At 42.2% G+C, this 72,089-nt stretch overlaps 2 protein-coding genes across 4 annotated transcripts in view; both read right to left on the reverse strand.

The window, feature by feature from the left end:
- ccdc3b (coiled-coil domain containing 3b) overlaps window positions 1-11,497 on the reverse strand; it is a 19,772-nt gene extending 8,275 nt beyond the window's left edge. The window contains exons 1-2 of the mRNA XM_066671927.1: window positions 11,035-11,497; window positions 383-557 (exon numbers count right to left, since the gene is read on the reverse strand). Coding sequence (XP_066528024.1) covers window positions 383-557; window positions 11,035-11,402 — 543 coding nt within the window. The 5' untranslated portion in view covers window positions 11,403-11,497. The remainder of the gene's footprint in view (window positions 1-382; window positions 558-11,034) is intronic.
- Window positions 11,498-21,784: 10,287 nt separating this feature from the next.
- si:ch211-236d3.4 (protein FAM107B) lies at window positions 21,785-42,486 on the reverse strand. Of its 3 annotated transcripts, XM_066672425.1 has the most exons (6): window positions 42,177-42,485; window positions 41,753-41,834; window positions 38,600-38,657; window positions 29,050-29,281; window positions 24,548-24,698; window positions 21,785-24,389 (listed from the first exon to the last, which is right to left on the reverse strand). In XM_066672425.1, the coding sequence occupies exons 3-6, from the start codon at window positions 38,610-38,612 to the stop codon at window positions 24,273-24,275; spliced, it is 513 nt and encodes a 170-aa protein (XP_066528522.1). In that variant the 5' UTR covers window positions 38,613-38,657; window positions 41,753-41,834; window positions 42,177-42,485; the 3' UTR covers window positions 21,785-24,272. The 3 variants fall into 3 exon arrangements, with proteins under 3 accessions (XP_066528522.1, XP_066528520.1, XP_066528521.1); XM_066672423.1 differs by lacking the exon at window positions 41,753-41,834 and having other exon boundaries at window positions 42,177-42,486; XM_066672424.1 differs by lacking the exons at window positions 38,600-38,657; window positions 41,753-41,834; window positions 42,177-42,485 and adding an exon at window positions 37,137-37,455.
- Between the last annotated feature and the right edge of the window lie 29,603 nt (window positions 42,487-72,089).

The following is a 72,089-nucleotide window of genomic DNA, read 5'->3' on the forward strand; positions in this document are numbered from 1 at the left end:
AGTCAGGTAGTGGGATGATTTGGAACTGGAATCCTGAAGCTACTCATTTGGACTCCCAAATGTATGCAGTTCCACAACAGCCCAGAGCATTTCAAGCTTTTAAACACTGAACATAACAAAATGTTGACTGCACCCCACAGAGTGGCCACCCACCGCTTCCATTTGTCCATCCTACATTTTCCATATGGTCACAGCTTTGATGGTGACTGGTATAGTGTACTCATTAAGGGCTTACCATGATATGCTTTTCCAAAGCCACCATAGCTTTAAGAATCTAAAAGCGCACTCAAGGCAAATTACAGAGATTAAGGGTTGAAATAAACTCGACTATTCATTACAGTCTTTGTGTACAGTAATAGTAGGTCAGGGAGTGGGCTCTTACCCTGCTGTCCTCCTGGGCCTCCCACTCAGGAGTGTACATGTGGACCTGGGTCCCGGCCGAGCAGTTGGAGAACTGGAAAAGGCTGGCAAACATGCGGTGGTTTTCAGGAGTGTCGGGGAAGATGGGGTCCTGGAAATTCACTCCATGAGGAATGATGCTGTAGTTTTCATCCATCCTTCAATAGAGAAAATAAAAATACAATACATATTACAGATACAGATCTGCAAATACTACTACTACTCCTGCTAATACTACTATTACTACTACTCCAACTAACCCCAATACTACAGATACTACTACTACTCCTGCTAATACTACTATTACTACTACTTCTACTCCAACTAACCCTAATACTACAGATACTACTAGTACTCCTGCTAATACTACTATTACTATTACTACTCCAACTAACCCTAATACTACAGATACTACTACTACTCCTGTTAATACTACTATTACTACTACTACTACTACTCCAACTAACCCTAATACTACAGATACTACTACTACTACTCCAACTAACCCTAATACTACAGATACTACTACTACTCCTGTTAATACTACTATTACTACTACGACTACTACTCCAACTAACGCTAATACTACATGTAGTAGTACTACTACTAATACTACTACAATTACTCCAACTAATCCTAATACTACAGACTACTACTACTACTACTGCTACTACTACTAATACTACTATTACACCTAGCAACACTCCTACTAACACTACTACTACTACTTAAAATTATTACTGATACTTCTCCTACTCCAGGCAACACTACTACTACTTCTACTACTAACACTACTACTACTACTATTCCTACTAACACTACTACTACTACTGCTAATACTACTGGAGCTACTCCTTCTACTATACTACTACAACTAAAATAATAATAATCAAAGTAATACTATTTTTATTTTTTTTGTTACAATTAAACATTGTGAGACTTCCATAAACAGTTTTAATATCCAAGATTCAAAATCCTAAATGTTATTCAATATTATTTTACATTTTATGCAATATTTTTACAATATTTTACAATATTACATTTACATTATAATACATTAAACATGAAGTATCAGAATAAAATAATACAGCTCTATTATATTGTATATTATGAATATTTATTATTCAATAATTCAGGGAGATTATACAAACAATGTAGTTTTTGTGTGTGCTTGCTCATTCAAACAGTATCTAGTAAGATGTCCATGTAGATAAACCTTAGATCACTGATGTGTTGATGTGATCAGTGATGGTATCATGTGTGAAGAGCAATCAGTTCCTGGGTGAGTTACCAGTTTAAAAATGGTTCCTTGCTGCTCTTCTGAAACTCTGAACACACACATGCTCTGTTTCCCAGCGAGAAAAGTCTGTTATCAGAATACTGGAGAAATATTCATATCATAACCATGGTTACACTGGCTCGAGGCTGGGGAAAGGGGAAACTCTTTTTATGTTTTGCCTCTAGATTAAGGTTGGACTTTGTTTTATTCATCCTGTGAGTTTTGGCTGCCAGCCACAAGTAGCCAGAGGAGGGACAAATTCAGTCCAGTGTTTAATGTTTTAATTCAGAGAACCATGTTCGAACTCTCCTGGAGGTCAGGGAATCTTATGTCAATGGCTTGCAGTGCAATTTTTAAAATGTGACAGAGAGGATGGAAACCTGTGGAGTATCCATTCAAGTCTTTGACAAATGTTTGAGGAGAGCAAAAGGAATGGTGTGAGCTATTGTAGAGGTCAGGAAATGAATGAGTCACTGGGAGGTTAGTGGTTGTGTAAGGGAGGCTTGAAAACCTGAAGAGCTATCAGTACAAATAAATCTGTGTTGTGTTTCTTTGAGTCTTTGGGGGTACCTAAATACAGCACAATACAATGTTAGCTAATAACCAAAAACATGAATCTGCAGTCAGGACGTTTTGACCTTTATATGGCATTTTCAGTTTGAAATTGCACAAGATATCAATTTGCAAATGAATGCACTCCCAAATTATGCTTTTTCATGGCATGTTAACTCTGTTTGACTCTTCTTACTTTTTGGTCCCCGGTACTTTTCCACTATCACAGCTCCCCCTCAAATGTAGTTGGAGAAGTAGCAAAACACCAACACCAACTAATGGGAAACCTCAACAATGGCTGAGGTAATATTAAGTGTTGTTGACTCATTGTGTATTTGCTTCTTTTTGTTTTTTCTCTGGTTGTTATTGGGAACTTAACATGGCTTAGCCATGCATCAGTTGAGAGAAACCAGTGGAGCTTTTTCATTCCTCATTGCAGCGTCCAGCTCTCGCTGGATTCTTTCGTCACCCACAAATCCAGTGAAAGTTTGAACTTCTTCAAAAGACCACATAGTATTTTATGAGCTGCCACTTTTATTAGAGGGATAAAAACAAATGTATTCGCTACTGTAACTTGGAGATTTTACAAGTGATGCCAAACAGTTCACTGTAAAGTTTACACGTCACATTTAGGTCCTTGCTCAGCTCGCTTGGAACCATGAGTTGGATATCCCTACAAACGCCCTCCAAACAAACGTTATTGATCAAAGTTAACATAAACTAGTGAAAAACAGTGCTATTAATTTGATTACTGTCTTTAGACAGTGCCTCTCTGAATTGTTTACACTGTAAAATAAAGATGTAAAGTGTGACTACACTGAGAGCAGTTTTGATTATGTTGACTTTAAAGTAAATCATCTGAAATTTGGAATATCTGCACTTGTCTGACCTGTTTGTTTCTCTTCCTCTCTTTCTCTGGGCACATGTATGTTTAGTGGAGGACGAGGTGTTGATTTTGGAGCCTGATCTCCCTGAGGTCATTCATCCGGATCCCCTCTGAGCTTTCTGGAGGAGCATCAAAAGCTCGGGCGGTAAAGTCTAGTGCTCTTTAAAGACACTAATCCACAGCCTGACTGAGAAAATCTCCCCAAATCCCAAACGGCACACAATTTACTTAAAACACACCCTATAAGCTAAAACCTCATGTTCTACATGGTGCTCCATGGGGAACTGCTTTGGATTTAGGCAGTTGACCTTGAATTACAGAGTTATGAATGAAGTCTTTAGTTGGTGTAGACTAAGAGCTGATTCTAATTTGGTTCAAAAAAACCTTCCTCCACTCATCTCAAACTCTGTCCAAGAACTTCTGGGCTTCATGAAGCACAGCTATGAGGTGTGAAAAGTTTAGCTCTTGCCCAGGTGTGAAACAGAACGTCTTCCTTCTGTTACCTCATACACATAGACACAACGAACTGAACATGTGCTATAGATTTACACGGAAAGTCATTAGAAGCAGAGTGTAAGAATCCAAAGAACTAATGTTAACATTTCTTATGGAAAAACAAAAAAACACTGAGAAAAAGACAGACACTGGAAGTAAGGCGGAAGGAGTGAGGGGGGTGAGGGTGAATTTTTTTAGGAATTCATAGGTTCATCAAGGTCAGTGTTCCAGCGCTGTGCCCCAAAGAGGGGTCATTATAGAACAGTAAATATTTAGTATACATACACTGACTGGCTGGGAATTAAACACGCTCCTAAACGCAAGTCTCTGTAGTTGCAGACGTGGTTTGGAAGCTTGTAGTGCTTGGATAATGAGTGAAACATGGTTTGGGACAGGATTTTCTTGGTGAACGTGGTTTGGTATGCTCATCATCTGTGATACATGTGGTGCCGTTGGGATGTTGCATGTTTATTTCCGCCTTTTCTTTGGCTGTAAATCCACAATCCAATAACAGTAGTCTGGAAATATTCGTTTGTGTTGCTCTCTTCAAGCATGAGACAGTAAACACTCTTAATAATCAAGGTGCTACAGTTCTATTGTCCTCTTGTAATGTTTTGTGGGCCCAGATGTGCACTTGAAACATGATTACACATCTGGGGACAAGTTGTCAAACTTTTGGCCAGATTACAGTGCAAATAAGGGGAAATCCTTCCAAAATCTGCCCTCAGAATCCTCAAGTCTATGATCTTTTAATGGCTAAAGCACAACCCAAATGCAAATCTGATTGTTTTGATTGTTCTGAAGCACATTCTTGTCCTGAAAATACCTACCAGAACTTTCCAAATCCTATGAACTCCAGTTGTATTTTCACTGTTGTGAACGTCTTATATGACTAGCTCAGTGATATCTTCTAAAGCCAAAGTATGGAGTTGATGGCCACCATTTCTGACGTTTCATCTGTCATTGTCTTTTAATAACGTGATATGTTGCTAATGTCGTGGGTATGTTTGAAGTCACAAATGGTCATTTTAAACAACAAAACACATGAAAATTAATAGCGTTAACATTTCACCTCTGATTAAACACAACAGGGATCAGCTCTGAATGTGCCAGTGCTGCTATGAATAAGCTTTCACACTCACTCAGAGATAAACACAGCACATCTGACAGTATAGAAAGCCTTGTGAAGTATTTTTACAGTGCTGGTTTGACTCTGATTTATTACACTCTACGCATTCTGAACGTGCATGTGCTGTGACTCCCCTATTAACAGATTTAAACCCAGAAACAAAGCAAATTGTGCTGGTTGGCTGGTTGATTTCCAACCCTCTGGCATTACGGCCAATAGGGTGCCTGTGGAAAGAGACTACTGGAAATCCAAGGAGCAACTCTTTCTCTTTGGTGCAAGGTAATGCTTATTTAGTATTCATTCTTGCTTAGTTTATATCCATGGGCCAATAACAGGCTTGATTCCAAAGGACAATGTTCCCATTCAAACCTATGTTAAACCTAAGCTCATGGTTGTCTCCAGATGTCCTCGTTATGAGATTAATCTGACAGGAGTTTCGAAGAGCTGTCAATTGAACAGTTCTTCAAGGATCTGAAAGTTTTTCTTCTAGAAGGTATTGGGTCCTTATTTAGATCCATTAGGTTTAAGCTAATTAAGTTAAACTTTAGCAAAACTGATAAGTGTGCCTTCTCAGATTCCTTTAAACGACTCACTCGTCAACCCTAAGTGCCTTTTCAGCCCACTCAAATCACCCTAAACCCTCTCTAGCAAGGTCCTGACAAGTTGTATGTTATTTAGCCGAGAGCCCATTTGGTTTTGATTAACATTTCCATGCCATGTTTCCCTAGTTTCTCAACATTTCTGATGGTTTGACTTGTGGGATTTGTCCTGAAACACTGGAACCAGCTGGATAACTGGTTTAGGTCTTGGGTATGTAGTATAAACACACACACCCAGAGTAATAATATTCCTTGTGCTCCATTCACTTGGCAGAGCCTCAGTGATTGCATCTCTGCACACAGGTCCATAAGTTGTGAGAGACATGGCTATTATTGTTCTGGCCCTGTGCTTGTGTCCAATGAATCTGAAATGAAACCCTCAAATATGAATTTAAAACCACTGCAAGGTTTAATGTAAGGGTACGTTCTTTTGTGGATTCCAGAAGTCATTATACAATGGGCTGCTCAGTCTTGGCCATCTGTGGGCTGGTGCGTCATTTGTCAACAGATGAGAAAGCTAACAATATGTCTGGAGTTCATTGTATATTCAGGATTTGCATCTGGAGTCTTTTGAGTTGTCGCTCAGCATGAGCACCAAATAAGTGGCAGATGTAGTAAATGAATAAACCAAATGCCTCAAAACATCACATGGGGCAGAAAAAGTGGATTGGGTCTGAATGGCCACATCAATCACCCAACCCCCTCTTTGTAGAACATCACTGGGTCTAAACTACAAACTTGCAAACAAGCATCCATGTTACAATTCTCTTTTAGATCATGCTCTTTTGTAGAATTATTTTGTACCTCAGTTATGGGGACTATTGGGGCTTTTCCAGTGCATGGTACCTATGCTTCTCAACTCTGTTCTACTCTACTTTTTTGCTTTTCCTTTAGTCAAATTTGGTACCTGGAACCAGGGGGCTTTTCCACAAAGCAGGATTTCTCAGTTAGTCAGTTAACTTAAGCCCAAAGTCAAGCCTGTCCAATAGGAACAGAGCTGAGGGTGGTATCTATTTCAACAGTCCTCAACTTTGGGCTTAAGTTAGCTGCTAACTGAGAAATGCAAATACATGCAAATACACTATGAGTAAACAGTGCTAATGTAACGCTGCCACTATTGTGGTTTCCAACGACCACAGTTACCGCTAAAAACTGTGATTTGCAATGTCACCAGCTGCATTTTGTTTTGGGAGGCTTTATAGTGGAAAACCAAGTAACCAGTTAAAACCAAGTAATTTCTTACACTCCCAAACATCCTTGAATGCCACAACAGTAGTTCAATCCCTAGTGGTGCCTTAACCATTTCTCATTTGGTGAGAAACCCTCTTCTTAAACAACAGCAAAGAAAGCAGAGCACTAGAGCTGTGTTCAACACATGTCTGTTCCTCCTCCTCCTCCTCTTCCTCTTGTCTCTTGGGGGCTGCCTCGGGAGTCAGAGAGTGTTGATTGATTGGTGGCAGGCTTCTGCAGACTGTCGTTTGGAATGTTTCACAGGAAATGTGGATCTTACCAGAGGGGATTGGAAAGGGGGTAGGGAAGGTGAGTGAAATGGAAATGTCTCCAAACCGGCTGACTCAGCACCTGTGGGGTGATGAGAACAATGCCGTCTACCACTCCACAGCCGTCCCCTGAGACTCACCTGGAGGGGGACTTGACTAAAAGAGCCGTTTGTAGATAAGAATGGGCTCTTTAACGGCATCTCTTTGTACTGCTATCTGACTGTTTACATCAGGCGATCCCTTCAGCCTTATTTACAAACTCAAGGCTTGCTGAGTGGGGAACAGGAACCTTGTAATGCTTCTGAGGAGCCTTACATCTCTGTCCATAGAAAACATTGTATCTCAGTTATTATTGCCATTCTTTTTCTGTTTTTCCTGTTTACTCCACATTGCTCTCTAGCAGCTCAACAAAGTCCCACTGTTTTGGAGAGCGAAAAGTGTGCTAGCTAATGAGGACTATAGCTTAAGTCTAGACTGGGTCTTGACTTGAATGAGAAAGTTTTCATCTTTTTACAACATCGACTCCCTCCTTGTTCACCTTAGTGCTAGGACTGTTTTACTTGGCCTGGGACGTGCATAAGGGACGGCTGGGGGTGCTGTGGAATGCCTTTGATGGAGGTAGAAAGACAGGGCAGCATTAGTTATCTGCGGGGTGATGAAAAAGCAGAGGACCTTGGGGTGGGTAAGGCCCGGCCCAGACCTGTCTGCACAAGCTCATTTCTTTAAAGCTTTAGTTGTAGTGTGGGGGTTGCTGATGTGGGCACAAATGCACATTGTCTTTCTGCTGATGGGGACGGTAAAATAGGGCAAGTATATTGCAGGAAGGTTTAGTAAGTCTGTTTTGCTCATTGAGTCTGGTAATAGGAGCTGTCGGCCATTCTGTTGACTGCACATTTGGTTTTCCAAACTTTTCTGGTGGACACACTGTATTGCTAAAAGTTCATTTTTAGAATCAAGGGTATTGCTAAAGTGTTCGTCCCCTTGACCACAATAAGATCACTCCACCAATGCTTGGGGACCAACATTTAGCATTGACCGTGGTAACATTAGCTCATGTACTACTGCTCCAGAGCAACCATTTCTATTTTCTGGGTCTTTTCAACAGCTTTCAACTAAAGTGAACTAATTATGTTGCTAATTTGAATTTTTAAATATATTAATAAATAATAATAATAAAAAAAAGATAAATAAAACAATGGAAAGTATGACATCATGAAAGTGCATATTCAGTGCCAGGGCCTGTTCCTGGTAGCATTGAAGCTGTCAGTAGCTGCATGTACTGTGTAATTAAATATACTTGAATGCCTCAGATGGTTGTGCTTTTCTTGATAATTACAGGATCTGTAGAAACGTGTTCCTTATCAATGACAGATGCTGTGTTGCAGTGCATGCAACTGTACACAAACGAGGTGTGATGTTTACGTACAGTTTGTTCATTCGTAATTTGTAATTGAAGTTCATGCAGATTTATTTCTAGTTATTTTAAGCTGCAATTTCTATTTTGTATTTGAATTTTTATCCCAATTATAAAGATAGCTGGTGTATTCAACTTATTCAGAAAGCATAAATAGACTGGACACGAGGTGAATTTGTACATTTTTATACTTTGTACTTATTAAGAACACAGTTTGGTTTGGATTTAGCGAAACAGCGCCACCAGTGGACAGGAGCTTGCTTGGTGACCATAAAATAACTACATATCATAGGGAACAAAACATGAATGTTAGAAACATCTGGAGTGATCTTTTTAGTTAAATTTGTACTAATTCTTGGAGATGTAAGTTTATGTTCCCTCTGAGACGGAAGGTCAAGATCAAATGAGAGGCTGAACTCAAGCACATTTTAGGGTACTACAGAAATTCAGTTTAGAAGAAATAAAGCATCTCTCTCTCTCTCTCTCTGCTCCTGACCATGTTTCCTGCCACAGTGACCTGGTTTAAACTCTGGGAATATACTACACCCTGTTTCACAGTGTCAGTTCCATGTAATTGAATTGCGGAGAAGAAAAGGCATATGGCAGAGCACTTGGAAAGAACCTTAGCATTTCCTTTATGCCTTGAGTACTTGGCTGGGACAATGTGTGAAGTCATAAAAATCCCTTGGATGCTTTGGTGTCTGTGTTCAAATGGAGCAATATCAGGTTCTTTATGACGATTCCACGAACATCTATTTCCCCTAAAGAACCTTTCAGTGAATGATTACAGATCCATTTTTGAAATATCTTGTGTGTTTCTTTTTCATTGTGCAGTGAAGGAGCTTGATGCCAAGCTTAAATCAATGCCCTACTCCCAGGCCAACAAGTCTTATATGGAAACAGCTCATTTTTAAGTCATACTTTCTGTGATGTCACAAAAACCTGTGCATTTGCCATTATCCACCAACAGAAGTTTAGCCCATCCACAAAACCTGAAGTTGGAAATAATGATTCAGACCTGGTGGCTTTTGCATATATACATTAGCAGCAACAATGACTGGATTACTTCCCAAAATGTATCCTAACCTCAAGCGAGGTGATGAAGTGTCAACAAAAACAACAGAGCACTCTAGAGGGTGGGCCATTTATATGGATACACCTTAATAAAATGGGAATGGTTGGTGATGTTAACTTCGTGTTTGTGGCACATTAGTATATGGGAGGGGGGAAACATTTCAAGATGGGTGATGACCATGGCGGCCATTTTGAAGTCGGCCATTTTGGATGCAGCTTTTATTTTCTCAATGGGAAGAGGGACATGTGACACATCAAACCTATTGGGAATTTCACAAGTAAAACAATGTTTTTTTTTTAACGTAACTTTATTCTGTCATGAGTTATTTACAAATTTCTGACCACTTATAAGTGCTGCCCATGGTGTTGGGTTGTCAATGCAACCCTCTTCTCCCACTCTTCATACACTGATAGCAACACCGCAGGAGAAATGCTAGCACAGGCTTCCAGTATCCGTAGTTTCAGGTGCTGCACATGCTAATGTGCCACAAACAAGGAAGTTAATATCACCAACCATTCCCATTTTATTAAGGTGTATCCATATAAATGGCCCACCCTGTAGTTATAATCAACACAACAATGCGATGTGCCAATTTTTACCAACTGGCCTTTTCTATTACTGATGTGATCTAATAAACAGCATGTCTAGGATACCCCCCCCACCCCCTACAGATTAGCAAGTAATTGATGCACAGACACAATGCTTATGATGTAGGCGTCCTGTAACATGTCTCATTGTGTTGGCATATTGCTTGCTTGCATCATTTCAGTTAGGACACAGTGAAAGAGATTCCTCTACGTTTACAATATTTGGCAGGAGTTTTAGGAGTCTTGCCCAAGGAGCTGCACCTTAATTTGCCACGTGGAGTGCAGCAGTGTTATCCACTAAGCTAACCAACTTAATAATACAGTGGCTCCTCATAACTGTGCCACCGAAAGAGCAGGGAGAGAGAAGAGCAGTGTCATGGTAGCAGTGTTCCATGGGAACACAATTCTAACAGCCTCACTAGATTCAAGACTTCACTTTTAATACAGTAATGTACCACTGCCCCTAATTTGAATATTTCTTTCCCTCATTCTTTCATTTCCTCACTGTTTCCCTCTTTCTCTCTCTCTTCTTTTATGTTTTTCACCCTCAATCATTCTCTAACATCCATGCTCTCTTCCTCTTTCTCTGAGTGTTCTTTCCTTTTACCCCCCCCCCCCCCTCCAACTGCACTACTTATGTGTCCCATGCAAAGATACATGAGTGTTCCTCCTAAGTGAATGTGAATGGTCATTCCCTCACAGCTGGATTAGGTTAGCAGCTGGATCCATGTACAGTTCCAATGCCAGGTGGATCAGAGACCCCCCACAGCCAACACAAACAACTGGACACAGCTAACAAAGTCTGACATTACTGCTCTCTACGCCAATGACCATCTTTGACCATCATAGTTAAAGAGCATTATATGGGGCTTGGCCTCACTATTCGGAGGTCAGCTGTTCTGACCAGTCATTTACATAACCCAATATGCAGATTCGCTTATAAGAATGCACATGTATACATATAATGCCACACAGGGTTGTGGATGGAGCACCAGCACTCCAGAGAACACACTTCCACAGTTCCACAGTTTGTAACAGACTTGCTGACACTTCGCACTGAACACGGTGACGTTAAGGTTAGGTGCAGCTCATGTGCAGCTGCTCCAGACGACTTTCTCACCTCAGGAAGAAGTAGTAGTTGTTGTTCTCCACCACGCTGTACGAGTAGCACGGGAAGTACCCGAGTCCCGAGACGTTGAAGCGCGAGCCCGCGGGCACCTCGAGCATGCTGCCCCACGCCTGGTCGCAGAGCAGCTCGATCTCCGCGAGGAAGAACAGACCCTCCTGCACGTAGTTGTACGCGCTGTACGGACGCTCCTCGTGCACGGCGAGCACGCGCGCGAACACGATGATCTCCGCCAGCTCCGCGCGGCACGACTCGCTCTGAGGCCGCCAGTCGTGCGCGAGCTCGCAGCCCGGGGATGCGCGAGCGCCCCGCGACACGCTCAGAAGCGCCAGCAGAAGCGCGAGTAGCGCGCGAGCGGCCATCGCGCACGACTCTCTCTCTCTCTCTCTCTCTCTCACACACACACACACAGAGTGTCACTCTCTGTCTCGCTCTCTTTCTCTCACACTTACACACACACGGCCAGTGGAGAGGACCATGTGCGGAGCGCAGCATCCAACACAATACACACACCTCTCAAACACAGGGGGCGGGGCCAGGACCAGCGTAGAGATTTGTTTTGTGAACTAGAGATTTGAGACTGTGTGTGTGTGTGTGTGTGTGACTGGGTGAGTGTGTGTGAAACTGTCCACATGTGTGAGTGTGTGTGTGACTGGGTGAGTGTGTGAAACTGTCCACAGGTGTGAGTGACTTGGTGAGTGTGTGTGACTGGGTGAGTGTGTGAAACTGTCCACAGGTGTGAGTGACTTGGTGAGTGTGTGTGACTGGGTGAGTGTGTGAAACTGTCCACAGGTGTGAGTGTGTGTGACTGGGTGAGTGTGTGAAACTGTCCACAGGTGTGAGTGTGTGACTGGATGAGTGTGTGTGAAACTGTCCACATGTGTGAGTGTGAGTGTGTGAAACTGTCTGCAGGTGTGTGTGCGAGTGACAGGGTGAGTGTGTGTGTGTGTGACTGGGTGAGTGTGTGTGAAACTGTCCACAGGTGTGTGTGTGTGACTGGATGAGTTTGTGAAACTGTCCACAGGTGTGAGTGTGAGGGTTTGTGTGTGACTGGGTGAATGTGTGTGAAACTGTCCACAGGTGTGAGTGTGTGTGAGTGACAGGGTGAATGTGTGAAACTGTCGACAAGTGTGAGTGTGTGTGTGTGACTGGGTGAATGTGTGTGAAACTGTCCACTGGTGTGTGTGTGTGTGTGTGTGTTTGTGTTTGTGACTGGATGAGTGTGTGAAACGGTCCACAGGTGTGACTGTGAGTTACTGGGTGAGTGTGTGAAACTGTCCACAGGTGTGTGTGTGAGTGACTGGGTGAGTGTGTGAGTGACTGGATGAGTGTGTAAAACTGTCCATATGTGAGAGAGTGAGTGTGTGTGAAACTGTCCACAGATGTGAGTGTGTGTGTGTGACAGGATGAGTGTGCAAAACTGTCCATAGGTGTGAGTGTGAGTGACTGGGTGAGTGTGTGAGTGACTGGGTGAGTGTGTGAAACTGTCCACAGGTGTGTGAGTGTGTGAGTGACTGGGTGAGTGTGTGAGTGACTGGGTGAGTGTGTGAAACTGTCCACATGTGAGAGAGTGAGTGTGTGTGAAACTGTCCACAGGTGTGAGTGTGTGTGTGTGTGACTGGGTGAGTGTATGTGAAACTGTCCACAGGTGTGAGTGTGTGTGTGTGTGTGTGTGTGAGTGACTGGGTGACTGTGTGAGTGACTGGGTGAGTGTGTGAAACTGTCCACATGTGAGAGAGTGAGTGTGTGTGAAACTGTCCACAGGTGTGAGTGTGTGTGTGAGTGACTGGGTGAGTGTGTGAAACTGTCCACATGTGAGAGAGTGAGTGTGTGTGAAACTGTCCACAGGTGTGAGTGTGTGTGTGAGTGACTGGGTGAGTGTATGTGAAACTGTCCACAGGTGTGAGTGTGTGTATGTGTGACTTGGTGAGTGTGTGTGAAACTTTCCACAGGTGTGAGTGTGTGAGTGACTGGGTGAGTGTATGTGAAACTGTCCACAGGTGTGAGTGTGTGAGTGAGTGTAAAACTGTCCACAAGTGTGAGTGTGAGTGAGTGACTGGTTGAATGTGTGTGAAACTGTCCACAGGTGTGAGTGTGTGTGTGAGTGACTGGGTGAGTGTGTGAAACTGTCCACAGGTGTGAGTGTAAAACTGTCCACAGGTGTGAATGTGAGTGTGTGTGTGAGTGACTGGATGAGTGTGTAAAACTGTCCACAGGTGTGAATGTGAGTGTGTGTGTGAGTGACTGGATGAGTGTGTAAAACTGTCCACAGGTGTGAATGTGAGTGTGTGTGTGAGTGACTGGATGAGTGTGTTTTGCTTGTTCTTTAATCTGTTGTGTTCTGCCACGAACAAGACGAGCTGTTCAGCTGCCGTCTTCCTGCTCATTTGTTTGATCTGTAACCATGACAACGGCAGCCTGATTGGTCAGTCTGATATTAACACATCCGTAAAATGCAGAGAATAGAACAGGTTATAACTCAGAATCTGTCGCAGTCCGTCAGTTTCGGACTCGATGTGAAAGACACCGTTAATACACGTGTGTTTGTTTTCAAAACCTGACGTGCATTTTGTTTTGGCAGTGTATGCATGTCACTATTAAGTTGCACAAAAACATGACACTGACAGCTACAAATACAATGCAGTATTTTCATTAGCCCCATAATTTGTGATGACCAGTCAAAGGCAAGAACATGGAAAGCATTTGCAAGGAGTTTTACTGCCCCTTAGTGGTGCAAATGTAGTAGTCAAGCATTTTGGTTGTCTTTAAAAGACATAAAAACTACCACATCACGTCAGGTATGTTATATGAGAATCTTATCTAAATCACAATGGTACTTTACATACATTACCATATTCTGTCTGGAATATAGATATTCATTTATTGTTACATTTGGAATTATATAAAGTTTTAAAATCTAAATCTGCAAAGTGAAGGAAAGACAAAACATTTAGAATGATATATTTGGTCCCACTTTATTGTATGTAATAATGCTGTAGTTACACATTAGCAACAATGTAATTACTGCCAAGGGGTTCACTGTTACACATTACAGTGCATCCTTCACAGATACAGATGTATGCAAGTATGTATCTCCCAGTTTAGTAACAATATGCCGTAAACTGTCCACAGGTATGAGTCTGTGGGTGACTGGGTTGAGTTTGTGATGCCTGTGATGGCTTTGTACCGTGTCTAAGGTGTGTTTCGGCCACGTACCCAATGATTCCCAGTAGGCTTTAGTTAGTTGTTGGATGATTAGACTATTTCTAGATCAGCAACTTCACTGCAGCTAATCCTGAAGCCATGGGATTGTACTCTATGACAACAGAGAGTGCTAAGTGTGTGGCAGTGACACTACCTGTTGTGCCACCTATACATTTTCCTTCTACACCCTTGATCGCCATTGCATTCTTCAGGTGTCCAATTTCCTCTGCAGGGCCCAATGGCCTAAAGGCTTCTCCCTCTCTCACCCACCCTCTCCCTCTCCTCCTGGCTCACTCCTGAGGCTCACTGAAGCGTGTCTGCTCCCACGGTGTGGCTGTCACCCTTCCGCTAACTTCCGTGTCCCGAATCTCCTATAGCAACCTTCCTCCAGGGAGCTGTATCAGGTGTAGCGCTGCTCCTTCAGGTGAGTCTGAAAGAGGCCCATTGGAGCCATCCAAATTCTTCAGCTCAGCTCAGATGTGGCCATTGGGTGAAGGAAGCAGGTGTTTTCATCTCACTGTGGATGGTAAAACAAACCTAAACGCTGGCATCTTGGCCAACGTTGGCACATTCTTCTACGGACGTGATTTTTTTCTGCAGATGTGGGAATGGAAGATGTCAAAATACCTCGGATGTTCTTTCGTGCCGCATGCATTGCAGACAGCAGATGGCAGCAGACTCCAGATTATGTGTCCATACACTCAGGGAAAACTGAGGGCTACGTTTTTAAAGTGTACCGAATCTAACCTCTGGGAGGACTTTACATTAGATGTTGGAACGTTGCTGTTGGAACCTGATGACATTTGATCATAAGAACCTCACATATTCATCTCATAGATACTGAAAAATGTCAGTGGAGAAAGCAGTTCCTCTGCTCCGCAGCACAGTGATGACCCTTAGACAACTGTTGGCGTTGAACATGATGCCCCCCATGACCACTTTAAAGTAGTCTTCACAAGTTTGTTTTCACTTGGTGTAAGAAGGAATTACAAACTCTTTTCCATTTCCTGTCCACTTGTTTAAAAACAATATGAAAATACACTGATGTCAAAATAAAAGTCAGAGATAAGCTTTTAATATATTTATTGTGCACTGGAGGAAAGATAATAAATGAAAATAGCTTTTATCGATACGAGTACAACATCAAATACAAATCATATACTAGTTTTATGAAATGAATCATAGAAGAGTGTCTATACTGTAGTCATTGGGGCAGCCATTTGCATTGGTCATTTCTAATCCATTAAAATTCACAATAAAAATCAAGGTCCCGATGGTTGGCTGTAATTTAGCTTCAGCACCATCACTCTACCGTACAGATGCAGAGTTAAACTGGACAGGACGGTCAGCAGCACTCTTTAAAGAGAAATAAAAAGCACCAAGATCACAGCACCTTATCTATGTTAATGGAATAATGTAATAATGCCAGGTACATTACATGAGAATCTTATCCATATCAGAACACAACATCACGTACACTGCTATAGTCTGAGTAGAATAGTAAATGCTTTTAATTTTTTTTTTTATTTTAAGAATAACAAGTTTTTCTTAAGGTGTGGGGTTAGAAATAGAAAAGAAAATTACTCTAGTGTCTGTAATAATTGTGTCGTTACACATTAATAACACAGGTAACAACAATGTAATTACCGCTTCTGTATCTACTTTTTCAGCTGGATTATAGTGTTACAGCTGATGTTAATGCATATGCAACAACTTCAGTTTCTGACTCATAATTGATATTGATAGTGTGTTACCGTTGCCACAAGGTCAGGATTCTCCCAGCTGCATTCTGATTGGCTATTTGCACTTCAGCGTATTTAGACGCAAATTCTAGTAAATTAAGTGTAATTACATTGTGTTCTGTTACTGTGTGATTACATAGTGATTACACACTCCCCCAACACCCCCCACCTGATCCACCCCCCCAAGAAAAAAAAACTGTAACGGTTGGGGCTAACATTTTTAAGGTAAGTGAATCTGGCCTGTGGTCCTTTTATCCGACGATATAGAGCTGTCCTGGTTCAGATAGCTTGAGGCTCTCAGTCTACACACACACACACACACACACACACACACAGACAGACAGACAGACACACACACACACACACACACACAGACACACACACAGCCCCCATGGCTACATCCCTGAACCCTCCTGCCTGGGCTCCCCAACAGGGGCCTAGAGGGAAAAAAAAAGAGACAGGAGAGATTGGATACAAGAGCATGACCAGGCAATTTAATGATGCAGCTACTTTGTCTATGAGAGAGAGAGAGAGAGAGAGAGAGAGAGAGAGACTCAGACATTTAATGATTCCATGTGATAGTGCAGAGAGAGTGAGATATACACAGAGAAAGAGAAAAAGAACAAGGGAGCTCCCAAAGGATGGATAGTGTTACGCACTTCTTTTCATGTTATCAAAGGAGAGAGGTGAGCATGCGGAAAGGGAACAAATGGCCACCTGCTACAGCACTAAGCCTTCTCAGCTGCTGAATGAAAGCATTAACACTAACAACACATTAGTTGGCGTTGTGCACAAAAAGGCCAGAAGTTCCTTTCCAAATTTAGTGGCATTTCATATATACAGTGTGCCCTCTTTCCCTGCAGTAACTGCTTCTGTCCTTCTGGGAACGTTCTGTAGGTATTTGATGACATTCAGCAATATAGGAGCATCAGTAAAGTGTGGTTCTGATGGTGGACAATTAGTTCTGGACCACAAACACCGCTCCAGGTACTGACTAAGGTGCTGAATAGCGCTCCAGGGGAATTTACACCCCTCTAGCTGGCTCTTGGCATTGGGCATGCTGCGATTAGCCTGATGTGCAGCATCCATATTCACTACATGGCATAGCATGGCCTGAAGACATAGGTCATGAGTAGACCATGTTTTCAACATCTTAGATTATGGTTTAACCTTAGTTTGTGTTGTGTTGCATCTGGTTTTCAGCAGGTGTGGAGTTTGTCCTACCTTCTGGAGTCCTGCTTGAGATCCACCAGGAAAGAACGGCTTGGATTGGTCTTGCTCCTACAAAGAAACATTTTAAAAGATCATTGAACATTTTGTAAGAAGTGTTTTCCATATGAAGATTTGATTATGCTCATGCGCTAAAGGGGTGCAAATCCAAGGAGAACCCCCCCCCCCCACCAGCAGAGATGGCACAGCTTAATAAAAGCGTTTGTTCTTGGACTTACTAATAATCTCATTCCTAAATTGCCATCAAATCCACACAGAAATGCTTTAAACCTTTCTAGAAGAGTAGAAACTGTTTCTAGAGTTTGGGTTGGGACTATTCCTAGGTTTAGAGGCACGCTTATTGATAGAGTACATGTTAGGGATAAGGTTCAGGGTCTGCATTAGGATTAGGGTATGAGTTAAGCTTGGTGTTGCATTTAGGGGTGTTGTAGCAGCATGTGCTTAGCTGTGACCAACAGGATAACACCACCTCTAAAAGGCACAAATGTAAATGTTAAATTTATATTGAGAAATTAAGCTTACAATTCCAATGTGTTCAATTTTGCAAACTGAATCTGCCTCTGTGAAGAAGATATGCACTCAATTTCACTTTAAAAAAATCATCAAACCATGTCATTCGACCACACCATGGCTCTCCTGAGAAACTCCAGAACTCACAGTGAGCTGGAGGCTTTTGGTCTTGTGCCCGTTGCTTTGATACGCTCTGACAGAGAGCTGCTTGTACTCAGCTTGTAAGTGTGCCACTGTGTTGGGAAACACTCACGTAATCAGAGTTGTCTTCCAGCAGCTCCTCGGCCTCGCTGTCCTCCAAGCTGCAGTCTCCATTCACACAGCGTCCAGCACGCCGTTCTCTCCCTGACCGCAGGAAGTCGGACGCTGATGACCTCCTCAGCAGAGCTGCAACAGTGGTGACAGGACTTTATCAGTAAATATCATGTGTCTCAATATTAACACCAGGTTTGTCATCAATTTAAATAGAACATAAGAAAACTGTGTATCAGTATGTTTTATATCGACCCAGACTATCCAGGATCATCTTTGTAAGAACGGACAATTATAGTAATTACATAGGTTTTACAGGTTTTAGTAGTTACTTAGTCATTACATAGTAATAATTCACAACTTGCTATATATGTTAATAAGCAACAGCAGTGCTTGACTAATAGTCCTGAAAAAGATCTAAAGAATGTGTACCAAAAGTTCCGGTTACCTGCTTCACAGATATAGGCCATCAACGCCAAGACAAACAGAGATACAGCCAGCTCGCCTCGTCTGTCCATGTCTACCCCTCACTTGGACCACTGAGACCCCGAGTGTCTGAGCTCTAGCACTTTGTAGCATACCTACAAGTCTAGGCTCCTCCCACTACCTGCTGTAAACTACCATCCAGAGAGGTGTGTCCGCCCCAGGTGGATGCACCTGAGGTAGCAGCAGGCTCGCATTTACATAACCCCAGCCGGAACTCTGGGGCCTGCTCTGAGGTTTAGCAGCTGCGGGACATTCGACACGATGAGTAGGAGATATTTTACACTGTTAGCAGTGGCCGGGCGGTTGTAATGTAATAGTCGCCGGATGGACGATCAGGTTTGTGCCGTGGCCCTAAAAGCTCGCTTGTACATAAACCCCTTACTGCTGTAAAGCAGACATGTACATGTTGAAGGGTTGTATAGAGGAAAACTGCAGTTGTGAAGTCTGTTTGAACTCAGCATGGCCTCACTTTTGAAAAACATGAAGTGTTTTCACAGCAGATGTTCGTAATTTCTGACTTTTCATCCCTCATTGCTCACTAGCAGCTCAACACAGTCATTTCACAGACATATAACCAGCTGTGTCTTAGTTAGTCAGGGGGAAGCTGCAGGCAGGGGGTCTGGTAATGGAGATCCATCTGCATTGGGAACTGCTCTTTTCTATATACCACCAAAAAGGGTTCTATTTTTATGATGTCCAACTTGTTGCAAAAGAAGAACCTTTCTGGTGCTATAGCAAACCACATACAACACACCGTCCAAGCATTTCATGTAGATTGTCCTTTTTAAAGCTCATGGTTTTAAATAACACCATTGCTTTTACTAAGGAACCCCTAAAGAACCCTATTTTTTAAGATTGTGGTTCCCTCTCTAGCACACTTTAAAGGTTTGGCAATACTAAGTCAAGAAGGGCTTGCACATTAGCTAATAGCTAAGTCTAATCTGCAGCAATTCTTCAAAGCTTCCAAAATTTATTTATTAATATTTTAATAATTCTTAATATCTTAATTTATTTTAAGATGAATCAAGTGTTTCTTTATTTTTTTTTTTTCTGTGAGGTCACTTCAAACAACGCTTGGTATCATTGTTTTTAAGATTGCAGAGGCACTTCATGAGCAGGACTGGGGAACCACTGAGCTAAGAAACACATGGGGATAAACACCCATAAGTATCTGCTCTTCCTTAGAGCCGTGGTACTGGTCTCACACCTGTGCAGTGGCAAGATCTCCGTGTGTCTCAGTTACTCAGCGCTGGTTCAGGTGTGCCATCGTTCAGTTCGGGTTCAGCGGCGTCCCACCTCAAACAATTTAGCCCTTGTTTACTAGAGCGCGACAAATCGGATCCTGAAGATTCTTGGGGATTATACAGATTGAAGGTGGATAGAGTGCTTGGGTGGACAAAGGGTCTTGTGATTCGGAGTGTACGGTTACCTCCCTGTCTAATTAAGAAGCCATCGAGAACCTGGACTGAAGGCAAAGATGGAGAGAGTTCCATCGATTGAAAACGCTCTGCTGAAGAGCCATTAGAAAGCACCCGTGATAACCCTGAATGGGATCCGCCATGTACTGTGTGTTCCCTGTTGGTGGCTGCCAGCCGCTGGTGTTCGTTTGCAGGCGTTTGGTGCGCTTGCTGCTTGAGATTCATGCCGCAACCCCATTATTCTCTACGGTTTCAGTTTGGAGGTTTTGTGAAACTGCACACAGGAAACTGTGGTTCTTGACTCTTCCACCGGCTTTTGGAGGCTAGGCCAGTTTAAAGAGAGCAGATAAGGGTAGAGTTGAACTTGATAGCTCAATGGAAAATAACTGGCATGAGCTGGTGTGAGAGGGAACACAGTTGTGTGGGTGTGTGTGAACTGTTTTCTTTCAGGTAAATCTGTAATGATTTTACAGGAAAATAATGCCGTCTTTAAGCTGTAAAAATGGCCATTCCGAGTGGACCGATGTGACACTAATAGAGGGAAAATGAATCAGTCAGAATGTTTTTATTGTAGAAAACTATGACAAATTGTTCTCAAAGAAAAGAGTCTATGGATGTCATTATTAACGTTCCATATGGGCGGCACGGTGGTGCAGCATGTAGTGTTGTAGTCACACAGCTCCAAGGACCTGGAGGTTGTGGGTTCGATTCCCGCTCCGGGTGACTGTCTGTGAAGAGTGTGGTGTGTTCTCCCTGTGTCTGCGTGGGTTTCCTCCGGGTGACTGTCTGTGAGGAGTGTGGTGTGTTCTCTCTGTGTCTGCGTGGGTTTCCTCTGGGTGACTGTCTGTGAGGAGTGTGGTGTGTTCTCCCTGTGTCTGCGTGGGTTTCCTCCGGGTGACTGTCTGTGAGGAGTTGGTGTGTTCTCCCTGTGTCTGTGTGGGTTTCCTCCGTGTGCTCCGGTTTCCTCCCACAGTCCAAAAACACACATTGGTAGGTGGATTGGTGACTCAAAAGTGTCCGTAGGTGTGAGTGTGTGAATGAATGTGTGTGTGAGTCTGTGTTGCCCTGTTAAGGACTGGCGCCCCCTCCAGGGTGTGTTCCTGCCTTGCGCCCAATGATTCCAGGTAGGCTCTGGACCTTACAGATAATGAATGAATGAATGAATGAATGAACATTCCATATAACCACACAGGAATGTGTGAATGACATTTGAGTTATTCTGATGCCTGGTTCCTATTGCCACCATTGTAAAAATAAAATAAAATAAAATAAAATAAAATAGAATAAATTCAAATTCTATACATTCAAAATGTGCATGTTAGTTTGAATCTTTGGAGCCTACCAACTCTCACACTGAGAAACAAGACCACCCATGTAGAATGATGTGGCGAAAAAACATGGGATAAAACGAGCATTTCTGATTATTCTTGGCTTTGGACATGAAGTGCAGAGATTTTGGAATTGCCCCTCTCTCTCTCATCTGATAACCTCCAATCACAGCACTGGACTGAGCCAAGGTTCAATGCAACAAAACTGACACAATGACCACAGAGATATGAGCATTCAGTACAAACTGAGAAAACGTGAATGGAGAAGAAAGATAATCCAAGTGATAACAACTAAAAACCAGAGCTCCTTCTCCTCGCTCCTCACTGCTGTGCGCTCAGGTCTGGAATAAACAACGAGTGGCTCATTATCATTTAAAGGGACGTGCGCTGAAACTGGCCATATTCAATAGAGCTGTTTAGACAGAAGGAGAGTGCTGCTGTGGTGTTTTGACCAAGAAAATCAGATACTGTGTTTGCTTTTGGAAAAGAGGTGTGGTTACTGTGTTTGCTTTAAGACACTGGAGTCAACAGCAGTCCGAGGCAATAACGGCTCATGCAAAATAAAACAGTGTAGTAATATTAGATTTACTTTATTTTATATACAAAGTTATAAGACCTTTTCCCATTTTTACAGCATGTATAGGTCTTTTCTTGCTGCTAATGAAGTGTCAGGATTTAAAGCATCTGAAATGTAAAGAAAAGAAGAACAAAGACAACACGATATCAGAAAGACAGTAAAAACGTGTCAAACACTCGGTGATGATTGTTATTTTTTTAAATGGTTTTAGAGATCATTAAAGACAGGATCCAATTCAGTTTGTGCTTTAACTTTGATGGTGTATTAATCAGATCATTTTAATAAGTGCTACTAAATCATTGATAACATTCCAGAAACGGATGATAAAGAAATAATATTGTAGCTACAGGCTTTTCACTGACATGTAGACTACACTATATGGCCAAAAGTTCTCAGACACTGCTTATCTAACACTACTAAAAGTAGTACAATCTAATACTGAGAGAAGGTTAATATTTGATGGAATTCAGCCACGAGAGCATTAGTAAAGTTCAGAGAATGCAGTTCATTGGTCAGCAGCCTAATGGAAGTGGGCTTTATACCCCTCTGGGAGACACTTGTTATTGAGCATGGTGGCCTTATGAACTGCCCCAGAGCCCTCCCAGTTGGATCAATGCACTTCCACTATACAGTACATTCATTATAAGGGTGTCTACAAACTTTTGGACATATGTGTAGACAGTTTGATCAGTCATTGATTATTACAATTATTGATTGTAATTAATGGCTATAAAACCATCCTTCACACTTTTTCTTTCTCAAACACAAACACACACACACACACACACACACACACACACACACACACACACACACACACACACACTTCATATGCAGTTAAACAGTTATTCACTACTGTTTTTAAGCTACATCTCTCATGGCTAGTTGAAGACCAGTAAAGTTGATTGAAATGCATTCAAAGTCAGTTGCTTGCTCTCACAAAGGCACTGAAAAGAGCAGAAACAAAGAGTTATCTCCGTCCCTGTCTCTGCTAATATACATTCTTTCATTTTCCTGTGGTAAAAGTGATAAGCAAACCATATTAGAGTAACTGAAAATCAAAAAGTGACATGTGCCGTTGTTGTGTATGTTATGTGCATTGATTTAAAGGTGGCGTTTTATTACATTACAATAATGAAGCTAATATAATTTCCAGTCAAAATGGCCATCGGGTTCATGCCACTATTTTTCAAGGGTTATGTCTGAGGATAGAGAATGGATTTAAGGTCGTACAGTTTACAGAACTGATGTACGGAAAAAAAAAGAAAAGAGAAACTATTGAAATAAAGACAAAACACAACTGAACAACTGCGTTGTGTTGCCTTTAAAAGGTCCACATTAGCTGAAGAGTACAGTAAATAGATGTCGAGGTTGTGGCTGTAACTCTCAAGAAGCCTTGGAATACAAACCAGTAAACAATAAAAGGAAATAGACAAGAAAGAATAAAACTTGTGAATCAAACAAAGAGCTTTCCTCAGTACAAAGGACTGACTGCACTGCATCCCAGAGCCCAGAGCTCTGCATCATTGAATGTTGTGGGATCACATGGACTGTGAGATGTTGTCACTATCGGTTCAGGGCTGCTTGTGATGTCACAAGTCATCTTGAATCAAGGGGGTGGGGGTTCAGACGCTGCGTCCCTTGAGATTGGCTTAACCGTCAAACCCAATAATTTGTGAGGTCTCCATGTCATAACTCACCTTGTCCAAAATCTCACTGTGATTTGTTGTAGTTACTGCCACTCTATGATTACAAATTTCCTGCTCTCATATGAAATGACTGCTCTGTCGTCTTCTACAGGGTACAACAGGAAATGAATCGTTTTAATGGCCAATATTTACTGGAAATTAAATTATAAAGTGTTTATTTTGCATGAGAAAACAATATTAGAGTTTCTATCTATGTGCAAATGTTACCTGTGCTGATAATTAATTGCGTAAATGAAACATTGTGCTCCATTATCTAGGTGTAACATCCTTTTACACAGATGTGTCTGGGCGTATGATATATTTGGCAGCTGGGAAACTGACAGCTTTCTTTAATACTGATAGACTTTTCGTAAAGATTTGAGAGGTTTTTAAAAAGACACGGCTGCGTTTGAACCTCTGTCTCAAACCAGTGGCTTTCTGGAACCCTGGACTCTCCATCTGACCACCCAGGGACAACTAGACCACCTCACTGTTATGTTGTCCTCCAAACTCTCTGCTCTAGACACCTTTGTGTCTGCTGTGAAAGAAACCATTTGGAGAAAATGAAGATCTCTCTCGTTTTCTTCTTGTGTCAGAAGCTTTGGAACTCTTCTTCTTGGTGTTTTCGGGAGCTGAGTGCTTGATCCAGTGGAACCACGTTTGTGTGAGACAGAGTCAGAGAGAGTTAGAGAGAAGCCCAGTGGTGTGGTCACACTGTGGTCAGTCTCTGTGTTATTGGGTGTGCAGAGGTACCGAAAGCATGCTCTTCCACACATATCCAGGAGCTCCTTCCTGCTTTAAACCTCCTTCTCGTCGGAACTTGTGAACGAAGTCCTCCTCAGGTTCTCTTTGACTTTGATGAACTCTGGAGCGCTGCGAGAACATTCCTCCTGTCGTTCCTGTTCTTTCTCCAGCTGTACAAAGAAAAGAACAGGGAACAGACAAAACAATAAAAAAATGCATATAATACATTGCTATATGGACATGTCTCTGGAGGTTTCTGGTCTCCATACACCTTAAGGTTCTAGTCCCAGTATCTTAAGTGGTAAGTGGTGGACTAATCATTAGCTACCTCCTCTAGTTTTTTGTGCCTCTTTTGGAGCTCCTGCTCCAGTGGGGAGATCTTCCTCCTGGCTTCCTCTTCCTGTTTCCTCTGTTTAATCATCTGCTCCCTCTTCCTCTGCTCCAACACACGCTGGAGCTCTGGCTTGTTCTCCACGCCACTGACAGAGAAAGGAGAAATGTACAGAATCAAGATGGTGTAGATCTTCAAACCTGGAGCTTGGACTTGACACTATACCAGTCAGGAACATTAACAGCTGTTGCTATAGTAGTATACCAGTTGGTCATTTTAAAATCTTGGACTGGAACCCAGATCCATGGCTTGGATTTGAAGACCTTTGCTATAAATAATTTAGATTTAGGATAAAACTGACCTGAGCTGAACTGCCAGGATGAATTCCATCCTTTACCCAGCAGATGGCAGCCTTGTCATGTTTTAAGAAATTTTAACGCTGAAGATATGAGAAGAAGGATCTATTTGTTTGTACACTTTGTTGCAGTAACACCCCCAGCTCTTCAAGGAATATTTTAGATATTTAGACTATTTCTGCGAGGGTCAGATGGCATTCAGTTTCTAATGTTGGTAAATTGTGCATAATAGAGATCATACCATTGGTTTATTGATTTGATTGAATTTGATCTCGTTGACAGCTCGGATGTCAGTATACGTCAATTGGTTTAAAAAAAAAAGACTTTCAAGAGATTAGAACACAGCTGAACACACACACGCACACAAACACTCCCTCCCTGATTGCTAATTAAATTAGGTGTGAGTCTGTTTCCTCCAGAGGGAGGTGGCATCGCGGGTGCTGAGAAGTGGGAAAGCTCTGTTTGTGTGTGTTTGTGTGTGTGAGAGTTTGTGTGTGCCACATTGTAATTAGCATCCCTTCTAATTTATGTGGTGTCCATCAAAACCGGGGAGACATGGAAGCAGCAACAAACAAACAAGGCAGCAATTAATGAAGTGAGTTAGAGACACGGCAGCCCCCCCTCCCCCCACCACCAACACAAACCCACACACAAACACATGCATCTTTCAGAGCTAACAATATATCACTAAATTGGATTTTGGTTAAATTAGTTAACAGAAAAAAAATTATATTTTTAGATATGAAGCAACTCACGGAAATGATTTTTATGTCAATCACTCGCACATGTTTAGCAGCCTGAATGTTTACCACAAGGGGGCAGTATTAGCACTAACATACAGCAGCATTTGGTGCTTTTGTCAACAGCAATATGCTTCTAAGGGCCTATGTATACAGACTTTTAAAACCTGGAATGTTTGGAGACAAAATGAGGTGATTTTACTTTATTTATTTGACTTTATTTATGTTATTTACAGTGTTCAAACCAACCCCAGTTTGTGGGGGCTGCATTTTTACTGGCTTTAGCCTTTATCCTGCGACTGTGAGATATATTATTACATACTACCTTCAGCGCCGCCATGCCTCCCCGACCAGAAACATGTTTAATATTAACATGTGATATTCCAACCCGCTACACTGTGTGCTGTTCTACCTTATACGCTAGGGGGATTTACTGCAGCTCTGGCTATTTGTAGAACTAGCAGGATGCACATCACTTCTATCTACGTCTTCCTTCCTTTAGTAATCTATATACCTATTTTTATTCAAGGTCCAGAGTGAGGATAATACTATTAAACAAAGACCATAACTGCCCTGTTTACGCTGGAAGCCCTCTTTCCTGTCTCCTTCAATTTTCAGTTCAGTTTAACAGCCTTCGATTGACGTGAAATTAGCTAATTCTGCCTCTCAACACTTTCAGTGATATATGCAGCTCTAAGCTTTATTTATTCTGTCTTTGTTACTAGGAGGAAAATGATTTAGCTCAATAAAAATAAGCAGTGTTAGAAACCTACAAGAAACTACAAGAAAATACACGACTGAACTCTGGAGGTAGAAAAACTGTCCCTGTTGAATTCTTTGAACTGAAAATAAGACTTCTGTAAGGAATGTAACGTAATAAATGTAATAAAGTAGTAGAATGAAGTGGCATTAGTGTCAAAAGGAAAATAAATCGGCTAAAATATAGCATCTTTTTGCTGTAACCACCACCCCCCACCATCCCCCCGCCCACACACACACGGGCTGTAATAGCTGCTCACACAAAAATTGTCATTTCACTTTTGATGTCTTTTTCAGATTTCAAATTACATCCAGTTTTCTTTCAATGCTCCTTTAACGTGACCATGCTCACCATCATCAGCTAAATCCACTCAGGGAACATGAACGCAGCACGACCCACATTACAAGATGTTCTTTCACACATTTCCAGCGACTACCGCAGAAGCCAATTCCACAAAGTTGCCAAATATGTAGTGCATATTTAAACATTTTAATGAGGCTTTTCTGTAATATATGTAGCATGTGGAACATGTGTGTAAGTACATGCTTTGTCCCTGAATAACTCACACTTAAAAAACACTTTCAAAGACTTTTGCAAAGTACTCTATAAACAATAGAACAAAGTGATGGAAATTCTCTCTTTTCTGCATTGATGCTGTCAGTGTTTTTGTCTTCTTCTGTTTCCTGTACACACTGAAGGCCCAGTGTAGCTCGGGCACATATAAGAGCTTATCTACAGAGGGTTTGAGAAGAGAGATAGACGCCATTCAGTCAGTGACCCAGTTCTTCTGCCACTAAGGACACCTACTGTAAACTGTTGCTGTTATCTCTTTCCCTCTCTCGCTCCCTATCTCGCTCTCTCTCCCTGTGGAGTGCCATCCGTGCATGGACTGTCCTCTCCGGGGTCTTTCAGGGTCAAAACAACTACAGTGTCCAAACAGATACCCGCCTAATGACCACTTTGGCTTAGCGCCATCTCACACACACATGCGTGCACACACGTACACACACACACACACACGCACACACATGGTTCTTCTCTCACTTACCATAGTAAGATGCATTCATAAACACAGCCACTCTTGAGCCAGTGCTCTCTTTGTATGGTCTTTATGTCCAAAGGTTTTTAGACACCGTTTACAATATGTGAAGCTTTCATTGAAAGTATGAATGCAATTTTTATAAGTGTAATGTCACTGTGGCCGATGCTAAACCTCAGCCTGAAGGTTATCAGGGGAACAGAGTTCTCTGGAGTGATTGAGCATTGTGTGTTGACTTTACAAATGTTCTTTATGGTTTTATGCTAACAAATCCTCATAGCAGTGTTTGAGCTACTAGTCCTTTGTAGCTGACCGCTGCGGTATAGAAACACTACATAAGCATTGCAGAGCTTATGTAGAGACAAGGGCCTCCATCCTGAGTGAATTAGCACAACACAGGGCTGACCGGAGAGTGGACAGTGGGAAAGAGAGAGAGAGAGAAAAAGAGAGAAAGCTGAACAGAGCCACTTTCCTTCCAAGTGCTCTTGTCTGGCCGACTGGGGGGCCTTTAAAGCCCTCCTTAAAGCAGCTATGAGGGGGCAGAATGGCAGGGGAAAGTGAGGGGATAAAGCCGCCTCTGTTGGCCAGTTGGAGGGGCTTTGGTTGCCCCCACTCTAACCGCAGGGGTGGTGAAGAGAGGGGGGATCATTTGTTCTGAATGTGGCGCTTTAGCTGCTAACTGCCATTGGCGGCTTTGGCAGGGGGCATTTTCGCTGGTGGTTACCAGGCAACTCTAAGACTTGTACTCAACACTTCTTCAGAAAACTATTCCTGAACTCTTTGCAGAGAAAGAACGGAACAGGGGGTTTATCCAGGGGCTTTACACTGGGTCATGGCTAATTTAAACTGGCATTAAACTTGATCAAAGGCAAATGAATTGGATGCTATGATTATGCATTAAATTCATTATAATGTCCACAATATGTCAAACATTTTTTGTTTATTATTTAAGGCATTAAATGATGTCTCTTCATCTAAAGTGTCCCATTTTGTCTCTTCTGTGAAACTCTCCTGATCTTTGTAGCTCCATTTCCTGTGTGCGAGGGTGTGTAGAAGTGTCTGGGGGGTTCATGGTTTTGTATATGCAGCTGTATTAAGCTACCCCCCACACAGCTGAGCTGGGATATTGGAACAGCTGCTCCAACTGCATCAGTTGTGTGGGTCACATCTCAGATCACTTGGTAAATGGCTTTTATGTTGTAGCTGCCTAGCGAGTGCACAGAATAGAATCTTCGAAAATATATTAATAATGATAATAAGAAAAATAATAAATAGAGAAGAGATAAATGCAATAAATTGAATATTTTATAGTTCATGTTTTATATTTAGTTGGTTGATGTTTGTGTAATTAACTGTACATATATTTCTCACTTAATGTTGAATATATTCAGGAATATACTATGACAGACTGCACTACTCATAAGGAAAAGTAGGGGGCAATATGCCTTTATTTTGGTTGAACTACCTAATGAGAAATGGCTTGTGTACCTGTAGAGTTTGATTTTGTTTAGTGCTTAATAAGAGTTAGATTAGTCAAATGACCATTCACAGTTCACTCAGTTATACAATAAAAATGATATAAATATAAATCAGCCCGATGGTACCGTTTATGGTTCATGAGCAGCTCCCGGTGCAGCTCCTGGTGGCTTTTAGAAGATTTAACTGGATTAATCAGCTTTTTGGGCTTGATGAGATCATCGTCCCCTTCCATATAATCCGGCTGAGGGGCGTAGCTGGCCACGGGGAGGATGTCCCGGTGGGGGTAACGCAGCGGATCTCGCCGTGGTCCATCAGGCTGATGAGGCTGTTCCCACTGGATATCTGCATAAGCCGAGGCTGGAGACAGAAAGTCAGAAAAAGTGGTGTTAGCATTAAGCTAATACTGAATCATCTATTATGGTTGGCGTAGATTAAAAAACTGAGCCCCGCCTCTGTGATAGGTTTTGCTTGTGACCCTGTAGAATGCTTTGAATCTGGATCACGGAAATGTACATGGAACATCGAGGGGCCACATACGTGCACTCACAAAGTGGGCCTTAGTCCGAAGCTACACCCCTCTACTAAAAACATGAAGGACATTGCAGCTTTCATTTGAAGCTTCTAACAGTCATATTAGCATATATTTTCATCATGCAGCAGTTTTACACTGACTCCTTCAGCATACATCTGCATACAGCTGAAATGCATTGGTCAGGCTACAACTCATACTCAGCGAGAAACTTATGTAGTATAGGGCTTCCTCATAGACAGGCCCTACTCATTTACATATCAAAACCAGTTCTAATGTGTCTGGGAGCTAATCTAAAATGCAAGGCCTTCTGTTCAGCTCATGAAACCTAAACAATGGGAGAACTAGCTTGTTTGTAAATATCTACATAGCATGAAGGACAAATAATGTTGAGATCACCAGATTTTCTTTTTTTGTTTAAATACCAAGTGAAATATTGCACATATAATTTGTAGCTCAGTGTAATTGGGCCTTCCCTTAGAAGGCTTCCCCTCTCTGTGTCTGTAACGTAAGTCATTCATGCCAAAAAGGCTTTGATGAAGTGTATCAAATTTCACCTCAGAGAGACACAGGTCTGTCAAGGAGTGTTATGAAGAGGGCTTGAACAAATGGAGTTCTTAATACCTTTATTATTTTCACGAAGAGAGGATTAGAAGATCAGAAGATAGACATTAAGCAGATTAGGGCTTATTTAATTATCTGTATCCACCATAATAACATTTTTGTTGTATAACAACACTAGGTACAACACTTGTGTTGGGTGTCTGCTTAAGAAAACTACAAAAAGGTTTAGCTCTCTAGAGCTATTCTAAATGATGTAGAACAGTAGCAGATATTGGCAGGTGGAATTGTTGGTGTGTATTGGGCTTGAGCATAAGCTTAGAACTAGAGACAGATGGAGAAAAGGGGAAACCAGAAATCAGACATGGAACAGTTCTGTTCTACATTATCTGGCATTATGTGTGTGTGTGTGTGTGTGTGTGTGTGTGTGTGTGTGTGAGAGAGAGAGAGAGAGAGAGAGAGAGAGAGAGAGAGAGAGAGAGAGAGAGAAGTAAGAAAGAAAAAAATTGCAAAAGTAACAGGTGAACAGTCAGCGTCTTACGACTGTTTATGTTCTTTTCAAGAGGAAATTCCGCAGATCCATTTCCTGACTGCTGAACCCTGCAATTTGTCCATCTAAACACCAGGCCTCTAACGAACCACACACTACCTGTCATTACTGCTCTGGTGCCTTAGAAAGAATGTATTAACTTGAACTACACAATTCCATTGTACTTGCTGAACTGTGCACACTATTTGACTAATCTTTACTAAAAAGGAGTTTGAGACCACCATGTTTAATGCCAACATAAATCGTCCATGGTTCAGTAACTCTGGGATGTGTTGGGGCCTCACTAATGTTCTCATGAACAAGCAGCCTGCTCTAAAAGTGAATGAATATACACAGTATGTATGCATGAATTTCTGACAGGAACCCAGTGTGAAAAACCTGTAAACCTGCCCCTACCTATGACCCTACCACTAACTCCAACCATAACCGTAACTCTTAACTTTTGCTCTAACTCTAACCCAGTTATAGTTTGTGTGGATTGAGAAAAACAATGTGGAAATGTTTAGGGCACTCATTTTAGTTATATACAGTATGTTTTTATCTGTAGAGATATGGCTGGTTGGAATGACAGCCAGTCCTCACAGAAATGGCTCAGCCTGTATTGTAAAGCTTCTCAGGATTAGAGGCTGTAATAACTGGCACTACACTAACCTGTGGGTATAAGTTTCCATTACTTGTAAGCCTCATATATCTCAATTGCCAAACTAAAGCAGTCATTAGACCCCCAAGCATATCTGGACTGATTGACTACATCTAATGTAAGTGGAACATTGAGCAAATTTGATTTAGATCGAACAAATCACTTTACAATTGGCATTGAGTTTAATTCAGTACAGATGTGGAATCCACTTCCTCAATTGAAAAATCAATGGGGCCATTCCAACCATTGCTGTGCTTGACCCTTGTAATTGACTGACCCTGACGTTTCGTTCAGACTGCCCAGTGCTTGGCCTTTTCCGTCAGAGAACCTGATGGGCCTCAGAACACTCTGGCCTCCTTCACCTCTTTATAAACGGAAAGATTAAAGGTGAAGTGATCCTTAGCGGAGTGACAGTGGAAAAAGATCAGGTGTCATATTCTTCTAGGCCTGATCAGAACAATGGCGGAGTTTGAGGAGGAACCAGAGACCATCTCCGCTATTCAATATTAAAACCAACTTCACAAAGGTCTCCAAATCAGCTGGGCCTCCAAATCAGAACCCGGCAGAGGAGGAGGTAGATGATAATAGATCAGTGGAAATCTGAGGAAATGTCATTGGTAATAGTATACCACTCAAGTTCAGCTATGGCTTTGTTCTTTCTAGATGGCATAACAGTGGGAAGTGGTCTTAAGGTCTAGTAAATAGGTTTTTAAGGTAAAAAGTCAACATCAAAACAAGATGTATAGAGTCATTATCTAAAAATATATTAATACATTGATACCTTTATTTTCTCTAATTAAAGATACTTTACTTGGGTTTATAGCAATGTCAATGTGGTCTACAAAGTATTTGGGCTAGTGCTGCATGCCCCTGCTTGGAGATCTTGGCTATGACTCAAAGTATCAAGGATTAGGTCCCAGCTAACAACCACAAATGAATTCTTGAGAAGATAAAATTAACTCTTTGTTGGTGGTGATCTCCTCAAATGAGACAAGTGTGTCAATCAGGTTAAAGCTAAATAGCTACATGTAATCAGAGAAGGTTTAACAATGATGTCACAATTAAACCAGCAACTTAACAATTGTGCCTTATTCCCAGTTCCTTTTGTGTGTTTCCCCTTCTCACTCTTCACCTCATTCATTGGATGCATTTAAAGTGTCAGAGTAGAGAAACAAAGTAACCATTGCAGTGCATACCATTCCCAAGCTTGGGTCTGAAAAACACAGCATTAGTTCTCTTGGAAAGAAAACAGTGTACCCAAACTGTCAAACAGATTTTCAAAACATCTCCAAAATGGAACCAAATTCCTCCATTTGAAGTCACAACTAAGAGCTGAAGCCATACCTGGCTGACATCACCGACAGCAAGCTGGCTCACACTTCCTTATATTCTACCTGCTAAGATCAACGTCTGAAGGTTCGTTTAAGGTCCCTTCGGTTTGGGTGAGGTCATGCCAAATGGGCAAGGGACTTCTTGTTCCAGAGTAGTGTTTGGGAAGATTGCTAGCTTGTCATTAGGGCCAACATTTCAATGAATGTAGAGTCAGTCCTCCACAGCCCAGTACTTATTGGTTTACATCCTTCTATCCCATGCTTGGCATTGAGCATGGTGACTGTAGACTCATGTGCAGCTGCTCCAATGTTACTCCAATGTGCCCACATACAGTTTCGTTGACTCCATACATCTTACATATGTCTGAATGCTGGTCATTTTGTTGCTAGTTGACCAAAATATCAGTTTATTTAAAAATTTCTGTTTAGGTTTGGACAATACAAAATCATATTGGCCAAAGTTATACCTTTATCAGAAATGTTAGCTCTATAAATCTGTATCAGAAACAAACTCTGTAGTACCAGGTCTGTTATGATGCTGTAAAAACACTTATTAATATATAATAACAGCACATACTGCTTAATACATATATATAATATGCCAAATACACAATGTGGTCAACACAGACAGTGGCTGTTACAGCAGCTACTTTGAGTGTGTGTTGGTGGCTTGTGCATGAATGGAATGTGGTCTCTTTCAGGTAGTGCTGACAAGCTTAAACATTGCACTCACCACTTGTACCGGGTGAGTTGTTGAGCGTGTGTATGACTTAGAGGGGGATTATGAGATGGGGTTAAAAAATGGAGGGGGAGAGAGTAAAGAGGAAGAGAAAGGAGTAAGTAGATCTTCCAGTGTATCGACTGTTCCTGTGCAGCAGGATCTATGTTGGCATTGATTGGATATCTATGACTCGCAGGGCAGAGGCAGAGAGCCTTCTGCATCTGATCTGAAAGTTAATATCCTCTGGTTTTATGGCTGTAATGCATTTAGCTTCTTCCCCAATGACCTTGTGAGCTGTTTAACATGGTCAGTAGAGAAGGACCTGGCCAGACCCAGTCTGTTTCCAGGAATAACTGGAAAAACTGATGGTTAATTCTATCCTGTGTGGTTGAGATTTTGACTGACATGTAGAAACCCACCCCAAACTTGCTCATAAAATATATTTGTATAATGCACTATATAATACACGGTACAGTTGTGCACAAACACTGCTTGAACAATCTCCATAGTAATGTATTTTGTAGTGAAATAGGACAATGTAGCAGCCACTCTTCGGCATAAGGTCACATTCTCAATGCCAAATGTCAGTCAGAAGGCAATAATCCTCCCAGCACTGGGCAGTGGAGCAGTGGAAAGGGGTTCTCTGGAGTGCTGAACTGATGCTTGACATTGTTTGCTAATCAAATGACATAATTGTCCTGGAATTTGGTGGGAAAATTGGTGGAATTCCTGCAGTCACTTAAAAAACATTTTCTTCTTTGTTGTCTCCTTATTATTATTATATTGAGATACTTTCAATACTTTTCAAATTGACACTCATTTTTATGTTGCTCATATTTCAGACCAGGACAAACCCCTTGGTAAGTGAATGATATAATACAAATCCAATAAAACCAATTCTGATTCTGATTGATGGTGTTTGGGCTTTTACAGTAATTTACTGCTGAAGTTGTAGGAGGTGATGATTTGGTGTAGTGTTATATCACTTCTGCCTTTAAAGCTTCTTTTCTGAGGCAGTTTATTTCCTCCTGTTATTGTATACAAACAGAGTGCTGACCGTTGCCATGGCAACGTCAGCGTTCTCTGGGGATGTCCAGAATTGCTGTTCTCTCATGTGGGGGAGGAAGTGGGGTAGGGAATAGTGTGTTTGTGTGTGCTGGTGTGTGAAGGGGATGGGGGGCTATTTTCCCATAGTCCACTCTGTAGACTGACCCTTGGCAAACTGCAGGATTGTGACTGGAGCTTGGACAAAACATTAGCATTAGAAAAGCTGGGCAAGAACCCAGCCAGCAGCATCCACAGAGAGACACACTCTGCTTAGCAAAACTTAACGTGAGTCTGCTAACATGTCATGTTTATAAGCCTCTGTAGAGACATTTCTAACATGTTATAATTAGCGCTCATTTTATATATCTATTCATATATCTATTCACACCTAAGACAACTTTATGGCTGTGTCCCAATTGCAACTTTAAAACGAATTCTTACTGGTTTTTGAATAATTTGAGGTGTAAAAGAGTGTTGGATTGTCCCACAATCCAATGGGAAACAGAAAGGAAAGAGCTCCTTGTGTTTGGATATTTTTGGCTGTGTCCCAAATAGTGCCCTACAGATAATAAAACTACACTCAGATAGTGCACTAATATAAGACAATGCACTCTTTTAGTGCAGAAACTGTCTTTTTATGACCTACACTGTGCACTACGCAGTGTGGGAGTAAGATATTTGAAAAAAAAATTCAAACAGCATTGTATGTGCAGCTTGGTATGGCATGGGTTGTCATAGCTACAGTTGAAAACATCCTGTTAGTAAAAACAGTGTAGTATGATGATATTCTGCGTACTAAAAAAGTAAATAGTATCTATTGTATAGAATTAATGTGTAGTGAACAACTGGGATGCAGCCAATAATTGAAATGGCCTTGTTCATGCATAGGCCTATGTTTTTTTGTCATAAAACAATGAAGCTTAGACCTCACATGGTTATGGCATTGACTACAGTACCAAATGCAGCTTCAGTGGCCTATGACATTTACCTCATACACAAATGCCTTGTTTATGAACAGTGTATTTAATAATAATAAAGATTCTATTCAATGCAAAAGTCCCTGTGTAGACATCCTTACAATAATCCCTGCTAGTCATTAGCATGTTCATTGGTAACAGCATTGCCATTCAATATGTTTTAAGTAAATCAGATATAAAATAAGTTTTCTTTAACATTAAAAACAGTACCACTGGACAGAACAGTCTGAAGTGTGTGTTCGGTAAGGTGTGTTAGTACTGAGAACACTTCCTCAGATGGCTGGGTAAATATGCTCAGTGAGGTTCATTAGAGGCCACTCATGGCTGGACAGGGCAGACGACATGAACCTTGTGCTTTTTTTTCTGCAAAAGTAAACACCGGACGGGTGGAAAATTAAAGCAGCGATTGTGAAAGACGGAGCTGTGTCAATACGAAGAGCAGGGAGGCTCCAAACTCCAGCTAAGAACGATTCTGCATGTCTTCATTTGATACAAACTTTAAAGTGTAAACTCTTGTCCTGTAAGGCGCTCTCTCTCGTAATCTCTGTATTCCATAGTTTACACTTATCCCATGCTTTGTGGTCAGTGTGAGGGTTTGCATGGTCAAACATTGAGGGAAGAGTTCTGCTTTCTAAAGTACAGACTCTAATGATTAACCCTGAGGTGTTCCCTGAAGTGTTCAGTGGCCCAAATCCCAGGAGAAACAAAGGGAATGTAAACTGAGACCCTGCAACTCCCCTAATACACACTTTCAGTATTTACTCATGGTCTTTCTATAGCTCCATAAAGACACCAGGCACTGGGCTGTGTTCTCTACAGTGATGGAGCTAATGGATCTAATCGTCCAACATCAGAACCCGAGCAGTAACCTCTAACGTTTAGCCTCCTCTGCTGCTGCAGCAAAGTGGGAAACGGGAAAACTATCAATTAATACCTTGAATTTCAGAGAAAAAGCTCTGTCCATCAAAAGTATTTGGACACATGTTGTAGGGACACACACTTTTGGTTTCACATTGTAATCCAGGGCCACAACCAAGAGCAATCTGTTTTGACTGTCTTTGGCCAAAGCTGTTCATGAAGTCCAGCCTGTTGTAACTGGACAGATGGACACTCTCAGTGGACTATCGCTTGGACTCCAATGACCATGTTTGTGCGGCTTTAGTATACTAACAGTCCAATAAACTGTACAATAACTGTATACTACATATTGAGAGTACAGTATACTAACCGTCCAATAAACTGTACACTAACTGTATACTACATATCGAGAGTACAGTATACTAACCGTCCAATAAACTGTACAATAACTGTATACTACATATTGAGAGTACAGTATACTAACCGTCCAATAAACTGTACAATAACTGTATACTACATATTGAGAGTACAGTATACTAACCGTCCAATAAACTGTACAATAACTGTATACTACATATTGAGAGTACAGTATACTAACCGTCCAATAAACTGTACACTAACTGTATACTACATATCGAGAGTACAGTATACTAACAGTAACACTAACACACTAAATACTTGGTGTACTAACAGTGTAACTCAAAACTTAGGGTGAGTATACTGAACACTAAAAGTACACTAAATACTTACAGTATACTAACTCTATATTAAATACTAATAGGACCCTAAATACTGACAATATATTAAAAGTGCACTAAACACTTTCTGTATAAATACAAACAGTACACCTTTAAACCAAACACTATATTAATCAGTATACTAAGTACTAAGATTACACTTAGAGTATGCTAATGCTGAATATACACAGACCCCCACACACTAAATGCTAAAATGAATCAGAGGTGTGTGTGGTGTTATTATGCAGTGTGTTCTCTTACCTGATTTGACCAGTATGTCTCGGGGTCTGCTGGGTGGGCTCTCAGGGTACACACCGTGCCCTATTCTGTGCTCCATCCTTCTGCTCTGAGTATACGTGCGTGTGTGTGTGGGTGTGAGGGAGTGTGTTTGAGAGTTCGAGACTCTACATGTTCTGGTTGTGAGTGTGTGTTTGTGTGTGCTTGTCTGTGAGTGTGTATGTGATTTGTATCTGGCTCTGCTGCACTGCTCACACACTCATGCCTCTCCTCTATTCCCCTCAGATGTAAACAGTCACATGACCTGCTGGGCATTCCACAGCCACTCCCCTCCCTCTCCTGCATTCGGTCAAACTCTCGCGCTCTCTCTCTCTCGCCTTTCCTCTCTGCTTTCTTTCATTCTTTATGTTTCTTTCAGTCCTGTCTTTCCCGCTTTACAAAGTTTTCTGTCTGAACTTGCTTTCCTTTTCTCTCACTCCCTTCTCCTGTTCTCTTTCTCTTTTTCTTATAGTTTTGTTCTCCCTTTATCTCTTTCTCTTTCACTCTCTCTCTCTCATGCTCACTCACTCGCTTGCACTCTGTCCCTTGCAAAAAAAAATCCCCCTGACTGTAGGGGTCTGATACTACACTGTAGGGATTACAGGAGGACTTAATCTCTCTCTGCCCCCCGCTCTCTCTCTCTCTCTCTTTCATGTTTATCAGCAGTGCACTGAAAGCACTTTCATCCTTCATACACAGATTTAGCCTTATAAAACAACTCTGAAACACACACACTCACACACTCACTCTGACATATGCACACACATGCAATCTCCTTATGCTTGCTGTGGAGATGACACATGATTTTAGCTCTGAGGACATGGACACTGGGTTAAGCTGTGAACCTATTGCTGCCTGCTCCAGATTACATAACACATGGCCAAAAGTATTTGGACACCTGCTTTCCCAGCATTCCTTCTGAACTGAAGCATATTAGTAGATACTTAGTAGGCTGCAGCAAGAGCTTCTACCATTCTGTGAAATATTTATACTTCATTTTAAAACATTGCTGTGAACATTTAATTGCATTCAGCTACATAAAACCTACTGACTTCAGGTTGGGTGGTGCTCCAGAGGACGCAGTTCCACCACTTTCCAGTCCAGTACTGGCAGGTAGTATTTGATTTCACGCTTTTCAATGGTGGCCATCCTAACTGCGCTGACAATGGGATACCACCAGTGGTCTACTGCTGAAGTATGCTCTTCTGTTCCTCTGACTGCTGTGTTCAGCATCCTCCAAAAAACAACGAAGTGCAGGAACCTGCAAAGCATTTATTTAATTATATTTACCCCCCACCGCCCCAAGAGCGAGACAGTGACGTGGTCAGAGGTGAGGGCAGTTAGGACAAGCCTGTGATAGCGGTGTATTGTGACGGTGGGAGTTCAGTGTGTAGTGGACCATGGCACCGCTATTGTCCTGTATGAATGAAACACGAGCGTAAACTTACCCACACCATTCATCTGTTTTCCTCTTCTCGCACTCTGCTGCTCCAGGTCATACGCCTTCTGTGAATGAGAGAGAGAGAGAGAGAAAGAGAGAGAGAGAGAGAGAGAGAGAGAGAGAGAGAGAGAGAGAGAGAGAGAGAGGGAGAGGAGAGAAAGAGAGAGAGAGGGAGAGAGAGAGAAAAAGAGAGAGGAGAAAGAGAAAGAGAGAGAGAGGAGAAAGAGAGAGAGAGAAAGAGAGAGAGAGAGAAGAGAGAGAGAGAAAGAGGAGAGAGAGAGAGAGAGAGAGAGAGAGAGAGAGAGAGAGAGAGAGAGAGAGAGACATTTCAGACCAAATTCATTATAAGAACAAATATATTTTAAAACAACTGAAGCATTTGGGAATACACCCGTGGGCCAAGCTCCCTATTATTAGACAGAGGGGGCTTAGTGCAGCTGTGTTGCTGAACAGGCGAGGAAACAAGTCCATTAAGGAGAGAAAATGTCACCGCAGGTGGGCTACAGAGCTCTCCTCTCACTCAGTCTGGCTCCCAGTTACCTGTCAGCATCGTCCTGATGTAAAACACCTCAATGAATGCGGTAACCGTTAACCCATCCTCACATTAACCCATGTCTTGGAGGAAGAATTATGACTCTGTTGCTAATCTGCTTTAAAAGTTTATTGAGAAGTTGCAACCACCTTGGTTTAATGAGCTGTTATTAGCAAATAATTACTTTTTGATTACTCAAAGTTAGAATAAATGGGTTTATTTTCCCCTGTCTTTAGTTATCGCTTTATAAATATGCTGCATCAGTGTCATAAGTGAATATTCAACGTACAGTATGTGATGTCTATAAACTGAAAGCTTTCTGTCCCAATCCCTCCAGCTGCTACCTCAGGAACTAATGCCCCTCTTACACATCCATTCAGTTCAATTAAGTCTTATGTAACATGTGGATAATAGGATAACTTTGCCCTTTCACTGGCTTCATCGTTGCGCAAGAGTATAATCCTCCATTTGTAATCAAAAGATTAAAAGATATTAAGGGTCTTCCTTTTGTAGTTAGTAGAGTTGTGGAATCCTTGCGTGCCTCATAGAACAAAGCCTTAAAAAATTCCCATCAGCCAACAAGTATCAGATCCCCCCAGTGACAAGTCACAGTACCCAAAACTGCAATATCCCTGTAATGCAGAACATTGAAGCCACTTACATGACTCAGATCTTCTCATTAGTGCCTCATTAGCTTTGCGCAGCTACTAATCACTTACAGAGGTCTGTAAATGCCATTTTAGTGTTTGTAAATAATTAATTGTAGGGAAGCAGTTGGGGTTTAGGTACCTTGCTCAAGCACTCTTCAGCTGTGAGATGTTGAGGAATGTTGCCATGCCCCCATTTGGTCCTAAGTCTGCTTTTCTAAACTTAAACCATAGCTGCCCACATTGCATATTATCTTATACATAGTATAGTACAGAGTGCAGTTATACCACAAATAGTACCTAGCAGTCAAAAATAGACAGCAGAGCTGGGGACTGGGCAAAGACTGGCCCTGAGCTGGCGAATTTCTCCCCATGTTGACTGTCCATGAGCTAGGGAAGATGGCGAAGACCCCTAGGACATGATGGGGTCTGAACTGGGGACTTGGAGCACTTCGAGAAATTGAAACATTGCTGGACGTCTTCAAACAGTGTGCCTTTCTTAAAAAAAGACTGATTTTGAATGTTCATGCTGTGGTTGTAATACTACAGTTTTTATACCTTCCCTTTAGTAGACTATAAAACAATAAAGCATGAGTGCAGGCCTGGAATTATAGCTTCAGGAGGGGAAAAACTGCACTGCCGCACATTTACAGATCACAAACATTTTAAGATCCGGTTTTAAGATCGAGCAAACAAATCAGGTATGCTCCCTACAGCTCTGCAACAAGCCCCATCCACCTCTGTCTGTGACCCAGAGCCTTGGGCTCTTTGCAGGTTTAGGTTCAGCTCAGAGAGCCTTTGGATGGGACTGGGAGAAGCCCCCAGGTTGACAAGAGAGGCCTTGGAAGGCTTGGTGTATGTACAAGGCCCTCACTGTTATGCACTTCCAGTGGCTCTATACCTATAGATGCTGGGGGTACAGGGTACAGTGTATGCTTTCATGGGATACAGTGGACAGGGCATGACTAATATGTGGTTGTCCAACCTATCAGTATTTGGCTATGGATAACTGCTCACAGGGATGCAGGAAAGCGTTTTAAGTAGGGGGTGTCCGAAATGGCTCCCAATTCTCTATTTCCTATAATATTCACTATATAGTGCACTATTATAGGGAACTGAATTCAGGAGTGTAGTGAATGACTTTGAACACTGCCTCATGTGTGTTTTCACCAAACAATACAGTGGATTATGGGTAATATATATCTGCTAGTGTACATGGATTGTACCCTATATTTTGCGGTGTATTGTGGGATTGTTTGAGCCCCTGGAAAATGGTTCACTATGTTTTCAGACACTACTACAAAATGGCAGAACCCCAAAATAGTGCACTATATAGTGAACAAGGCACAGTTTCAGACACAACGTATGTCATGTACATAGTGATGCCACAGTGTAGAGGTTCAAGCAGAACACAAGGCCGTAGAGTACTCCCTGGTGACTTTACATTCTCAAGTTATTACAACTTTACCCTCAAAATGCTGTGAAAATGGACTTCCACTGCTCCACAGCCCAGTGCTGGAGGCTGTGTACATGTATGACAGACTGCTGGCATTAGGCTCAAGCTTATCTCTGAAATTTTACACGCTATGTGTACGCAACTGAACACCTTTGTCAACAATGGCTGCACCTTTAAAAAAAAAAAAGTGGCTGGATCCAGAGGTACCTATATCTAAGGACTTAACTATGTTTACAATTACATCTTGCCTGTAAGCCTGGTTAAATACATCCATACCGCACTAGACTAACATTTACCACTTTTGAAAATTTAATAGTCAAACAGAATCCAGGTCCTCGGATCTGGCCTTGGTGTCTTGACTGAACAAATGGAATGTTATTGAAATTGTAATTAATTTGCTTGTGTTTAAAGAGGATTTCCTCGCTGGCATTAGCAGGGCTTTGAGCTGCATTATGAGCCGGCTAAGAGGTTGTAAGACGCAAAGTCTGCTCTAATAACCAGGCGGCCGACTCGCAATGAGCTTACGGGCAATGAGAGGGGATCCACATTTGGAGGAGCTGACAGTGGCCCAATGCAGAGCTCGGCTGTGTGTCACTGGAACAGAAGGCTGTCAAGAAGAAAAGGGAGGTTTACAGTGCAGGTACGTACAGTGCAAAATGACAGCCCAGTGCTTTTTTGAGATTTGCATTCTGCAGCTACATTTACTGTATTATCCAAATGTAGGATACAGCATTGCAAAATAATGGTTAAATTTAATACATACACCTAGCCAAAGGTTTGACACTTATTCATCTAGCATTATTATTTATTCTATGAAGAACTAGAGGAACATGCCCCAGCGAATGTAGTTCAAATTAGTTGACATAAAGGTGACATCACATGACATTATTCTCACAGTAAAATGCTACGTTACTGCAAACTGCTTATGGAAAGATAAACCCACACTCACTGGTATCAAAAACATCTTGTAAAATGAGGCTAAAGACAAGTCCCCAAACTTTTGACAGGCAGTGGATGTGGAAACAGCACTTGACCCCAGCGGCAGGATGAAATCAAAGCCCTTCTTTCTTTTATGGCAAGGTGGAGAATGTAGGCCACAGCCAAGGCAATCTGGCATGTCCAAAACCCAGAGGAGCAGCTAGCGTGACCGCTGCGAGAATACGCCATTGTTCCCTTCGCCATCTTAGACGCTCCTGACCACTCGGCAGGGTCCAGTTACGAATGGTAGTGGCCGGCTGACCTTTTCACTCCTGGCTTCTGCATGATCAGGGCTATGTTTTATTTACTCTGTCCAGAAAGGGCCTTCGTGCCATCGTGTTTGCCGGCGATATTGCATCCTGCTAATAAGAAGTGAACAGAAAGAGCTTTTTATAGATTTGGGCCATGCTCCGGCACTCTGGTTGTGAGCCCAAGCTTCTCAGGTTTCCCAGACAACACAAACAATTAGCAGAGGCCACGGAAACGGGGGGAACAGCCTGCTAATTACGCAGGGAACTGACCAGAGAACATGGGCACGGATCAGTGATTTAGAGTTCCACAACAGACTCCTGCTGATAAACAGATGTAGGCTTCAGTGCAAAGAGTTTAATGCAGTGACAACATGTGGTGCACTAAGATGGCTTTATTGAGGAGAATATGGAATAGCTGCACATGAGTCGAAGATCAGTATGCTCAATGCAAAGTGTCAGTACCCCCTAGCATAGAGGTCTTGACCAGTGGAATGGTCTCTGCAGTGATGGACCACCAATCCTCCCGCGTCCTCCTGCCATGCATTCTTTAAACAGAGCTTATTTTTATATGAAATAAACATCAATAAACATAGAACATATTAAAAGTCAGTGTTTATTTCATAGTGTGGCATATCTGCTCTACTTGAAATCTTGTATCTTAATGGAGCGCTAAGTAGACTCATTTTTGCTCTGAAATATGAAGTCTGACAGAAGCCGGGTCTCAGACCTCAGCAGACGCAGACGTGCCTCAGCCCCCGGGGGACTGCTGAGAGTTTTAAAGCTTCTCTGCGAGGAACATGTGGTCAGGAGAGGAAGGACAGGGGCATTAATGATCTCTCCTGATGAGATGAAAGAGTTTGGAAGTATCTCTGACTCTGCTGCAGCTTCAGAGGTGAGACCATTTAAGAGACAGGTTTCCCTGCTCACGTTTATATGGATGGGCTGCACAATATATCATGTGTAAATTATTATCGTAATACCAGGTTTTGGAATTCTGATTTTAAAGATGGCTGCATCATGCGAATGAACCGTCTAACCACTAAGAGTTATAAGGATTCTGTCCTTTGTTTTCCAGATTTCAGTTCTACTGAAACTTAAGAAAGTTGGTTCCTTTTACTTTAACTATTACTATTTTGGAGTTACATGTGACAATATGTAAATTACATTATACCCAGTGAGACCTCAGAAAATTTACAGCATTTTTATGAACACTGTCATTAGTAGAAATGAAATAGAGATGTTCGAATAGTCTATTTACATTATACATAGTACATAAGTCGTGGGCAGCACGGTGGCGCAGCAGGTAGTGTCGCAGTTACAAAGCTCCAGGGACCTGGAGGTTGTGGGTTCGATTCCCGCTCCAGGTGACTGTTTGTGAGGAGTGTGGTGTGTTCTCTCTGTGTCTGCGTGGGTTTCCTCCGGGTGATTGTCTGTGAGGAGTGTGGTGTGTTCTCTCTGTGTCTGCGTGGGTTTCCTCTGGGTGATTGTCTGTGAGGAGTGTGGTGTGTTCTCCCTGTGTCTACATGAGTTTCCTCAGGGTGACTGTCTGTGAGGAGTGTGGTGTGTTCTCCCTGTGTCTGTGCGGGTTTCCTCCGGGTGATTGTCTGTGAGGAGTGTGGTGTGTTCTCCCTGTGTCTGCGTGGGTTTCCTACGGGTGACTGTCTGTGAGGAATGTTGTGTGTTCTCCTCGTGTCTGCGTGGGTTTCCTCCGGATGACTGTCTGTGAGGAATGTGGAGTGTTCTCTCTGTGTCTGCGTGGGTTTCCTCCGGGTGAGATTGGTGGATTGGTGACTCCAAAGTGTCCGTAGGTGTGAGTGTGTGAGTGAATGTGTGACTGTGTGTGTTGCCCTGTGAAGGACTGGTGCCCCCTCCAGGGTGTATTCCCACCTTGCGCCCAATGATTCCAGGTAGGCTCTGGACCCACCGCGACCCTGAATTACATAAGCTTACAGATAGTTACAGATAATAAATGAATGAGTACATAAGGCGTGCCAATTGTGGGCGGAGCTAAGCTTTCATTAAAGTTACTACATTAGGGAAAAGAGTTAACTGAGAATGAACATGAATAAAAAAACAAAAAAACAACAACAAAAAAAAAAAAACACTGAAATAAACATCTATCTGTTGAGGCTTAACTTTTTTGGTACAGTTCAAGGGAAGACATCTCCATGTAAATTATTAGACATCCCTGAGTTGTCAGAACTTGTCCTGAATGGCCATGAACTCCCCGTTGATATCACCATACAGCTCCAACACAGTTCAGGGAAGCTTTAAAACCTGGCAGGGCTCTAATCCGCCCCAGGGTAGCAGAGTGGCAGGCGGGCGATGTACGTGGAGGATTTAGGACACGCTCTACAGATGTTTACAGATGTTTCGCGTCTGGGCGGCGCGCACACCTTGTAAACTACAAAGTGTTCCTTTGCAGTCAGGAAATAGAGTTTTCTGTTTTCCCTGCGGCCATGAGCCAATACGAAAGGAAACACGCTGCAGACTGAGGTTAAGCTCATACTGATTATGTGTTGGTACTGACCACTATTCACTGCAAGTTTGTTTTTCACTGAGAAAACCGCTCTGAGAAAATTCACTGGGGTCTAAGAGAAATTAGATACACCTGTCCATCCAGTTTCGCTTGGTAATGCACCGTTATATGCTTCTATGGTATTGGAAACTCTGCTTATACTCACTGAGTTCCACACACTTTGTAGATCCACAGTAACCGTCACATTTGACATGACACATGCAGCTTTTTACCTACATTCTGTTCATTATTGGTCAGGGTAGGACAACCCACAGTTGCCTTCACATATTCACATAGATACTTTTACACTATGCTTGAACTGTGCTGCCCTCAAGGCACTCTACATTCACTGAAATATTATGGAGTGGTCTCAACCACCACCAATTTACAGCAACCATATGCATGGCGCCATAGCAGTGAATCTGCGCCAGAACACTCACCACACATCAGCTATTTGTACACCGCAGGGCATCATCAAGTCCCTCACACACTCACATCTGTGGGCACACAGCCAGGACACACCTACCACTTTTGTGTTTTGGTGTGGAGGGAGCTGTAGGACCTGGGGGAAACCCAGACATGCAAAGATATAACACAACAATGGCCTGAGGTAAGGATTCAACCCGGACCCCAGGACCCTGGTGTTGTGTGGTAGAGACACTAGTTGTTTTAGTAAAAAAAGATATCTTTAAAATATTATATAGTATATATAATATTGTGTAATGTTGGATTTCATAGCAATCAGCCACAAGAAAATGACTGAAGTCTAGTACAAGTGTTGGATGAGTTGCAAATGCAACACCAACTAATCTCAGAGTTATTGTGTAGTATGCCATCACTCCAGAGAACTCCATGGTTCTACAGACCAGTGATGGAGCCTTTATGAACCCCTCTAGCCAGTATTTTGATGTTGAGTATGGTGTCCTTAAGATTTAGGTGCTGATCAATCATAAGGATTATTGGGACAGGATGTATACATTCCTTTATTTGTACTGTTTCATACAGTTCAGTGGTCCACCACAAATATTTTTAGCCATTGGCAGTGGGGAGGATGCACAGTAGGGGGTTCTGAAATGTTCCCTCTTACAAATAGCCTGACTCTGCCCCCTTGTGGACAGCATTCAGTATATTTTTACCTACTCTGACAGTAGGACAGTGAGCGACAGTGGTTTGGCGATGCCTTGCAACTATTAATACAAGTAAATTCAGACCTACACTTTTCGTTATCTCTGTCTCGGGTTAGTCTTCTCACTGGGTCTTGACTGATAAAGTTTGTTGTAAATGCATTCTACAAATCTACAGATCCCTTCCTCACCAGAGGTTTATTTGTTGCTGCTGTGGTTATGAATGGATTCTTCAGAGTCCCTTTGTTCAACCTGAATTTCCCCCTAAGATTCTTATTAAGTACTTCCATATATTAAGAAATACTTTTCAGGTTAACTTTGTTGCCGTAAAGAGCAGAGAGAAGAGATGGTGATCATTTCCCGTGTGGAAACCCCTTAAAAGCTTTATTTTTCTAGATGTAAGCTCTAATAAAACTTGTTTGCATAAGCCAACATGCACACTATGTGTTTATAAGTTTGTGGACACTTTATTATTAGAGAAATTAGCGCTACATTAAGGTGCCCGTTGATTCAGTTATGGATAAGAATGAATCAAAACTGTACAAACTTATAGTCACCGTGTCCAAAACCAACACTTCACCAGAAGGGTATAAAGTCCATCAGTTTGGAGGGTATTGCAGGGGAACTGCATTCTCCGCCATGACAGAGTACACTCTGAAACCTCTGGGATGACTTGGAGTTGATTCATTGATTCATTCAGTCATTATCTGCAACCTTTATCCAGTTCAGGGTCGCGGTGGGTCCAGAGCCTACCTGGAATCATTGGGCGCAAGGTGGGAATACACCCTGGAGGGGGCGCCAGTCCTTCACAGGGCAACACACACACACACACACACATTTACTTGGAGCTGATGCACTACTGAAAAGTGCGAGTTGCTGCTACTCTGTGTTATTCCTTCAGTGACACCACTGTTCTATAGGTGTGTGTGTTTGTGTTGGTGTGTATGAGACTGCAAACACCATCTGCTTTAGTAGTTGGGTACAGCTGGCTCATGTCACTGTGTATGCGGGTGACTGAGGCACAGATGTGTGCAGCTGTGCGGTTAAAACTGTTCTTCTTTCTGTGGGTCACAGCTCTCTTTCACTAACGAACCTAAAGAATTTTATCATTTTATAAGAGTTATAAGTGTTGTTCCTGGTTTAATTTGTATTTATTTATTTATTTATTTATTTATTTATTTATTATTTTTCTGGGAAGGCTTTGGACGTTGGGCGATTTCTATGAGGATTTGATTGCATTCAGTGAAGAGAGGATTACTGTGGTTAAGTGTGTACATACAGATCATAAGATCTTTGTAAACACTGTAGTACACTTTTTACACTTTGTGTACACTTTTTGGTACAGTTTATTAAGATAATATTCATTTATTCGTCTTCTGTCTGGTCTTTAGCAGGACATCTCACACGCACTGAATCGCTCAGACACTCTACACCTGTTGACAAAAACGCACAAATTCAAACAGACATTCATATAATCACCATGTCACTCACACATGTGGACAATTTCACTCAGCCTATCCACCTACCAACATGTGCTCCTGTGTTTTTGGACCATGGGAGGAGATTTGGGCATCCAGGAGAAACCAGTACAGACACAAGAAAAACACCACTGTTCCATGGGAATAATAATAATTTCATCTTCATTTCATGACAGATATTAGAAGGTTAACGAAACCTTAAGAAACCACATACTTTGTAAACAACATGAGAGAACAGCTTTACTGATCAAAGTGAGGACGATAGTGGCACGGTAGTCACGGCAACTGGTCTATCTGTAGTCATAACGACAGCTGTCGTTGCATTTTGTGTTTTTCATTAGGGACTCTTTGTTTCAACAACATAGAGCAGTAAATATGTCTCTGATGACAGTTGTGTTGGAATTCATCAAAGAATCATTAGTTTGAAGTTGGCTCAGTGCAAACAAAACACATTCGCCTCCTTCCAGATGTTTTGACTGGTTTGAATTAATTAAATATCAACACTATACAGATACCCACTTGTCCAGCGTTTCTATGGCAATCGAGGGCATTAATAAGGCGTTTGACCCACTTTATTGCCATAACTGCCTCTTGCAACAATTCTGTGAGGATTTGATTGCAATCGGCCACATGAACAATAGTGAGGTCATGTTCTGAGGCTTGATGATTGGCTTTGGATCGCAAGCGCAAACATACTGGTTCATATTTCATTACTCAGAAGAATGCTTCTGAGCACACGGTGTTCACTTTTAAAAATAAAGGTGCTACAAAGGGTTCTATGAGTGAACCCAAGAACTGTTTTATGTGGAACCAAAAATGGTTCTTCTGTGGTATCATTCAAATAATCTTTTGGTAGCACCTTTATTTTTAAGAGCGTTGGTGATGGAGGGAGATACTCCACAGGATTTTTTTTTCTTTGTGTTAACAAAATCAACCTTCATAGCTGTCAGACTGACACACATCAGAGAAATGAGCATCTACCTTGAGACCCACAGGAACTTAACTGCTTCATGCTGTTCAGAGTAGCTTTCTGTCCTGAGAGAGAGAGAGCGAGAGAGAGCGAGAGAGAGCAAGAGAGAGCGAGAGAGAGCAAGAGAGAGAGAGAGAGAGAGAGAGAGAGAGAGAGAGAGAGAGAGAGAGAGAGAGAGAGAGAGAAAGGAAAGAGAAATATTTCTTCTCCAAGGCACTGATCAGAGTGTGGTTTGTTTATCAGCCTGTAGGTTCATTACGGTCAGATCTGGTTACCTGTCTCTTGGGCTCTTGTGTTCAGGTGTGTGGGCCCATCTCATTGTCAGTCTGAGCTACTCTCACTGCTCTAAGCTTTACATTTTAACCCAGAAATCTGCTGCAGATTTCAGTGCACAGTATTACTACCCCTTCAAAACTCAGTCATAGCATTTGTTTGCATTTTCCGATTCTCATGTTCCAAGTAATTCCTGGGCTCTGGGATTTAGCAGCATCTTTTTTATTTTACTCTGTGTAGAGTATTATTTTGTATCTATTTCTCTTTTCTCAATTGAATCTTTTTGACCGTTACATAATATGCTTCCAAACACATTTATTGTTTTTTCATGTTTGACTTTTCCTTTCCATATGCTAGTGGATTGATTATTAAATAAAAGCAAATTATTAAATCAAAATAACACACACACCCACACACACTAGGGGGCACTGAGCACATGCATACCCACACTGGGCAGCCACTCCAGCCGCATTCCCCAGGAAACTGTTGGGCGTTAGGGACCTTGCTCAAGGGCACTTCAGCCTTAGCTATCAAGGGAAGAAGAAAGCATCATTCCCTCACTCCCAATACCATGAGTCTTCACCCCAACCTCACCTCTCTAATGTTTAGCCCCTGGACACACTGGACATCTCTGGCTTTGGCAAAGTACTGTATGCAATGGCAAAATTAAATTATTCTCAACATCTTATATTCTATACTTGAGTTCTCTGAGATGGAAATGGATCAACAAAACACTGTCAGTCAGTTAAGGACATAAACACTTGTTCCTTCAGAGATAAATTCTTTCCAGGCAGAGTGCTTATTTTTAGCTTGTCCGTTGGATCATTCAGAAAGGATTTGCTCTGATTGGGTTAATCTGCCTCAGTGGAGTAGGTCTTGGGTGCACCAGGCTTTGACTCAACTTGTGGTTAAATTTAGCACTATCGGCCAGTCACATGCTAGCACTGCGCTGACTGGCAGTGTGAACACAACTGATTTAAGTTTGGTTTGAAATGTGGTAAATCGGGTCCTATATTAGTGTAGAAGTGAAGCAGATGAATCTAGATTTAAGGTCAACCATGTTCACTGCCAAGCATCAACTAGAAAAGCAAAAAATCCCAACCCCCTGCCAGTGGCTGTGCAGCAATGTTACTGTGTTTTGTAGAATAAAGACTACGTATTAATACACTCCAATTCAAAAGTTTAATTTTAAATGCTTTGCTGTTGTCCCATTTTTGGCCACATCTAAAGAACACCTGCTAGAACTAAGATTTATGGCTCTACAAAATGACATTAAATTCATATACAATATGTAAATACAACTAAAGTAAACCTTGTAATTTCTTGCAAACAATGTGGATGATTTGGGCTCTTGGCTTTTTGAGATAAAGAGAACCCTTTGTAAATATAAGGGGGAATGGAAAGTTTAGACGGAATAGTTTCTGTGCTATTCTTTAGAAATCTGTGATTGAAATATGGGCTGGGGGATGGTGCCAGTGCTGTGAGGGGTATTTATTCAGCTCATGCCAAGCTGCCCGGAAGCTGGCATGGAGAGGATGAAATTACAGTACTGCCACACTTTGACATTTCAGCTCCTGAGCGAAGCACTGCTCTCTCTCTCTCTCTCTCTCTCTCTCTCTCTCTCTCTCTCTCTCTCTCTCCTCTCTCTCTCTTTCTCTCTCTCTCTCTCTCTCTCTCTCTCTCTCTGCAGCTCTGTTTGAGAGGAATAGGAATTTTCAAGAAGAGTTTTCAAATTTGCTTTTGTTAGTGTGCTGCTCATTGATTTATCCAGCATTATAACTAGTATTTTTATTTATTTATTTATTTATTTATTTATGTTTTTTGCTTAATTAATGCTTCACATTCTTCAGATGTACACAAATCAATCACAGCTTTGTAGTAACTGATTACAAGTTTCACTTTAGAGAATCATCAGTGGAACTGTAAGCTTTGCTTGAACAAGATGACTACAGTTGCACAAAGACACAGTTGCCAGTGGCTACAAATACATTTAATAGGTTATTATATTACTGGACAACATATACTGCCACTTCTCCCAGTCCTCATTGGCCTTCACTTCCTCATTGGCCTTCACTGGAGTGAGTGAAGTATTTTCTTGAGAATGCCTCATTTGCAGTGGCCTGGAACAGCCTCTGGTCCAGGAGGAATGTGAAAGAGGATATTTGGTGCTGGTTTGGTGAAAAGACCAAAAGTAATGCAGAGTTTGGGCGTTTGGATTATACCCCTGCACATAGAACCAGTAGCTAAAAGTTGCTTATAGGTTTTAATCTGTATTTTGTAATATCTAATGTAACAGAAATGGCTTCCATTCACAGTCAAGCATTACCTAATACCCCCAGGTAACAAGAAGCCACTTGCATGTCCCTTAATCCCACAGTGACACTCTCCACAGCAGCTGTCAGCTGTCACCAGCAGCCCTTAGCTCTGAACCAAGCTCCAAGCCCACCACAACCCCTTTCACACCCGTCACACATGCGGCTAGCCTCATTGCTCAAATATTTGTGAATGTAGCCACTTGCAGATGTTGCTGAACATGGTAAATGACAATGGGAGCTTGGGTTAATCAAGATCTTTGAGATTTCTTCGAATTGGGGAATGAAAGGTTTGGCTGGTGCTAGTGAAAATCTAATTGGGAGAATCCTGGCTTAGATATGATACAGAAAAAAAAAGGCCTTGATCTTATGTCTGACCAATGATAAATATTACAAGCTGAAGCAGATTACTTGATTTTACTGCCAACACAGATGCTCAATATGTTGTCAAATATTAAAAAAAGAAGAAATACATTTGCACCCTGAAGGAATCAACCGACAGGAATTAAACTTGGTGGGTTGGTTTGAAATCATGAGACATGCCAATGTAAGCAAGGACTTGTACGTGACTTAAAAGGTTGTCCTGTCGCACATGTTTCTTCTCTGACTCTAGAAGAGAAAAGTTAAAAAGCAATTCAAGCAGTTGAAGAGATGGAGAAAGGTTGAATGGTAGGGTTATGGGAACGGGATGATCCCATTGACCATGTGGATATCACCATAGCACGCTGTCGGAGGCAGTGGGTAGAAGGTAGCATACACACGTGACATGAAGAATCTGGGAGACCCACACAAATCATGGAGAGGGAGAACTGACGAATTGTCTGACACGCTTAGGGACCCAACAGCAACGACTGTGGAAATTCAGCAAGCAGTGATGACTTCCATGAGTCGTTTTGTTAGTGCCGGCAGATGGCTGTATGATACAGCTGTATGACTGTAACAACGACCACCCTTAACTGCATGTTAAGTTCCCCAAAGACTGCAATGGTGTTGTGCCAGACTGTCATGGATTTCCTCAGCATAGCAGCAGGTCATCTTCAGTGCTGGGTCTTGGCATCGATTTCTTTTATAGAGATGTTCAAAGAATCAGTGTGTAGGCATTGTGGTCAGCACCAAGATGAACGGTTTGTTGTCAGGCCTCACATGTCCAGAAGGCCTGGTGTTTGTGGGGTGAAATTTCTTATAATGCTGGAACTGCTTGAGAATCTCTACAATTCCATGCCGAGATGTCTGGCATGTTGCATTAGCAAACATAGTAGCCCAAGGCCATACTGAGAGACATAGTAACCTTTGTCTCACACGTCCTTCCTTTTTTGATGATGAGTGTATGTACAAATCAGAAGACTGTGCACTTTAACAAAAGTCATGGGACCTGTCTATCAACCAAGAAACCTCCAACAACATTAACAAAGACGTAGCTCATCAAACAAGATCCTCACTTACCTTCTTGCCATAAGAAGCCCCCATGTCGAGACTGGCTGGTTGTTTGGTTTGGTCAGGTGCTTTGCAGCTGGCTATCAAAGCTTTCTAGAGTTTCCCCTTACTCTCCCCCACTCTGCTTCTGGATGTGGTGCTCCCAGCTTAGCTCTGTGTTTACCCTGGCTCTGTCCAAATGAGAGGGAGGGAGTGGGGTTGATGGACGGGAGAAAGTATTCTGCTCTCTGCCCCTGGCACCTTGTCAGCAGCCGTGTATTCCAGTTGATACTCTAGGGGAAGATATGTACAGTAACACCATGACCAAAGCTTGCTAGCGTGGGTCAAGCTTGTTTGGAACTAGGTACTTTTAACCAGCAGGTCATCCCGATGTTGTGCTCTTGTCACAAATTAGGCTAAAAAACAAAACATAATAAAGGAAAGGTAGGAGAGAGCAACTCAAGAGGCAGCAGCTATGCTTCTCAGCTGTGGATACAGCACAGCAGAACAGAACCTGTTGTAGCCATCTGTTGCTAGCCCCGTCTCCCTGAAGGACTTAGCCACCATGGCCAGATTATGCTAATTGCGAGTGACAGTGCAGGAAGCCTTAGGGACAGTGTGTGGTGGGATGGCCTCAGGGTGACAGCCGGGGATCTAGAGTCACACGGGGGTTTGGTGTCAGCACTCATTTCTGATTATCATAGAACTGGGGAGATGTACTGAAGCTCCTGAATATGCCCCTTTTAAGGGAACAGTGTTCAAGCAGGAAACAGTGCACCTCTAAAAGGAACAAGCCTACAGAAATTGCCAGCTGCTACCAGTTTGGCAAGTGGCCTGGGGTTACGATGACACTTAACTTATACTTCAGATGTTCCAAAAGCTTGGGCAAGCTCAGAGGACCAAACAGATCCAAGCTCAGCAAATGTATAACACTGTTGTCCCTGACCTTATGGATCCACCTAGTAACAATGAGGTGAAACTGTTCTCCAGGGCATTTCTCTTGTTGTACACTTCCCTAAAGAACAGATAAACAATAAGGCACTTATTACACAAGATCTGTAGAGCATCCTATCAGAAAAGCTCAAGACTGATTATGATTATATATGTTTTAATAATGTAATACCTGCAATTAGAACAGCATTATCTGTCTTAGCCGTGATCAGCTCCAGGGTCCTGGGGTTGTGGGTTCCAGTCCTGCTCAGGTGACTGTATGTGTAGAGTTTTGTTTGTTGTCCATGTGGGTTTCCTCCAGGTTGGTAGGTGGATTGATGACTCAAAAGTGTGTGAGTGAATGTGAAAGTGGGTGCCACTTTGCGAAGGACTTGTGGCCAGTGATTCAGGGTAGGCGCCGGACCCACCGGGACCCTGAACTGAATAAGCACTTACAGACAACGAAGAGATTACTGGTCAGTGTGCTCCCTAAAATAACAGATAACAGGCTAAGCACTTATTGCGCAGTAGAGTGCCAGTTAACAATCATATAAAATCAATTCCTTCATTACTGAGTTTGATTTTGAAGCTGAAATTCAACATAACTCTAGTCTGTACAGCTTTTGAAAATCCCACTGACAAATATAAGGTTCAGAGGCAGTAATCTGCATCATAAACGTCTGTTTTTCTTGCCAGCCTACCCACATATTTCTACTCAGCTCTGTCCCTCTGTCTTAGCCTTGACCATTTTAATACTAGTGTGAAATATGCATCCATGCATAACCCAATGGTGTCCATACACATATGTTTGTGCTATTTCAGTGTAGGTTTGTTACAATATCTGACCTAATTCTGCAATCAGCCCCATTCTGATTCCTATTAATATTGATATCATCTGTATGTTCTGAAAGCTTACTAACTTCACATTCTTTATGTGACTTCTAAAGGCACTGGTGTTGGGCTCTGAACTGTGAAAAATCGATTACTGTGCTGTATAATAATGTGATGGTTGTTAATGTAGTGAACGCACACCCTATTGTAGACTTTTCTCGTAATTATCACAATTATCACATTCTTATATTAATCATAGTGGCATTTTTCACCTTTTAACATATGTCTAATGTGACATGACTCCCTGAATAGTCACCTGATGGTCTAGTGTCTCATTTGTTATACACTGGCTCCATACTAAAGCTCAGTTAGCGGTAAATCACAGGCAGAGAGAAAGGACAAATGGACACAACCCAGTACGACTAATTAGCTCTTGCTGCCACCTCCTGGAAATGGCCCTGAATAACTCTGACCAGGTCACAGGACCCATCTTAGTCCAGTCTTTATAAAGAATGTAGTTGTGTAGAATGTAGTTTTCCTGATAGATACATACATACGAAGATGCATGAATAAGTAGGACATGTATTGACATGAGATGTTTGTCTTGTTGTGCTGAGAGCTTGTTTGCTTGTTGTTGTGTCACTGTAAACACACCATGTCACTTTTAAAAATTAAGTAATATCAAGAGAGTCAAACTAAATAAAGCAAAAATAAAAAAAAAACAATTACAGAAACAAAGCTGCACAGCAGCTCACCCGCTCCATCCTCCAAAGGAGCACAGCTGGAATTCACTCTGCCTGTTTTAATTAGTTCAGAATAAATGACTCAGCCCTTCGTTATATGGGTGGTCTCTCTTCAGCAGGCACAGAAGTCTGATCACCTGCAGGTAAAATGAGGAAATGAAAACAGCACAATTAAACAAGTGGACGGCGGGTACTAGTTTTATTTCTTCCTGACATTTGGGCCTTTGTATAATTTACTCCGGGTGACTGTCTGTGAGGAGTGTGGTGTGTTCTCCCTGTGTCTGCGTGGGTTTCCTCCGGGTGACTGTCTGTGAGGAGTGTGGTGTGTTCTCTCTGTGTCTGCGTGGGTTTCCTCCAGGTGACTGTCTGTGAGGAGTGTGGTATGTTCTCCCTGTGTCTGCGTGGGTTTCCTCTGGCTGCTCCTGTTTCCTCCCACGGTCCAAAAACAAACGTTTGTATGTGGATTGGAGATTCAATGCGTCCATACGTGTGAGTATTTGAGTGAATGCGTGTGTTGCTCTGTGAAGGACTGCCGCCCCCTCCAGGGTGTGTTCCTTCTTTGCGCCAAGCATTTCCGGGTAGGCTCCGGACTCACCTAGAGTTTGTCTCCATTGCATACACAAAAAATGGAACTAGGCAAAAACAATGGAGTTCTGAAAACTTGAACTTCATGTATCAACAACACGACTCTGATCTGCTAAACTCCAAACACAATTACACACTTTTACAAATCTCTAAACACACACTGCATCATTTAGGAAACTTCGGTTACCTGGAAACACTCTCCTTCAAAGTTTAACTTCCTGATTCGTCTTACTCATGTTGCACCTGTACAAACTCATTTGTGTTTAGAGTTCTGATAAATGAACCCACGTTTCTGGAAGTGTGTTTAAACGTTTGGGAAAAACTGTAAGTATTTTTACATATATATATATATATATATATATATATATATATATATATATATATATATAGTAAATATATATTAAAATATATAATTTTGTGTACTAAATTAATTGAACACAGCAGCTGTCCTTCACACTGTGTGAAAATGTCATTATGAATGGATTAACAGAAATTCTCAAAAATTACTTTAAAATAGTATAATAGTATTAAATAATACAATATTTTTACATGGACTTCCACAGGAAGTTAAGAAGTTTATAATATAAGAATATTGTGTGTGTGTTATATTTAAAAATGTATACAACCAGAGGAGGCTTGGTGTGTTTGCTGACTCATTTCATCCTTTAAAGGGATCAAAAGACATAAAAAAAAAAAATAAATAAAAGATGTACAGAGAATGGATGGTTGGATTTTTGAGGTGGCTTCAGGTGAGAAAAAAAACAAGAGACACAGTGTAAAAGAAAAACAAAAAAGAGATGAAAAAAGTATGAGAGAAAGAATGAACTGAAAGAAAAAGAGAGTAGAGGCTGGGAGACAGAGAGAGTAAATTGTACAGAGAGAAAGAGTCAAGAGTGAGAAAAGAAGAGCGAGAGTAAATAGAACAGAGTGAGAGATAGAGAAAAAAAATCAAAAAATGAGAGAGTGAGATAGAGAAAGACAGGAAAGAACAAGAAACAGTAAAAATGAGAGAGAGAGAGAGAGAGAGTCAGAGAGAGAGAAAGAGAGAGAGAGTGAGAGAGAGAGAAAGAGAGAGTGAGTGAGTGAGAGAAAGAGAGAGAGAGAGTGAGAAAGAGAGCGAGAGAGTGAGAGAGAGAGAGAGTGAGTGAGTGAGAGAAAGAGAGAGAGAGTGAGTGAGAGAAAGAGAGAGAGAGTGAGTGAGAGAGAGAGAGAGAGAGAGAGAGAGAGAGAGAGAGAGAGAGAGAGAGAGTGTGTATACTTTTTGTTTTTCCCTCATGAGCTGGAGCCTTGGCAGCTGGTGCCCCCTGCTAAGAGCTGCCATCCAGTTAAGCCGTCTTCACACAAACACACACGCATGCTCTCGGCCTTATTAGATGTATTTACAAAGCTGCCGCGTCCCATAATTAGCTCAGCTCCATCTTTGTTGTGCTTGACAGGGATATGAACTAGGTTCTTCCTAAAAGAGGACACCGACTGATCCAGATTTAATGGCATGTGGCTTCAGACTCCACTGAATTTGCTCTCGTCCACAATGCCCCCATGTCTTGTGGTGGTTCCAGTGTGTGCTGGACTCCACAGGTGGTCATTCATAGGAGTCAAATGTGTTTTAAAAGCAGTAGCTTCAAGCTTGTGTCCCTAGTGATTTATTTATTTATTTATTTTTTGAGAATTGATGGTACCATCTATGTCCAAATATTTGTAAACAACCTTTATACTGAGTTGCTTTAAGGGGCATCCACCGTGGACACAGCTAGTGTATTCTCAGCTGCACATGAGCCAGTAATAACCACTGGAATTACTGATTTGCTTCTTTATATTTCTTTAAACAACAACAACTGAAACCCATCAAAAGAACGCTGGGTGGGATACAGCCCATGTTTAGCGAGTGTAGAATGACTTGGTGGAGTTTTGAATGCCTTTAATCTGTCACATTTACCGACCCTTGTGATCTGCTACAGATGACCTACTAGTCCCCATTGATGCCATTGACGCTCGTCACATTCGTCCTCCCAACTCCTTTCATTGGCCGTAATCTTAGAAAATAAATGAGTTTCTTCCTCCCAAACTCCTCATAGAGGTCTCGTTTGTCCTTGAGCTTTTTTAGAACATGCCTGGACTGATCCGTTTGAAAACTCAGACGCTGATAATGTCTAAATTTGAGGAAAAGAGGAAAAGTCCCAGAGAAAGGTCTTGTTTTCTGTAATTAATGATGAAGGCTCTTTCATCAGCATCATGTCTTGAGTGTTTCGAGCTGTCGTTGAGGCTTTTCTAATCAGTCTTTACTTTTCTCCACACCCTTTATCTCCAAATCGTGATTAAAAATGGCTTTGAAGGATAAAAGTCCCCTTTTCTCCCTGTCTCCTTTCTTCTTTAGTCCAGAGGGAGGAGTGGGGTTGAAGTGGAACTATTTTTATTTAGGACTCGACTACATTATTTATTCTATTTGAAATGAGAAAATTAGAAAGTCAGTATAGGAAGCAGAGAATATTTCACACTTGTCTGAAGCCCAGTGGTACATTCAGCTCATACAATCTACATAGAGGAATCGTGGAAAAAAAACGGGACACTAGAACTATAAGTTATAAAGTCTCTGTCACGGCTGCGCAGGGAGGACGAGGAGACGGACGTAAACGCAAGGAATTTTATTTAACACAGATATAATCAAAATAAACATGGGTAGTAAAGACAAAACTAACTAAACAGAGCTTATCAAGGATGGACAGGGAAGAGCCATGAACAGGGGTAGACACGTGGGAACAGAGGGACTGTGAAACACATATCTACACACACAACACCAGACCAGGGAGCACTGAAACAAAGGAACTATATAAGGACAAGACAAACGAGGAATACCTGGAGACAATAACAAGACCGAGGCAGGACTGAGGTGGGGCTAGGGCGGAACCAGGGCGGAGACAGGAACAACAACAAACAAGGCCATGTGCTACATGAGCACACGGTGGGGTAAACAGACAGGACTGGACCAGGATGTGACAGTCACCAATGCTTAAAACCAACTGCCGGCTCTTGGAGGTATAGTATAAAGCCCCCTGCACTAATGATAATTTACCAAAATTCGTCAAAGAAAATTAATTCATTGATTCATTCATTATCTGTAAGCGCTTATCCAATTCTGGGTCGTGGTGGGTCCAGAGCCTACCTGGAATCATTGGGCGCAAGGCGGGAATACACCCTGAAGGGGGCGCCAGTCCTTCACAGGGTGTCAAAGAAAATGCAAAACATAAACAAGGGGATAGGAGAATTTGTTTCAAAAATATGCCTTTTCATAAAATAAATAAAATACACATGGAATTTCTACGTCTGCACAGTTCTCTATCCAGTATGGGCCTGTGTTGGATGTCATTTGTCCGTAAGGCTGAGGACTCTTCCTGGCTGATACGGACCAAATGGCCCTATTGAAGTGGGGAGGTTTCTCTACATGGAGCGATGACTCGATGAGAATTAGGATCATCTGTCATTCAATAAAACTCCTGGGCTGACGTCTCTCACCCTGCGAGGGAGAATTATTATCACATCATGAAGTTGTTAGCTCGAAACGAGTCTGCCGCACTCCCCTGAGATCAGGCTGAATCAAGGCGAGGGTTCAAGTCCAGGTCAGGCAACAAGGCTACAGCCACAGTGCTCATTTGGCTTTGAAGATGTTGGGCATTTCTCTCAGGAAATGAGAAAAGTTAAAGTAGTGTTTAACGTGAAATACACAATGAACAAACAAATAAACAAACAAAAAAAAAAACCCCATAATAATAATTCATTCATTATCTGTAAGCGCTTCTCCAGTTAAGGGTCGCGGTGGGTCCAGAGCCTACCTGGAATCATTGGGCGCAAGGCGAGAATACTCCCTGGAGGGGGCGCCAGTCCTTCACAGGGCAACACACACACATATTCACTCACGCACTCACACCTACGGACACTTTCGATTCGCTAATCTACCTACCAACGTGTGTTTTTGGACCGGGGGGCGGACTGGAGCACCCGGAGGAAACCCATGTGGACACATGGAGAACACACCACACTCCTCACAGACAGTCACCCGGAGGAAACCCACACAGACACAGTGAGAACACACCACACTCCTCACAGACAGTCACTCAGAGTGGGTCCCTGGAGCTGTGTGACTGCGACACTACCTGCTGCGCCACAGTGCCGCCCCCGTTATAATAATAAACAAATTAATTAATTAATAACCAGATCTAATGTTATATGCTTCTGTTCTATGAAATTGACTGCCAAAGCGACTGCTAAGAGTTTCTTTCTCCCAGTGCTTTCCTTTGTCCAGATTAGACGAAGGAGGACAGCAGTTCCGGTCTCTGCTGCTAAACCAAATTCGAGTCCTGGTTTTTGTCCAGATTTCACAGGTTAAAAACTGCCTTGACAACGTCAGCTGGAGCAAATCTGCCTTTGCACACTGTCATTTATAATGCGGTTGGGTATATTGGCACTTCGAGCGTTTAAATCCACGCTTGCTGGACTGCAGTCTGTACAAACAATCTCCCTGCTCTCTCTAGGCATCTGCTTTGATATTTGCTTCACAAACAAGAGGGTTGGGTTGACACGAGAAGCCCGTGTTGTAGGCATTAAAAGGCTTTAGGGGACTTTCTGGACATCCTCTGTCCTGGACTTTTTAAAGGTCCTGTACGACTGTGCTGTGAAGCCCTGGGCTATGATCACTTGCTGAAATAATCAGGTCTGGAGGGAGCAATGCTGTTAGAATGACCTGTAGCCCAGTGGAAACCCCTCCCCAAGGGCATTTAAATCCCTCTCTGCTGCTCTGGTGCTGTTGTTAGCCCACTAGGCAATCCTTCCCTCAAGGCCAAGGGTAAGAAGGCAATTCTACAACAGACCACATGCACCTCAATGAGATTTCAAACTGGGGAAAGAACCATTTATCAACAGTCCTGTGCACGTTGTACAGATACCATTGGCCCACAATGACATTCACCTACAGTAGTGTACAGCCTTAGGCTTCTAAGGAAACTGAAATAAAAGCATATCTGGGCTTTTTTGATTAGTGGAACACTAATATTAAAATAAATATCGTTAAACATTACTGCAATAATCTGGGGTTTCATTTTGGTGAGCAACTATAACTGGGCCATAACTGGGCGACCAGCTGAAGACACCACGTGCCACTGCCACATAGCTCAGGATCTTGGGGTCCTGGGTTTAATCCTCACTTGGGGTCACCCTCTGTGAAGTGTCTGCTGTGTTTGCTCAGTGTCTGCATAGGTTTACTCCGGGATAGCTCCAGGGTGTGTTCCTGTCTACTCTCAGAACACAACTGGATTTTAAGGAACTATGTAATATTTTTACCTTAAAATTACTGTTTCAAAATCATTATGACTAAGCTGTAATAAGGAGATTGGAGCCTCTGTTTTTGCTTTTTGGGATCAGCACTGCAAAAACTGCACTATGTAATATTTGGAGGAGGGTATGAATCTACCCCCCTCTACACATTGATTACAGTACATTACTCATTCATCCATTCATTCATTATCTGTAACCCTTCTCCAGTTCAGGGTCACGGTGGGTCCAGAGCCTACCTGGATTCATTGGGCAGAAAAGGCAGGAATACACCCTGGAGGGGGCGGCAGTCCTTCACAAGGCAACACAGACACACACATTCACTTACACACTCACACCTACGGACACTTTTGAGTCGCCAATCCACCTACCAACGTGTGTTTTTGGACTGTGGGAGGAAACCGGAGCACACGGAGGAAACCCACGCACACACGGGGAGAACACACCACACTCCTCACAGACAGTCACCCGGAGGAAACCCACGCAGACACAGGGAGAACACACCACACTCCTCACAGACAGTCACCCGGAGCGGGCATCGAACCCACAACCTCCAGGCTCCTGGAGCTGTGAGACTGCGACACCTACCTGCTGCACCACTGTGCCGCCCACCAGTACAAAAATGTTAAAATAATTACACTAACCTCAAACCCAAATCTTACATAGCGTTTCTTTGAAACCACTGTTGTACATTTAGTGGCAATAATGTACCTGTACAGTACCTTTTTTATTCAGACAGTTTAGTGCCACACCTTTACACTAATTAACATGATGTAGATACAGAAGATGAATGAATGAATGAAAGAACGAACGAACGAACGAACAACCGACCACAGCTTCCTAATTGATCAAATGTTGTTGTTGCAATACTATTATTGTTCTTTAAAGATCCCCTCCAGTGGAGATTAAATGATTAACTTTGTTAAAACCTAAATTTATCCCTAATTCTAACCCTAACCTCAGCAATATATCGTCCTAACAATAACATTAACTCTAACTTTAAACCTAAACTTAACCCTAAATCTGGCCCTAAATCTAAAATCTAAAATTAACTGTAAAACTAAACCTAACCCTAAATTTAATACGAGGACTCAAACCCAGAACCTACATCATACGGGTAACTGCAGGATATAACCCCATTGGTCAAGTTGGCAAACGTGTATTACACACTTTAGGTCACACATATAGTTTTATTTTCATACACTGTAAAAGGCTCTATAGTGGTCCAGTGTGAACTCTGTGAAAAGTAACTAATGAATATGAAGCTACTCTTGATTTTTTGTGTGTGTTTATGTGTTGGAGTTCCAGTGGCTTCACATATGAACATACACAAACTACATACATGTTCTGCCATCTTCCACCTCTCCCTGCCTCCTCCTCTGTAGCCCCTATTCTAGCCCAGATCCACATAACAAAATAATCGCGTTAGGGCCGAATGGGAAGCAGCTCATGTGAAAAATTGGAATTATATGAAGGAGCGCCATATAGAGATTGTTTTTTTAGTGAAAGGGCAGTGGTTCAGGGACTGTGTGAGGCAGTAAGGCATGGTCAGATACTTAGACAAATGACCTGGATAAACACATCTGGCAGAAGAATAGCTCAAACGTTCTAACACACAGAATTAAAAAAAAAAAAAACATGTGGAGGGGTAGAGTGACTGCATGAACCCTAATTGAAACTAAAGATATAATAAAGCTACAAAATCAGGCATTAAACGTGAGAGCCCTGATTATGTCCAGTGAATCTGTGAAGACACTTTCTAATGAGTGAATATTCTCCACAAAAAAATGAGCAGTGAAGTTATGCAGCTTGAAGATAGAGCTCCATCCATTGCTTTTGGGATGATTTGGACAGGGAGTGGTGATCCAGAGCGAAAACGGCAGATAATTCGACTTGTAATTTGTAAACAATGTCTGATGACTCCAGAAATGTTCTCCTGTCTAAGTAGTAGTAGTAGTAGTCACCCAGTGACCTCATTTAAATCTAATCCCACCCAAATAAAGCTTCAGTCCACCAGGAAATGCTCTGATTGATTCCAGGACTAGCTGTCGATGTGTCTTACCTGTGGAAAAGGCTTCATTTGTCATAGACTGAATGATAAAGCCTGTAATGTTAGTGTCAGTGCATGAATAGTGTTTATTAAAGGACATAGACTCTTCATTCAGAGCAGTGGGCCATAATGAAAAAGCAAACATTTGAGTGAAAATAGCCCCCCCTCTATACACTGGACACAGGCCCAATATAATCTGCTGTAATCATAGTAATTACGTGGAGAATCTCTCCGGACTGGAGAGTCATGAGAGCGAGCAGTGTTAGGGAGTGAGTGTGTATGTGTGTGTAGCAGGGCTGGTGTAATGGATGGACCCCCATCATCGAGCCAGGGTGTGGATAAATTAGGCTGCACTCGTTCATATCTCTCTCTCTCTCTCTCTCTCTCTCTCTCTCTCATATTCGCCAAGCCAACACACCCCACCCAGCCCCAAGATGATTCAATTTCTCTTTCTTTCCCTCTCACACATATGCAAACCCACAGGTTTGTTTTTCTGGCGTTGTTGGGTTTTGCACAGACTTTAAAGGGGACATATTATACTTCTTTTTAAATAAGTTAGAATAGGTCTATGGGTTACAAAACATGTTCATGCACAAAATCAGTCTCCCATAAAGAGATATCACCAGCTCTATTTTTGCCAGTCCCTTTCAGAATGAGCCGTTTAAGGGCTCTGTCACTTTTATGCAAATAAACTGTTGTTGGCCACGCCCCATCCACCCCATGTTTACGCTGATCATGTACCACACATGAAAATGGCAGAAAACAAAGGCGCTATCCAACCCTATATGTTTGACCCTGAGTTGCACCCAGAGCCACCTGCACACAGAGCCTGTCCAGATTTTCTTGGGGCCCTAAGCAAAATTTTGAACTCTGAGCCAAAATGTGACCATTTTTTGACAGTTGCACCTGACCCTCCACTATTACTCTCCCTCCTTCTTTGGCTAAAGAATAAACAGCCAGACATATACAGAACAAAACAAGCTGTAAACAAACAGTATTTATTCGAAAAACAATATATTAAGTTAACTCCAAGTAATGTCGTTTTTTTATAATTCCTAGCTCTAGTCATGTTGTTTCATGTTCTCATTCCAGTTCCTCGTTTTGTTTTGTTCCTGTTACAACTCGTGTCGTTTTGTTTGAATACCTAGTCATCTTGTTTTGTTATAATTCCTAGTCATGTTGTTTCCTCGCTACGTGTTTACCTTCAAGTCAGTTTGTGTTTGTTTTGTTGTTTTCTTGTAAATAAAAGTCTGTGTTGTAGTGTGTGCGTCCGCCTCCATCAGTCCGACTGACATAACCGCTTATCCACTTCAGGGTCGCGGTGGGTCCGGAGCCTACCCAGAATCACTGGGCGCAAGGGGATTATATAAATAAACAGTTTAAAAAATTAACTTTGTGATCAGCATCCAAGTCAGTATTTGTCTGATTCTGAAAAACTTCAGTCCTTAAGGTGGAATAGAAGAAAAAGAGGTAAATGTAGCTGTTTATTCTCCAGCTTGCAGCTTTGTGTCACCTTAAATGATGCAGTGGTTTTGTCCGGGCGCCTGTAACTGCTTCATGTTTAAGATGTTTAATGAAAATGTCAAATATGCTTGTGTTAGTGTGGTTGTGTGAATATAGTGACAGCATTTAAGGTGGAACTGAAATTTAAAGAACCCAACTTAGCACTTGGAAACAACTACATCATTTTTTAAGGTGGAATGAAATAGTAAGCAACTTTTAGACTGTACTGTGTGTGTTTGGGGAGGTCTATACAAAAACTAGACAGTATAAAAACATCAGTATATGTTCACTTTTCACCTTTCTGCTTCAATGTTTGGTTCATGTGGAACTGAAGCTTTTAAAGTTGTGGAGAGCAGCTACGCAGTACACGCCACCTCTAAATATATGCGTAATATATGTACGTAGACTATTATTTATTAACAATCCAACCTCACAGTCACAGGTTTACCTCACTGCTGTTCCCACAGTTGAGTTGTCATTTCCTCTTTTCATTTCCTGAAGAATAGTTTCTCTTCATCTTCTGATGATACACACACTCTTTCTAACTTGAAATCAGGGGGCCTTAGCTAATTTGCGGGGCGAAATAGAAGCATGATTTCTGACACCAAAATTGTTCAACTGACTAACAGACAACAGATGGATTTTTTTTATTTATTGTTTTTTTTTTTTGCACTTTGTGTTTTATAGAAGAACAGTAGAGTCCCAAGTGAAGTTTTGCATAATATTTCCTTTATTTATTTATTTATTTATTTATACTTGCCCTTGCCTTATACATAAATACTATTATGCTAACTCTCTGTCTAAATCTAAACCTAATCTTAATCCTAACCTTAACCCTACCCCCTAACAATAACATTAATCTTAGCTTAACCTTAACTACCTCTCAGTTATTTAATAAAACCCAGTCCTGTGTTGGCAGGTGAGCTATTAGTGGATTACCTGCATGGGAGAAATGTGAACAATCTGGTTGGACAAATAGCAGGTACTCTTAATTTAGAGAGCATGGGCGCACTGTGAAATCAAGACCATTTTGCCAATTGGTTCATGCCTGTTTTGGTCGAACCACTTTGGTGTGACGTGTACAAAGTGATAAACAATCCCAGACCAACCCCCTAAAAACACGCCGCAGCTACGGCATCAAGTGTGCCCTCGTTCCCTGTACTTGTTCTTTGGAACACATTCGGTGGCAGTAATACACACCCAGATGTTGTGTAGACTCTCCCCAGGGGTCAGACGGAGCATTTTTCCCAGAGCTGTAATAAAAGCTTTGTGCATTACAGTTCTCCCAAAACAGCCGGGACATTTGTGTGACAGGTTATTGGTCCCTACTGCACAGCGGTGTGAAAAGCCTCAGCGAATCGATTCTTGCCAAAGCGCTGCAACGCTCTAGAACTTTCCCTGATGCTAAGCCTCAAAGACATGATAGCAGGGTGAAGGCCGCAAGCTTCTCAAGGTCAACGTCCTCCCACTCCAATATCCCAGAAGGCTTGCGAGCTAGTGTGTGCTTTTGTGGTCGGGTTCTGAGGCACGCTTCTTCAGCCGCAGTCCACAAAGCACAGATTCAGTCTTTTCCCTTTACATGCTAAACGATTTCACCACAGGCTGAGAGGAGTAGAAGTTGGGCTGGTTATTCTGTGGGGCTTTTAATTTCATGGAGAGCAGGAGTTCATACAAACAGTGGCACAGTTTATTCAGGAGTTTATTCAGCCTTATCTTTTATTGTACAGGTTAATAATAAATGTAACAACTCTGTAATTCCGGTTGCCATATTCACTGTTAGATCACATGAACAGTGATAATATAATACACATAGAACCTCCACAGAACCACCAGAGAGTAGGCATTATTTGTGTGTTGGACCAACACAAACCGTGCAGCAACAGGTGAGCTACCGTCTCTCATGTTACATCTACAAGGTGGAGCAACAAGTTAAGGGTGTCTAATAAAGTGGTCAGTGAGGGGACACAGTGTTTAAAACCTTCGGCAGCACTGCTGTGTCTGATCCAGTCATACCAGAGCAGCACAGACTAACCAGCACTAAGAATGATCCACAGGGTGCCCCTTCAGGTCAGGATACACCTTCAGGTCAGGTAAAGGAACCTCCTGCTTCGAACTGTACCCCCTTCAGGTGAACAGTCCTCAGGTCTTCTTTGTTCGAATAGATGGGCAACAGCAACTTTAACAAGCGTTGGCAGAAAGGTCTCAGCTCCCATCATTTTGCTATAGTTTATGACGGAGTAAGAAACACCATTCATCACATGCTTTTCATGCCATCCAGGCTTTTGGGCTCGCTATATTCTTTCAGCTTTGATTTGAAGGTCAGTTTCTCATTTTTCTCTCCCTGTTCCCTTATTTTCTACCTTTCTTTTCCCAGTCATGCGTTCGCTGCCACAGATGGAGCGGCTTTGTGTTTTGAGAGAATGGTGTTGTGAAAAGACTGGATAGTTTTGCTTCATTTCTTTTGTCTGAAGCTAGAGACTCCATTCAAACAGGTAAAAGTAGAAGCCTGTATCTCTAGGCTGTTTACATTAGGTGGAACATTTACAGACCCAGCAGAAGCACTCTAAAATTGCTGGACATTTTCAACCAGTGCTTTCAGGTGATATGACTCTATCACTCGTGTCTTGGGAATATCTCCTGAAGGTCAGTCCAGGCTTGATCTCCGGTGATCCAGATTACATGTTGATTTAACATAGATGTCTTGACCTTGAAGGAAGGGCGAGTCATTCTAGTCTCACGTCCTTCTTTTCCTCTCTCTCCCTTTCTCCTTTTCTTTCTCTCCTCTGCTGACCATTTGGGGGAGCCACAGAGCCATGGTTGAGTGTTTAAAGCGTGCCTAAAAAAAAAAAAAAAAAAAAAAAAGAGCCAGGCCCAGAAAGGCTGCTTTTGTTTCAGCCTCTTGCCCGAGCTCGGTTATTGAAAACAGTGGAATTAAGATGCAGGGAGTGCTCTCAAAACTCAACAGTCAGTCTGCGGCTGCCGGCCACAACCGCTGTTCTCTGAACACAAAGGGGAAGAGTGGGGGTGTGGGGGGAGAAGAAAAAGAACCACAACAAAAAGAGATTAAGATGAAAGCGAATATACACAGAGCTGCTTGTTTATTAGGTGTAACTGCACCTTATTGACTGTTTCATTAGGCAACTCACAGAAGCATGTTGTAGGTGTACAAATATAGACTGTAGCTTATCTGTTAAACATACTGTGGTAGCAAGCTTTTACTTCATCTGTCAGCTGAAAGGGACCATCATAAGGACACCACTCACCAGTTTGTAATTTGGAAAACCCATTATTATAATTATGAGGAAGGGCAGACGCTGTCTAGGGTGTGTTTCTGCCTTGTCCCCACTGTGAATCACTTGATTCTGATAACAATAAAGCATTTACAGATGCTGAATGAGTGAATGAATGAACAAACGTTTGTGAGTGGCTGATTGGGTGTGCCCATACCCTCTCAGGAGTGTGTTCCTGCCTTTTGTTCATCGACTCGATAGGCTCTAGAACCACTCCAACACTGATTAGGATGCAGCTGTTAGAGAGAGTAATGAATAAATGAATGAATGAATGAATGAATGAATGTGACTGGGTGAGTGTATGATTGTGTGGGTGAGTGTCTTTTGTATGATTCTGACTTGTGCCCAATGATTCCAGCTCCTGACCCTCTGTAACCCAGACTAGAATGAGGTTACAGATGATGGATGAATGAATGAATGAAGGGATGAGACTGCATGAGTGATTTTGTGAGTGTGCGATGCCCTGTGATGTATTGGCACCCTGTCTAATGCGTATCCCTACCTTGTGCCCAATGGTTCTGAGTAGACTCCCGACATTTCACAACCCTGAACAAGATGAAGCAGTTACAGAAGATGAACAAATGAATGAATACAGGATTTGTGAGTCAATGAGAATAGTACGAGAATTGGTTTTGACTCAATTTCCTCTCCTTTTTGTTCAGTTTCTTTAACATGCACAAACATTTGGAATGAATTATGTGGCTTATCATCCAAAATGGGTGTCTGCACATATTTATGGATGTTTGTGTGTAAATACAAACAAATCTTCACAGAAATGTTTGGAGACAGCTGTGGTCTGGTGGTTAGGGAAGTGGGTGTGTTACCGGTTCGATCACCAGAGCCAGCAGGTCATGACCTAACCTCCAACTGCTAGGGTTAGGACTGCCCACCGCTCTGGGCTTGTGTGCTTACTGCCCCCTAGTGTTCAGTAGTGAATGTGTGAATGTGTGTTTCACTGCATGGATTGGGATAAATGCAAGTAAAATAAAGTGATTCTAAATGAAATATTTACTGCACCAAACAAGGGCAAACTACCTTGATTTCCATTGGAACCCAGGTGTTTATTTAACATTAACACTGTGGCCATCAAGTCCTAGTCTAGTCTCTTTGTGACCTTTAACACCCACTGAAAACGATAGGAACTTACTGTGCTTTCTATCTCTATTTCCCTACTCTCTCATTGTTTCCCTACTCTCTTCCCTAGCACAGACAGACTGACATACACACCCCTCCTGACAGCCACACACACACACATACGTACACGCGCCTACAGTATGTTGCTAAGTTGCTTCTGAGTAGAGTGTCTCTCAACATTATGTGTGGCGAGGAGACAACAGTGTGTGGATGACAGCATCTTTAGGAGGTTTCAAAGAGTGTTTACCAGCCAGAGGCAGGTTTTGATTGCTGACTGCAGCGAGCAGATACACTCGCCTGAAAACTCCCGGAAAAAGAGAAAAAGGTTGCTGCCGCTCTGCCAGGAAGTTTCTCGACAAAATGGTTGTGTTAGATATTTATATCACGCTACAGCCCCAAAGCTCAGCATATGAAAGGATGGGGAGGACTCTGCGATGCAGTGAATGGAAGACTGAGGGGAAGGATCTGATGAAGACTTGAAGAAGAAACAAGGAAACATGGAGACTAACTATTGAGGGATGCATTCACAGCAAGACACTCTCTTTGAAAAGCTTGCAGTAGCTCTGCATTGACAACCTCATTAAGAGAACGCCAAACACGAACACATCAACTCCTCCGGGGCAAAGAAAATAAACTTTTTTTTTTTTTTTACCCAATTTTCCCCTAATTTAGTCATTGCCAAACCCACACACTGACTACGAATTAAACAAATATTCACAGTCCAAAAAAAACATGTATCTCCATCTACCTCTTTGTTGATTTTTAATTTACTGCAAACAATGAACACCGTAGTTGTCCTTCACATTGTATTAAAAAAAAAAAAAATGTTAAGAGAAATGGACCAATAGAAATGCCCCAGAATTATTATTTAGAACTTCTTATAAAATGACAAAAAACGTTTACAGTCATTGTGTAATTGCGTAAGTAATAGATATATTATTACTTATCTTATGTCTTAATAGCGCCTCAAACATCCAAGGATTAATCCAGCTCCGCATTGTGGATGTAAATCCTGCTGTCAGTGTAAACAGCCCATTACATACACGGCCCATGAGGGCCTGCTGGAAGTTGGACGACCTTGCTCAAGGACGCGGCAAAGGCACTGGTGACCGTGCAACCTTTTTCTTTTTTTTTTTTTTCATGGTGGAGATTTACAGCCTTCCTGTGCTTTCAGTGCAATCTAAATGAACTCCCTCGCTTCTCGCTCACTCACTCTGTTCCACGACTGCGACTTCAAAGTGAGCCCACCGCTGTCTCCTATACAATTATTGCTGTTTCTGCCACCGCTGTTTTCTCCCTACTCCTTATGTCCTCCCCAATCCGTCTGCTGTTTGTTTTCAAGATTAAAGTTGCTTTTCCTTTCTTTATTCTCTCTTTTTTTTGGGCCTCTGCCACGGGGCTAACTATGTACTTAAAGCAAACAGCAGTGGAGTAATGGATCTGGTGGGCCCTGGATGAGATTACGGTGAGAAAATGATGCAGCGTGCCATTACTGAAACAAGCCAAGGTTTCAAATCAAATTAAAATTCCCACTGATAAAGGACGGGGCATATTGGAAGTGAAAACAAACATGATACCGTTGACTGTGTGGGTTATTCACTGTGTCTCTATAGCGAGTGAGCTGTGTACATAGGATGCATTTGGTAACAACATATTTTATTAAGTTTAAGTATTTTTATTAAGTTATTATTAGCGGCACGGTGGCGCAGCAGTTTAGTGTCGCAGTCACACAGCTCCAGGGGCCTGGAGGTTGTGGGTTCGATTCCCACTCCGGGTGACTGTCTGTGAGGAGTGTGGTGTGTTCTCCCTGTGTCTGCGTGGGTTTCCTCCGGGTGACTGTCTGTGAGGAGTGTGGTGTGTTCTCCCTGTGTCTGCGTGGGTTTCCTCCGGGTGACTGTCTGTGAGGAGTGTGGTGTGTTCTCCCCATGTCCGCGTGGGTTTCCTCCGGGTGACTGTCTGTGAGGAGTTTGGTGTGTTCTCCCTGTGTCTGTGTGGGTTTCCTCCGGAAGACTGTCTGTGAGGAGTGTGGTGTGTTCTCCCTGTGTCTGTGTGGGTTTCCTCCGGGTGACTGTCTGTGAGGAGTGTGGTGTGTTCTCCCTGTGTCTGTGTGGGTTTCCTCCGGGTGACTGTCTGTGAGGAGTGTGGTGTGTTCTCCCTGTGTCTGCGTGGGTTTCCTCCGGGTGCTCCGGTTTCCTCCCACAGTCCAAAAACACACGTTGGTAGGTGGATTGGCGACTCAAAAGTGTCTGTAGGTGTGAGTGTGTGTGTGTGTGTGTGTGTGTTGCCCTGTGAAGGACTGGGGGACTCCAGGGTGTGTTCCTGCCTTACGCCCAATGATTCCAGGAAGGCTCTGGACCCACCGCGGCCCTGAACTGCATAAGGGTTACAGATAATGAATGAATGAATGAATGAAAAAGTTATTATTATTATTATTATTATTTTCCCCCATGTTTGGTCAATTCACTTTTAGCAGTAGATTAAATGTAGTGCGATGCCCCTTGCCATGCTGAGTATCATGCACTGAGCTGTAGATTTTTTGCATTGTACTATACTCAAATCAACACGGCTCTACTTGTTCATTGATCCCTGGTACCTGGTTTGTTTTCCACACCCCAAAACATAGCCAGTGACATTGCAAAACACTTTCACTAATGAGATCCCATGGGCTTTGGAAAACACAACAACACTGGTGGTAATGTTAAGCATTGTTTATTCATTGTGTTTTTGTTTTTGTTGTTGTTGTTGTTGGGGACAGAACACAGCTCCATGCTTCAGGTCAGAAACAAAAAATCCTTCATTGTTGCACTGTCCAACTCTTACTGAATTATTTTGTCAGCCACTGATCCAATGAACATTTGAAACTCTTCAAAAGACTGCAGTGTAATTTACAAGTTACTTGTGTGAATCAGATAAAAACAAATGTTTTACAAATGTATACATGGTTAAACCCTTAAATACTCTGTGGAAATGGAAAAGCATGCCTGCCTCAGTATTACATCAGTGATTTCACCAGGAAGTAGTAGCAATTGCTATTTAAATACAGTGAGTCTAGACGCTTTCGTGTGTATTGCCCCTTAACCTACGCTGCTGCCTGTATCGGCAATAGGGGGCTAGGCAGCTCATATTGGGACACACCAGTTGTTGCCTCCAAATCTAT

The sequence above is a fragment of the Hoplias malabaricus genome, chromosome 5, assembly GCF_029633855.1.
Source record: "Hoplias malabaricus isolate fHopMal1 chromosome 5, fHopMal1.hap1, whole genome shotgun sequence".
Taxonomy (NCBI): Eukaryota; Metazoa; Chordata; class Actinopteri; order Characiformes; family Erythrinidae; genus Hoplias; species Hoplias malabaricus.

Bases quoted from the DNA above. Each gene is read 5' to 3' on its own strand.
- si:ch211-236d3.4 (XM_066672423.1), bottom strand. From the start codon at position 42,344: ATGCCAGATTGCCTTGGCTGTGGCCTACATTCTCCACCTTGCCATAAA. The intron at 38,658-42,176 runs GTGAGTGTGGGT...TCTCATTCACAG, and splicing joins ACAAGATGTTTTTGATACCA to AAGGCGTATGACCTGGAGCA. The intron at 29,282-38,599 runs GTAAGTTTACGC...TTCTGTCTCCAG, and splicing joins AAAACAGATGAATGGTGTGG to CCTCGGCTTATGCAGATATC.